This window comes from Littorina saxatilis, linkage group LG2 (assembly GCF_037325665.1).
Source record: "Littorina saxatilis isolate snail1 linkage group LG2, US_GU_Lsax_2.0, whole genome shotgun sequence".
NCBI classification, from domain to species: Eukaryota; Metazoa; Mollusca; class Gastropoda; order Littorinimorpha; family Littorinidae; genus Littorina; species Littorina saxatilis.
Genome location: NC_090246.1, coordinates 58,251,942 through 58,324,030, shown reverse-complemented (window position 1 = coordinate 58,324,030; position 72,089 = coordinate 58,251,942). Strand labels below are relative to the sequence as shown.

General features: G+C 41.6%; 2 protein-coding genes across 6 annotated transcripts; both read right to left on the bottom strand.

Annotated features, from left to right (window-relative positions):
* Positions 1–1,388: 1,388 nt before the first annotated feature.
* On the bottom strand, positions 1,389–23,125 carry LOC138959371 (SH2 domain-containing protein 4B-like). Of its 4 annotated transcripts, XM_070330804.1 has the most exons (13): positions 22,866–23,125; positions 18,957–19,058; positions 18,206–18,329; positions 17,732–17,810; positions 12,865–13,021; positions 10,565–10,654; positions 9,411–9,431; positions 7,583–7,697; positions 6,997–7,159; positions 6,089–6,251; positions 5,325–5,497; positions 4,488–4,708; positions 1,389–3,521 (listed from the first exon to the last, which is right to left on the bottom strand). In XM_070330804.1, exons 3-13 carry the CDS (start codon positions 18,302–18,304, stop codon positions 3,402–3,404), a joined length of 1,401 nt encoding a protein of 466 aa, XP_070186905.1. In that variant the 5' UTR covers positions 18,305–18,329; positions 18,957–19,058; positions 22,866–23,125; the 3' UTR covers positions 1,389–3,401. The 4 variants fall into 4 exon arrangements, with proteins under 4 accessions (XP_070186905.1, XP_070186906.1, XP_070186908.1 ...); XM_070330805.1 differs by lacking the exon at positions 9,411–9,431 and having other exon boundaries at positions 22,866–23,124; XM_070330807.1 differs by lacking the exons at positions 9,411–9,431; positions 10,565–10,654 and having other exon boundaries at positions 22,866–23,124.
* Positions 23,126–33,184: 10,059 nt separating this feature from the next.
* LOC138959370 (sorting nexin-14-like) lies at positions 33,185–70,284 on the bottom strand. Of its 2 annotated transcripts, XM_070330801.1 has the most exons (34): positions 70,058–70,284; positions 68,178–68,246; positions 67,423–67,471; positions 66,899–66,978; positions 66,483–66,561; positions 65,919–65,962; positions 64,595–64,682; positions 64,113–64,197; positions 62,776–62,935; positions 60,599–60,674; positions 59,648–59,692; positions 58,963–59,043; positions 58,139–58,259; positions 57,376–57,531; positions 57,114–57,171; positions 55,745–55,811; positions 53,542–53,600; positions 52,891–52,923; positions 48,628–48,701; positions 48,241–48,305; positions 47,703–47,889; positions 47,323–47,353; positions 47,046–47,095; positions 42,164–42,267; positions 41,197–41,299; positions 40,751–40,791; positions 40,354–40,424; positions 40,114–40,168; positions 39,717–39,843; positions 37,724–37,888; positions 37,063–37,093; positions 36,696–36,760; positions 35,540–35,631; positions 33,185–35,235 (listed from the first exon to the last, which is right to left on the bottom strand). In XM_070330801.1, the coding sequence occupies exons 1-34, from the start codon at positions 70,153–70,155 to the stop codon at positions 35,146–35,148; spliced, it is 2,799 nt and encodes a 932-aa protein (XP_070186902.1). In that variant the 5' UTR covers positions 70,156–70,284; the 3' UTR covers positions 33,185–35,145. The 2 variants fall into 2 exon arrangements, with proteins under 2 accessions (XP_070186902.1, XP_070186904.1); XM_070330803.1 differs by lacking the exon at positions 52,891–52,923.
* Between the last annotated feature and the right edge of the window lie 1,805 nt (positions 70,285–72,089).

Genomic DNA, 72,089 nt, shown 5'->3' with positions numbered 1-72,089 from the left:
AACAATGTTCCCGTCGCCCTGACCATTCGACAGAAGTACCACGTTCTGTCGAACACCTCCACGTCCAGTAACTAGTCGGCCGGAGCGTTTCATAGAGGGACAGCCACCAGTCACACGGACGTCAGAGGGAACCGTAGTAGCAGTGGTCGTAGGCACGATGCCTGAAACCCCTGCCCCCACAGGACCGCCCTGAACGGGGTCAATTCGCATCCCAACCCCAGCGGGGAGGGAATTCATAGACCCCGTCATCTCCTCCGATCTCCCCCCCCATGAGTCCGAGACTACTGTCGAAACAGCAGTAGACGACCCAGCGAGGGAGTTCAGAGGAGGACCCGTGTCCCTCCTGGCTTCCACAGCGGTGGAAACCGAGGAGGGCACAGGAGAGGCACCGGAAAAGAAAGAAGTCGAAACCTGAGTCTCTCCCGTAGCCCCTAGATCAGATTCACCAACCCCCAAAGAGGGTTGGGAATCGACCCGCCCCCGGATTCGAGCCAGGGAGGAGAAGGAAACCTTCCCCCCAGGCTTGAAACCGGGAGGAGCTGAAGCCTGAGACTGAGGGCCGGACAACGGCGTCGAAGGGGGGGAAGCGTGTTCCACGGAAGGAGAAGGAGAAAGACGCTTTTTCTTTCCCCTCGACCTTCCCCGAACCTTCGACGGCGCAGCCCCGCCCGAAGTCCCAGGTTCAAGCCCAGCCTGTTTGAGCAAGCTCGCATTGAGCTTGCTCAAACAGGCTTTCTCCGCCCTCCCTCGCCGCAAACGCAAAGCGTTTGGGGAGGGAGAGTCGGAGCGCCGAAAGGTCCCCCTGTCCGTGCGCAAAACATGACGCTGTGCGCCCGGAGAAGGGTTGCCCCCGGCAGACTCTGGTTCCGTAGAACCAGAGCCCAAAACAAGACGAGACATCCTACCTCGCCCTGTACGTACCCTTAAAAAATCGAGAATTAACAAAATTCAAAGAAAATTAGGTCAATACTCAAGTGAATGAGGCGAAACGAGAAGCAGACGACCGGTCACCACGAAGTAGGACGGTAGGCACGCCGAGTCCGCCACACAACAACGGAGGCACAAGTTGGAAGAAAAACAACGAAGCCTCAAGCCAGAAGTGGAATAACACACAAAAATCCAACAGGTGGTAATCCACACAGAAAAGAAGACTCTAGAATCCAAAATAATCCGGGAGCGCAGCAGAAACACAGCCTACTGTCACGCGCGAAAAAAGAAAGAGGACGCGCCACCTACATCCTGTAAGGGGGAAGCACTCAGACAGTGCTTGGGATCCACGGTGGCGCATGGTTATGGGAGATAATTGTACCCACGCAGCGTTTTGTCCAATTTTTTCGGCCTATAATAGATAATGTGCAAGAATAGTACTGTCGAGGTAAGTGTTATATTGACAAACATGTTATAAACTAAAAACAAACGCCAATAAAATCCAAAAATAATGCTGTTATGTGTTGGAATTGTCCAACTGATTGGAAATGTTTTCAGTCTCCAGTGAATAGTGTGACTGTCAGTGGCAGAGCAAAAATCAAACGATATTCACAGACGAACCAAGCCTTCTGCACCTGTGTGTTTTGTGTTCTTATTGTTGGCTTGCCACCTTTCCTGCACTGCTGAAACATACCGCGGGGGGTCCTGCAAACATCTCGATCTCACATATTACTACATATGCACTGACTACTAGACTGCTTGACTGACACATATCTGCAAGCAAGTCATCTCCATCTAACATACTGTAAACTTGTGGCCTGCTTAACTATCCAGAATTATAGAGGAAATAAAAGAAAAAAATATCAGATTTTCTCTGCCTTGGTTTGAGTATTGAAAAGAAAACAGGAAAAAAAGGCATCATCCCCACTCTTCAGGATGTTTATCAGTACATCTTCTGTCAAACTTTGACATCTGCAAGCACAAGCATGTCATGGTATCCATATTCAAGCATCATCCATAAACTACATTTTTTCAGAAAATACTCTTCCAAGCAAAGGACTAGACAATCAGCTGTTTCTGAGTGAAAAATATTACAAAGAAGAGGAAAAACTATAGCTTGAAGCTCCAGCAAATGCATCTTGGAGTGAAAGTACATGGTAGAAAAAGGACACAAAAAGATAACCAACACAAACAGCTAACAACAAGATGGCATAAAAATGGCCATTTCCTGAAAAATTCTCAGCAGTATGATATGTGCATCATGCTGTCATGTTGTTCTCAGCATCCATTACAAAGAAGGAAGAAGACGGATGCGTCGACAGACAGAGAGCAAAGATAATCAAACAATGTGAAAAGATGCAAGAAAAATATGCAGATCGAGGACTGAAAATAAAGTCTGCCAATTGCTCAGTGCCCTCTGTTTGTGAAATCACATCCATCGATAAACAAAAAGCATTCAATAAACCAACAGCAGTCTTACTTTTTGGCACATTATCAATGAACATTTTTACAGGAACAAAGCACTTTCTGAAGCTGTACAGTGAACATGGACTAATCTAGTTCACTACAAGATCTGATCACACCAAATGATGACAGGATTAATTTCAACAATTGAAACAAATAAAAAATAAAACTTTCTACTTACAAGAGATCAAGCAAGAAAGGTTATGCCAATGTAGCTCAGCTACAATTTTTGTTGTTGTGTTAATACCATGCCTCATTACCAAAGAAACAATTACGCTAACAAACAGGCAGTGTAATTCTCTTTCAGGGCACAATAGCTTACAAGATGCTAGATGGTCTGTCTCAAAATGCTGAATGCAAAAAGATGCCTCATAAGTTTTATCATGACATCCTGATATTTACAAACATACACCACTAGTGCAACAAGACCACGAACAAAAAGAACAGCTGACTCTATTCAGATGCACAACAACGCTACTGAGCAAAATCAGCTGAGACACCAATGCTTTTGGGCAAACCATTCCGGGCGTATGTTTTGTGTGAAAATGAAGAAAACTAGCTGTCAAATTATCCCTAAAACAAGAGGGAAGCAATAAGTTAGCATCTACATAATTAAAAAATGTGTTGAAAAGAGGAGTATGAAGACAGCATACACATACACTGATAGACACACTTGTTAACACGCACACACTCTGTCTTGAACACATAGAAACAAATTTAAAGCAGCCACTAAGAAGAATGTAAAAGGAAAGGATGCTTTTGAACAGACTTGTACATGCCTCTGACTTCAAAAACACAGTTTGAAATCCTTCAATGTCAGGTTCACAATTTGAAATCCTCCATATGCCAAGTCCACACGATACTTGTATAGATCTGTTTTCATTGTTTTTCTATTCCAATATGGAAGGCTCAGATCCAAGGAATACCCACTGCATCATCTGTCTATCCGTTCTAATCAAACACAACGCAACACAGCAGATCTGGAGGTCTGTGGACACAAGCAGAAGTTGCTATAATGCTGTGGACACTGATCTGCGTTCTTGGAAGAGTTCACAGTAGTCTGGAGGGTCCGATATCTGCCCCACCGCTTCCACCAGTCTCTCCTGCCCGGAAATGGTGATGGGTGTATCCTGAGAGAAAAAGAGAAAGAACACTAAGTTTATGGAACTGTCTATGGTACAACGTACACAGGCACCTGATCAGATTTAGCACTGAACTCTTCTTATTCAAGTGTAAACACTCAGACAACCCCACACACATTCCATGTGGCGCTTCAGCACAAGGAATTAAAAACTACTTTACATACTTAAAAACACTGTTCATCAACACCAAATTGCTTGACAACACTTTCTTTGTTCCCGTTTCTTAAGAAATTAGACAATAAGCCTTTTCTTATTCTCCTTCTGCGTTCATGGGTTGCAACTCCCACATACACTAGTGTTTTTGCATGAGTGGGATTTTACATGTATGAAGGCATTTCCTGGCCATTTATGCAGATATACTCCTTATTCACAATATCGCACAAAACCACTTGTTTAGACTGTCTTCTTTCCCTACCAGAAATAAGTACTTTTGCACACACACAAAATAAAAAGTATTCCTTGTCCACTCATCAAATGATCATTAGCACTCAAAGTATAAATTCTCATCCTGTCACTACATGCACTCCTTTACCAGAACCTGAAAGGATATATACAAATCAATGTGCTTATCAAATAACATCTTGGGAACATAGCACTTCTTTCAATGTTGTTACGTCTTGTTTGTTCACATATATCTATTTATCTAAAGTGCAGTCAAGCGCCTTTTCCATGCATTCTCTTATTTGTATCGTACGGACAACAAAGAGTATCATATCTTGTGTCTCTTGTCCAAGCGCAAGTGACAGTATGAATTCCTCATCAGTGTCCCATCAAGAGGTTTATCAAAGTTCTCAAAGTCCCTGAAATGCCTGGAGGATGAAAGTCGCTTGTTCATTTCAATGCTTGTTATTCTCTCAGGTGCCAGGAGATTAGATTCGGATAGCTCTCGCTTACTCCATTACACATGTACGCATTTAGAGCGCTTACTTCCCTTAGGTTATCAAAAGTTCTCACCTTATGGAAGTTGACGAGTTCTGCCAGTGACTTGTGTATGACCTGATTGGCCCCAAAGAACTGGTAGCCCAGGTCGGTGGTGTCCACCAAGAAGTGTTTACAGCGGTTCTTCTCCTGGTAGGAGATGGTGTAGCCCCACACTCGCTCGCTGACACGCACCAGAAACGCCCCTGTCCCCTTGTCGGCCAGCAGCTTCTCTGCCTCTAGTCGACTTATTATGCCTGGAAACACAAGCATTGACTTGTGTTGTTCTAGTATTTTTGTGTTTTAGATACATATATAGTGGAACCCCCCTTTTACGACCTTCAAAAATCTGAGAAATTCAGATCTTAAACGGGAGGGAGTCTTAAAATAGAGGTAGATGTACGGACATTATGAACAGAAAATGTGAAAAACAAGGTCTTAAAAGGGAGGGAGTCTGAAATTGGGGGCTCTTAAAAGGGGGGTTCCACTGTATTGAAACATTATTTCATGGAAAAATCAGCTATTGTCAGCATGGTAGCATAAATTTATGTCTTGGTAATCATAACCTCCGGATCTGGATTGTAGTATGGATTTACCTACACCATAAGCCACAAGACAATGTTTTAATGTATGAAGCTGAATGCTACACACAAAAAGAAGTGATATACACAAACGAATCTGAACAAACTTTTATGACAGGTATATTTTAGTCAAGAAAAAGGGACAACAGAATGTATTCTTTTAAGAGAGGTGGCCTCCCGCCAGAGGGGCCCCAGGTTGCAGGTATCACTGTATGATTACAAACAAACAAAAATAAAAAATTAAAAAATAAAATAAACTCTGCAAAAAGCATCAACAAAAACAAAGTCTTACCATGAAACCATGTTGCAATTTTCCCCGTCTCAGGATTGAGGCCGGATCCTTTGTCTTTCTCTTCACTGAAGAACCAGTCTATCACCATGTTGTGATTGCGAGGTCGCAGAGGGCGAGGCTTGCTTTTATTATTGGGAGCGCTCAGTGTTGACTGCCTGCTCATCAGGTGCTTCCTGCAACAAACAAATAGGAAACAGCATTTGATTGATTGCTTGTTTGTTTATTGTTGTGTCTTGAACCCAGGTGTCATACGGGACTGATTCAACATTGGTCTTACTCTCTGTTTTGCTCTTCGCCTACACTTAAAATTACTCAAATTTTAAGGTGTATCACAGTAAAACGTAGGTTTCTGAAAACTCTTTCACAGCTGGTATTATCATAAAACTCAGATTCTTTCACAGTCGGTACTTTAAATCTTCTTACAAAATCTTAAATCTCTCTCAAAAATCTTACCCAGGGGTATGTCCCGGAAAAAAAATCTTCAGAGTTTCTGCACTGTAAAAGAAAAAGGGTTGATATTTTTAATGAGTAATAACTACAGGCTGTCAGGAAATTAAAATAGGCATTTACAGTAAAACTGCCTTCCAGATGTTTCCACATATTTACCATCTTTTGCGCAAAAACACTGAAAATATTCCACACAGGTGTCTTTCAGGAAGTTTCAGATTTTGTAATCCGCAATTCTTGTTGTAAAGGTGGGAAAAATGAATGTGCATAATGTGTGCAAGTGTGTGCACATGCAAAGTTTCTGAGGCAATACTGACTTGGGTGGAATAGGAGGTTTATTTTCAGGGGGAGTGGCAGAGCCTTCAAAGGCCTTCGTGGTTTGGATCATGTTGTTGGTTCTGCGTAGCGACTCCTTGTACTCGATCCTTGCTCGCTGTGCCATGGTACGCATTTCTTTGTCTGCCTCTTTGGATTTTTTCTCTGAAACACGCAACAAACCAAAACATGGTGAGGGACGTTAGTGAGGTACTAAATAATACCCTAGAAGTGAAAGTTTGATTTCAATTTTTCAAACAGAAAGTTTTTCACAACAAATTTGAAGTGGTCTTCGCAACCTTGATTGCAACACTTTCTTTCTTTCTTTCTTTATTTGGTGTTTAACGTTGTTTTCAACCGTTCAAGGTTATATCGCGACGGGGAAAGGGGGGAGATGGGATAGAGCCACTTGTTAATTGTTTCTTGTTCACAAAAGCACTAATCAAAAAATTGCTCCAGGGGCTTGCAACGTAGTACAATGTATTACCTTACTGGGAGAATGCAAGTTTCCAGTACAAAGGACTTAACATTTCTTACATACTGCTTGACTAAAATCTTTACAAACATTGACTATATTCTATACAAGAAACACTTAACAAGGGTAAAAGAAGAAACAGAATCCGTTAGTCGCCTCTTACGACATGCTGGGGAGCATCGGGTAAATTCTTCCCCCTAACCCGCGGGGGGTTGATTGCAACACGAGACTAGCTTTGCAGTAGACCAAAATACACATAACAAAACTAAGCTCCGTTGTATAAATTATAACATATATTACAACACTAGCTTCTTGCGTTCGCCGTCACACCATCAGTTTAGTCTGCGAGACGAATGACGTCGTGGCTTCCAGGTCTTGTCTGCTCCCATAGAGTTTACAACACTAGCTAATTGCATGAAGAATTTTTTAAGCTACCTTGCTCTTTGAAGGATGCCTCCACTACTTTGCTCGCCTCCTCTGCCTGCTTATCTATCTGCTGCCGTTGTTCTCTCCATCGGTCATAGATTTCCGTGCTCCGTCGCTTTTTCACCGTCTCCATATTTTCTAGTGACTTTCGTCGTAGCCGCGTCTGTTCTTCCTGTAAAAGCAAACCAGAGAAATTGTTGCAGATATCAATTCACCAACACTCATGAACTGTTTTTGTTATTGTTGTTGTAGCCAAGCACATCTTTGTTGGGCGTTTAATCAATAACTGATTTTAAATTCCATTTGTAATCTGTGACTCAACTATTGAATCAGACTTACGCCAGTAACTGTGATGAGAGATCACCTTTGGAACCAGCTAAGAGCCCATATCTACAAATAGGGGAAAAGTGATTGTGAACTGGTCAGACTTGCCCTTTGACAATTTAATATTATTTTACTTCACGGGTCACTGTGACTGGTTTCTGTGAGCACCCAGTTTAGTACTTGCTCAAAAATATCACTTTATCACAGAGGAAGTTAAAACTGAGAAAGCTCTGAATGAAAAACAATATTAAAGCATCACAGAGTTACTTACACTGAGTTCCTGCAGACGTTTCTTTTCTGCCTCTTCATACTGTTGCCTCAGCTGTTCAATCTTGGCGACTTCTTCTCTTGCCTTCTGGCTGGTCCTGGTGATCGCTTCTTTTTGCCTGTTGAGGATAATCACATGTGGCTGTCACATTTCTGACGCTCATCAAGTATGGCATCTCATTTGGCGTTAAAAGCCAAAATACACAGAGGTCCATGATCTGAGCAAGAAATTGAAAGGATAAGATCGACTTATTCACCGGACTGGTATAATGTACTTCAAAAGTAAACTTTAATTACCAGTATAGTGGTACAGTGTGTGCCTCTGTTTTATGACCTCCAAAAATAAAATAAAGTTAGGTTTTAAGAGAGAGGTTGTCTTAAAATGGAGGTAAATTTACTGAGACTAGAGTATGAAGTACAAAGTCTTATGAAATGAGCTAGCTAGGTCTTAAGAAGACGGTCTTCTACGGAATCTTAAAAGGGCTGAGTCTTTAAAATTGAGTTTTAACATACAAACATGTTTTTTTGTAATTAAATAAGAAATCAGGTAAATATACAAACATAAATTAAGTGTTAATAAATCACTGAAGTTCATTCTTTCCTACTGGAATTATCTACTTGAATCAAATGCATTTATACAAACATTCAACAACAAAGCAGGCAGACTGTCAGACTCCATTGTTATGGTTCTACTTGCTAAATCATCAGTCACAAATGACCACATGCATTTGTAAGCCTTGAAAAAAACATGAAAGCTCAAGCACAAACATAACACTTTAAATGCAAGAATAATAAAGCTTGTATCTTTCTTTCTTTATTTGGTATTTAACGTCGTTTTCAACCGTTCAAGGTTATATCGCGACGGGGAAAGGGGGGGGGGGGGGGGGGGGAGGAGGGGATGGGATAGAGCCACTTGTCAATTGTTTCTTGTTCACAAAAGCACTAATAAAAAAATTGCTCCAGGGGCTTGCAACGTAGTACAATATATGACCTTACTGGGAGAATGCAAGTTTCCAGTACAAAGGACTTAACATTTCTTACATACTGCTTGACTAAAATCTTTACAAACATTGACTATATTCTATACAAGAAACACTTAACAAGGGTAAAAGGAGAAACAGAATCCGTTAGTCGCCTCTTACGACATGCTGGGGAGCATCGGGTAAATTCTTCCCCCTAACCCGCGGGGGGAAAAGCTTGTATAATGCAACCGTTAAAATGCACTGAGCAAGTAGCCAAGCTACATATGATCATGACTGACAAACCTACATTTTAACATTTGCCATTGTACTGGTATACTTTTGCAATAAAGATTCTAACTTACTACATTTAGTCACTCAATACAGTACATTGGAATTCCAATTCTTCAGCAGCACCAGCTTTCACTATAAGGTCTATGTTTTTTTCTTTCTTTTTTTTCTCTGCTACTAAAAAATAATACTTATTTTCCTGCCAAGTAATGAATAAAAAGATGTAACTGCATTAATAAATGTATCTCTTGATTTCATAAATATCAACTCTTTCTCTATTTGGCAGTTATGCAATAAATAAACCACAAACAAACAGAACAACAACAACAGCGCCAAAACAAATAAACAAACACAAAATTTTAAAAAAACTACAGCACTGGACTGACAGCTACTAACTTTCAACCAAGCTATTCTTTTCCAGCAGTTTACCAAATGACAACAACAAGAGGTAACATATGACAAACTAAAGTAATATAATGTAAAACAAAACAACGTAAAATAGAAAAAATAAAAGACTCAAAACAACCAAAAGCTACAGGAGACAGAAGAGTATAAAAACGTGCAATGATTATGGTTCCTTACAGAAACTGACATTGGGGTGGCCTTTTATCAAAAGAAAAAAACAAACATATTCTTTAGAAAGTGTCTCAAAGCATGCAAATGATATCTGAACCCATGAATGACAGGAGGGAGCATAAAGGGGGAGATGAAGGAGAGAGATTAATAAAGACAGGCTGTCAAAATTAAAGAAAAAAATCAACATTACTTTCATTCCAAGATGTAATTTCTGTTAAACTTTTAACCCGGCATCAGGTCTTATATCCATGCACTCTGATGAACGCTCACATTTTGTTTTAATTGTAGGTTCTTTGTAAACTGAATGCATGCAGGAGATCAATTATTAACCTACACCCACTGACTAACTTCTACATGAAAATTCAGTCATATTAAACTGTTCTCACCTGTCTACCCTGTAAAAACATTTCAGAAAAAATACATCATCTGTACATTTACTAATGCAGTATCATCCCACACTGATACAATAATTCAAGAATTCAAAGACAATTTTCAGAATGGGGTATTTGTGGTATACATCTCAAAGCATTTACAGAAACAGAACAGTCACTCACTTAAGAAGCATGAAAATCAACAGATGAGCATATATATGTACAATGTATATCATATTGTTTTGAAGAAAACAATAGAGAGAAAATGTTTTTAAATGGTAAGTTTATCGCTGAAAAGTTTCAGAAACTACTTGAGAGTTTACATAATGTTTGAAAACTAAAAGTTGTTGATGATTCATGGTAGGACTTCTCATGAAGAGCACGTGACTTCAAAGAAAACGGGGTGTTATAATATTAGATCATGATGCTAATTTTCAAGGTGAATTTGACAAACAAACAAACAATCATTACACCAAAATGTTAACCTAAATGAACACGCAAACTTACAAGGAAAGTAAGCAATTTAAACAAATTAAACACAAAATAATAAATTAATTTAAACTGCAAAGGAAATAGAAGTATGACTTCCATATGACCCAGATAAATGCTAGAAATGTCTTCCACAGTCTGAGAGTTGTAATTAATACCATTTTTCGATTTAAATAACAGCTACTTGTAAACAGCTAAGCACAGTTATGATGGTGAAGCATGATGGAAAAGCATACTCCATATGGAGGACACAGTGATCAGTGACTACAGACAGGACACTTGTGCGTAACATCTTCTTACTTCAGTTCCTTCTCTAGTCGCTCTGTTTGTTGATGCATGCGCTGTTTTTCTTCCTCTATCTTTTTCTTCAGTTGCAATTCCTCTTTTTCCCTGTAAAATGCGGGCCAGCCCGATCAGCAACAGAAAGTCATTAAGCATCAAGCTGTTACTGCCAGGATGAACGAAGAAGCCATGGGTACCAACATAAACTATATTGATAGTAAATGACTGAGCAACTTTGACCACCCAAAACTAAGCAGTATTTCCAAAGCTGTTGGCATTCATTTCTTCATCCACTTTTGAGAAACAGGGCAAAAACTACAATAGCTACAGTTATATCATGTGTGTAGTAGTCTTGATGTAGCAATCACCATTCTCACATCATGTACATGTCACCAGACTCAGAGATCTGGTCAGTTTCTGTCCTGTTGCTCTGACAGCTTGTCACAGCAGCGGGCAACAATAATGTTGTTGATGAATCTATAAAATAAAATGCGCTTTTCGCAGACGTAACTTTATAGACACAGTAATTATCCGATACTTTTAATACGTTATTCACCGGCTGCTTTTCGTACAATCTTAACATTGAAACATCTTGTACTCATGGTAGGACAATATTGCACACGTACACATATCAATGGTCTCAACGAGGGAGAGTGACTGCACTAGCAGGATGAGAACTTTTAATGTAGCACACATAATGATGCAATATCAAACACTAATTCTCCGTCTAGATCTAAGACTTTGCCAAAAGCTTTGGAAATCACTTAGAAATCAACATGGAAGCACAAGATAATATAAATAACTTTGACACTAATAAAGCCTGGCTGTAATAGTAAATGAAAATGGCTCCAAAATGCAGGCAGCATCCACTGACATCCCTCTGCAGCTGAACTGCTAAAAGCTGCTGCAAAGTTGCCAAAATAAAACACCACAAGCAATTTTTCAACACACCAACACACACACACACACAATCCCCAGCAAGATTCTCATGCGTCCATCTCCATGACAAAAAGCTGCCCACAAGTAGCCAAACCATGCTCACTCAAAACCACATGCGCATCAAAATCTCTGCAAGAAAACTGTAGTAAGACAAACATGTATAAAGGACTGTCCATCCAACCTGACCAAAACACACAACTCAATCAAAACACCAATGACAAAATGTATGTTCCTTTGTTCCTTTCAATATATTCTTCCAAACCAATGCAAAGTCCTTACAAAGGACTATTCTGTATTCTGGATTTTTTCATGACACTTTGACCCAGTCCAAACCATCAAATAAGCCCATCATTTCCTATTCATCTGAGATCACCTCTTTTTCCGACATTCCATGCTGAAATGCGAACAGGTTTTCACCTTATCTGCTACAGCCTCTTTACCGTCGTAAGCAACCTGACGTACAGCTACAGCAGATAAAAACAGCTTCTGATATTTGCAGTCGAGCGCTTTCCCCACCATGACATGGAAAGTAATATCCGTCAATTTCAAACTTTAAAAATGTGTACTAAAGTAAACAATGGAAGCTTTTCGAAATCGTTGATGCTCAAACTTTGCAGGACACCAGTAGAAATGGCAACAGATATTTTACATAGGTCATTGTGTGTGACGGGTGTTTCAGTCATTTGCAATTGGAAGGTCAAGCGGGAGATAATTGACGTTCTGGGGGAAAAAGGGCTAAAGTGAGAATCACTACACAATTGTTCTTCTTTTCATTTCCTTTTTACATTTAGTCAAGTTTTGATTTCTTTTGTTTTAAACTTGTCTTCTCTACTCGCAAAAAAAAACTTATTCAGGCAGCAGACAGCTTAAAGATGCTGATCAAGAACCAAATGTAAGCACAAACACAAGAATGCAATAAAACAGGAACTCCCTGCTAGGACATGAACACAAATGTAAAAGCAACTCAATGAATAACACAGCATAACTACAAGATGGTGCAACTCAGAACACTCAACTACTTCAAAACAGTGCTGGGAAGGAAGATACATGAAAGTAAAAAATCAAGGGTTTTATCTACATCCTTCAAAACATTTAAAATCACTTAATTATTATAGCTTTACAGAAGAGGAATTTGGATTCTTGCCAATGTCAAATATGCCTCGATTTCAAAACTAATACTTTCCTTTTTTCCAATCCTCAACCCAATCCCCATTTGCTGATTGTATTTTCAAAACGTCCCACAAACTACTTGGAAAACTTAATTTTGTAAGTGTCGTTTCTTAGTCTAAAACAGGCAGGTATAATGTTTAGAAGGATTGAAAACCGAAGTATCAAAGGAGCCTATAAAGCAGCAAATCTAGTGTGCGCTACACACTTACCTGAGCTCCAGTGCTTCTGTCTCTGCCTGAGCCTGAGCCTTCCTCTGAGCCTCTTGTTCCAGAATCTCCTCGATGGTCAGGTCGCTGTTGTGCTCGCCCATCACCCACACCCACTCACATCCATCTTGTCCCGTCCGGAAGTTCACCTTCTTTGCACCTGCGGACAAAAATACATGTACGATGTCACTCTCGAGCAATAAAAACCTAGCTCCATGAGACAGCACATCTCCCCCCCCCCCCCCTTCAACAATCCTCTCGATCAAGTGATTCAAGTAAACTGTACCACTCTAAGCATTTTTCAGTCTTTACACTTTTCACCCCGTTTCATCCACAATGAAAGTAAATGGTCCTTTTTTCAGTCACTGTAAACAAAATGAATGAAGATTTTAGTCATCCGAAACAGACTTGAGAACCAGCCAGACTGTAGACTATAGAAAGCTGAAAAGGAATAAGGGTTCCAAACACGAGTTCAGTCCAGACAAACGATGAGCCATTTAAATGAGGCCAAAGCACTTAACCCATTACATCAGAGAAGTTTTCGGCAATGCTTGATACCCCCTTCCTCTGAACAAATTTGGAAGATCCGCCAAAATGACGACAAAATTATTGGCGATTTGAAAGAAGATTTGGTAGTTTGCAGACTATACTGACCCATAACATTAACAATGTCCCTGATATGTGGGTGGTCGTTATAGTCAGGTTTGACTGCATACTTCTCAAAGTACATGCAAAGACTTTGCAAATGAACATGGAGCGTATACTGAGACAATAGCAACCATCCCTTTTGTACACATTTTCCCCCATTTATTTTTTGCTCTATGCAAACACAGAAACAGCAGTGTATTTTTGTATTGGTTTCTCACTTTCCTTTTATTGTTTATGGATTTCCCCCCTGTATTCATGTTAATGGGAGTACAGTTTCTCAGTGCAGTCCTGCAGTGTATGGCAACAGATGTGCTCAATGCAACAATGATAATGGCTCTAAGAATACCAGCAGGCTTCACACAGTATAAATAAGATTTTTTTAAATTTATTTTTCTCTTGCTAATAATCCTTAGAGGCACACTGTGGTACATATGCTTAAAGTTTTGATTGTGCCTGAGAACAACGATACTGAAATATCTTAGACGACCTGTAAAGAATGTATCAATGAAAGTGAAATGTGTGTACAATTACAGGCAATTTAGACTGACAAAGAGATTGTACAACAAACAAATCAGTCAGAAAATAAGATCCACCATAATAAAAGTGTTTAAAACAGAATCAAACAGATTGTTTTATTCATACCTTCAAGTTCATAAAAATTCTCATCAAGAAAGATTCCGCTCTCATAATCCAGTAAATCCAAATCTGACTCTAATTCTTTCATCTTCTCGCAGAGAGACAAACACTGCTCAGTCTCCATGATTGTAGATGTATCTAAATACACAACCCACAGACAGGATGCTGAAAATGTTCTATCTAACCCACATGACTCCTAGCATCATCATCAACATCATGTTAACAACCATTGTCACAAAGTGGCAGCGTTTTCAGTCTGAGTGAACTTTTAGCAGTGCTTTTTCACAGACTCAGTAAACTTTCAGCTATAAACAACCCCCAGGCCTAGAGCGTAACACAGAACAAAGCTCTCCGGGTTTTCCTGGCAGATGGGAATCTATGCAGCTTTTGTGAATGCCATGCCTCCTCCCTGTTGAGATCATGACTCATATAAAGAGCCGGCTTAGCTATAATACACAGAGGGTGAACTTTGGGTTAACTTTACTGCATGACTGGATCATAGTGTCGCAGACCCAAACATCCTTTAATTACATAATGGCTAACAATGTGTATACAACTGTGGGCCGGAGAATACCTGTGTGTGTGTGCTTGTGTGTGTGAGTGTGTGTGTGTGTGTGTGTTACTCTCACAATCCATGAGACTGTGTCTTGCAGTCTTTGTAATGTGAATTTAGTGAAGGCCGGGAGTCTTGGATGGGGAGAGGGATGGGGGTATTGTTGATTCCAAACCAATAGACAAAGTCAACCAACCATAAAACCTCAACAAGCTGCACAGTCATTACAGCGACATTTAGTTCAAAACAACAAAAACCATGGACAGAAATGTAACAGCGCAAAGGTAGTTTCCACAAGTGTGCTTATAGATTTTAAGAGAACACAAGGATGATGATTAATTTTCTAGTCAGAAGAGACACACTCTGGCATGTTATGCTAACTTTGCCCTGAAGGCTTGGGTATTCTACACAGTGCCAGCTGGCAAGCTGCAGGAAAGCACCAAAACGCCACAGCATTAGCACCCATTGTCAGAACTTTTGGCTTCAGCTGGGTGAGTAATCTGCTGTCAGCTTCTGGCACAAAGCACCAGCCATTGAGCCAGACACATCCAACACAGTGGGATTGTGTGTGGATGAGGTGCACACTGACTTTCTCTCTCTTTTACAAAACATTGTGTTGTGTTTGCAAAGTATTATTCTATCAGTGTTTTGTACTTTTTATTTTTTCTGTCCAAATCCACACTTTCTCACTTTTCTGTCTATGTCCTAAATTTTCTCTTTCACTTTGATGAAATAAAAGTTATAGTAAATAACACCACAGGCACAGACAGCAACAGACAAGACACACACACACACACACACACACACACACACACAGACAAAACACACACATAGAGGACCACATTCTCTGATTTATTGTTGTTCTCCATTTATCTTCACCCTGTGATGACAGAGAGAAATCAAACTATCACCACCTGTCTCTGTCATATTGTGTCAGCTGGAAGCAGGGGGAAAAGCGGCCAACAGTCTGTGCATGCACAATACTGGACAAGAATACAAAGGGCAAATGTACACAGGTGCAACCTACTGCTCCTGGGTAAAATCCCCACTTCCACCAGTGATGGGTGGGGTTCATTGGTTTCTGCTTTCACTGCCAGCTGGAGGGATGGGCTGTGTAAGGGCCCTGTCAAAGGAAATGTTGAATTTGAATTTTCTTTCATTCTCTCTATTCATTTTCTTCTTCTTTGTCAGCCACCTTTTTTCCGTTTGTTAGCTATTTGTTTTGTTGCCTCCTTTCCTCCGTTTTGGTTTAAACCCCTTGTTTTATTGCGCTATATCCCTTTCGCATTTTTGTTTGTTTTTTAACATGAATGAAAACATTCATGCATGTCTGAGTCATGAAGTTTACCCCGACTTAAACTTTCAAATGAAGTCCACGTTTGACATGAAAAATTGTACAGTTTTGGGTGCGATTTCCACAAAGTCTACTTCTTCTTTTTAGTACTCTTCTGCTTCCTTCATAAAATATTTTCTGGTAATGAATCAACCAAAGCCATGTGCCAGGATCTGCCGCATCCTTTTGTCAAATAGCAAAAGAGACACACAAACAATAATTTGTAGTGCATTAGAACTCCACCACCAAAAATTTATTCTGCTTTAAGACTTCCCTCCTTTTAGGATCTTGATTTTTGTCAGGCTTCCTGTTCATATTGTCCATAAATGTACCCCTATTTCAAGACAAACCCTCTCTTTCGATATCTGATTTTCTCAGATTATAGAGGGGTCTTCGTGCGGGGATATAGCTCAGTCGGTAGCGTGCTGGATTTGTATCCAGTTGGCCGCTGTCAGCGTGAGTTCGTCCCCACGTTCGGCGAGAGATTTATTTCTCAGAGTCAACTTTGTGTGCAGACTCTCTTCGGTGTCCGAACACCCCCGTGTGTACACGCAAGCACAAGACCAAGTGCGCACGAAAACGATCCTGTAATCCATGTCAGAGTTCGGTGGGTTATAAAAACACGAAAATACCCAGCATGCTTCCTCCGAAAACGGCGTATGGCTGCCTAAATGGCGGGGTAAAAAACGGTCATACACGTAAAATTCCACTCGTGCAAAAACACGAGTGTACGTGGGAGTTTCAGCCCACGAACGCAGAAGAAGAAGAAGAAGAAGAGGGGTCTTGACATTGGTTGGGGCTCCACTGTACAAAGGGAGCACTGAGGATAAAGAAGCTTCACTGCTGTGCCTGTGGCCTAAGATCCCTCCCTCAGAAGCTAAGCTGTAAAATAAGGTTTGTTTGGGACACTGCCTCTCCAACATACACTTGAAATGCTGAGGGCTGTGTGTGTGGGTGTACAGGGATAAAGATAAGAATGGGGGAGGGCAAAGGTGTCTGGTGCTGAAGGACTGGGGGGAAGGCTAAACAAACAAAAGCAGGCAGCCACTCTTGGCGCCTGCTTCTTGGAGTAAATAGGTCCACAAATCTTGTTTTTTCTCCATCTCTTTCCATTCCCCTTTTCTCTCTCAAAGCGAAACAAAGAGCACAAAAAAGGAAGAACATTTTCAAGAATGTACCTCATCCCTCCTTGCACACACACCCATCAAACATTTCTATTTTCTGAAGTAACACACTGTAACACTAAAATGATCCACAGTACAAGACACGTACCTATAAAGAACGCAACAACAAAAAGCTTCAATGCTTCCAAACCAAGAAATGAGAGGAAACCACACAAAAACAAAACTACAAAGCTTCCAAAAAAATGAAGCGATTATACATGTACATCACAAAGAATGCATTGGGACACATGACTCAAACTTAAGTTATATCAAAATTATGTATCTTTTTTACAATATAAACTTAGCAGAAAAATTATTGCTCCCATTTTCATAAATCAACTAAAACATTTATTCCTGTGTCATTTCATTCAAACTATTTACCATTAAAGGCACTCAACTTGGCTATCAGCCACACTTTTTGGATTAGGTTTCATGTGACCACCGCCCAAATAAATCGACCAGTCAAAAACATTAGGTGCCTGCAATGTTTATTTTGCTAAGTTTACATTGCACCATGATTAAGGAGGTAATACTCACCTGGCTTTGGCTGCCTTGGCCGTAGCCTGATTTCTTCTTCAAAGTCTTCTTCTTTCTCCTTCCACCGACGCACTTGTTCCTAATAAAGATTGCAGATTTTTAAACTTAAAGCCTGAACTATATATATTATTATAATAATTCCATTGCTAAATGGGCTGGGCAGCAATGTGCCACTCTACTTTTTTCTCACTCGCAAATCTTTTATCTTAACAGTATCTTTCTGCAGGAATCAAATCAAATCAAATCAAATTTTATTTTACGAGGGTTGTGGCATAAGCAATATTTAAATGAGCTTCTTTTCAACCAGCCCTCAGGAAGGATGAATAAGCCTCAGAACACAATGATGCCTCAAACTTCCCTGTCAACAAAACTAATCAAACAGAACCAATTAAGCAGCTTCAATATTGGAACAAGACCCTGACAAAAAATCAGAAGGCTTGAAAAAAAGAAGAAAGAACACAAACATACACTTACCTCTCTCATTTTGACAAACAGGATCTGCTTCTGCTCCTCATCCAGCTCTTTCAGGATCTCAGGATCAATGTACATATCCTTCAGGATTTGCTGCAACATGGTGGCGTCTACTCTCTCACACTACCTGAAAGTCACACAAAAATGCAACTTTATCCGTTGATGGGGCGTTAAAAAAAACAAAAAAACACACACAACTTTATTACCTTCAGAACTTATATACAGGGTCTGTAACTCAAAACAAAATACTCAATGGCAATGATATATTTTGTTGTGTTAAGGACTGTTAAAAGTTTCCTTTTATCTTTTTTGTCTACACTGTGTAAGTATGTTCCACTGTTAAAATTAATGTACTACAAGAACAACCCTCGTTTGATCCCTCAAACATAAGGAATATATATATATATTTTCACAAGTATAATTGTCTTAAATTTAGTTTACAAATCAGTCAGTACGAATTACATATATATATATATCCAAGAATACTTAAAAGTGTTCTTCTATTAAATCTTTCTAATAAGGCAACCATGGATAGTAATATCATTGGCAACAAACTCATTACAACTGAACAGTGTTAGAACTACAATTAACTTTCAAATTTCTAAAGCTGTAGTGATACAAAACAAATTAGTAGAGGGTCCACCATCTATTGATTGCATGATGGAACTTGCAGCTCTAGACGTTTGTTTAAAAATTGAGATGAATCGCTTATTCAAAATATACATGATACACAGACAAAAACTTATTGAATTACCTTTGTCTCAAGAGATAAGAGGGTATTCAACTCATACTTCTATATGGTATGACTCCAGCATCTCAAAACAAAGAAGCTCATTCCAGAGACTTGCCATTATGCCTGAAAATAAGATTAAAAATAGTTTTCAACATTTTTTAATGAAGAGGCACATTACTAATACGTACAATAACAAATAATTACAGTATTGCTAGAGTAATGCTGCACACATACCCACACACAAGCAGGCTATTGGCAGTTTGATAAATAATTAGCTAACCATACTTCAAAAGATATTATGTGAATGTGCATGCCATCAGTCATTATAGCGCTACATGTCTGAATGTACCGGTACATTATATTACATAAGAATTAATCATTCAGGTCATCTTTGATTTTGTCAGTCTTCCCACATGACCTGTACGTAATCCTGTTAGATATTAAGTGTTACTGTCTTGACCTTTCAATGTTTTGACTTCCGAAAACATTATGAATTCTTGGACAGCATTCTGGTAACTGAGTTACAATACATTATGATTAATATTCTTGGACAGCATTCTGGTAACTGAGTTACTCAGTGAGTAATACCATACAAATATGTATACACTTCACACCTACAATTACAGTTTTTAACATCAATTCCGGTTGTGTACTTATGATTATGAAAGTAAATGGAAACACTTCCTTTCTAAAAACTGCGCAGATAATTTTTTAATTTTTTTAAATGAATACATAAAAAATGAGACCATGTGAGCAATAAACATGTGAATGCAAATCTATGCAGACCGTGCCATCATTAATACTTTTTTGCTCTCATGCAGGCCCAAGAATGCTTAGTCACATACACTTGAAATATCATAAAAGACAAATACTTGGGTTTGACAGGAAATTAAAAGAAACTCAAGTACACTACCAACAGGCAACACAGAATAAGCGGGCAAGCAAGATTCCAACTAAAGCTCTTCAAAGGGCACTTGAAATGTCAACTCAAAAAGGACAACAAAATATTTCCACCCCCTCTGAGGTAAGAGCAATCTGAGTACAAGCTCAGCACTGGATCTGCCCTAACCATGTGTAATTTTACTGTGTGACCCCTGTATTCTCTCTGTTGAAGAAAACGGTGCCGATAGCAGGAGGTTTTGCTTATAAATAGTAGCTGATAAGTGTAATGGGATTCTTCTGCTGCTATAGTGCTGACACTTAAGTTGTGAAACAGTGGAAAGGAAGGAACTAGCTTACTGGGGTCGTCAGAATTAGAATAGACTGTGTAAATTTATTTGCATGCAGTAAGGAAAAACACAAACTACATTAAAAGTACATTTGACTCTTTTCAGAAGTGGAAGTGGAATCATAATTCATATGTACCTACATCTAAAACCTAAACTGAAAAGAATTTAGTTTGTGTTTTTCCTTACTGCATGCAAATATATTTACACAAAGTTATAGTCAATGAACAGGCATGTTTATGTCCCAATTTACAAACGTGTATGATATATATATTTATAATACACTTACTATAGATGTGTGTACTACTCAAAACATCAGCTTTGATTAGCCAACAGCCAATCAATCACCTTACATTTCTTTTTAAATTAAGCTTCATTACCCCTAGGCTACAAAAACCACACCTGAAGTGTTAAACAGTTACACAGTTCAACACATGCTAAAACAGTCCAGTAATTAAGTGACTCAGTGACAGGAGGGTAGATAAATGAATTAAGCTGGGTGAAGTGAGGGTAGGATGTGTGGAGTGTGCAAACAGTGAATCCCCCTGTACACTCCTTCCTTGCAAGCCCTGTAGGGTACAGTGACACTTTCACAGTTTTAGCAAGTAACCTCAAGGGTACCAGCCCTGTGTGTATACATGCTGATTGCCTTGATGCTGCTGTGAGTGTGACTCAGTCAGTGACTTGATCACAAGTCTGCCCCATTACCCTTACTATTACATTAAACTCAATGATGTCTTCTTTTTCTTCTTCCTTAGTAATCAATGTAATGTACCTGCTGTTATGCCTTATACAGGTTATATCAAGTGGCTCAGACTCAGGACATTGACATTGTATCACCAACAGTCAAGAGATGGCAAAAAATGAACGTATCCAAGTTATAACTGCCAACCAGTGCAACTAAACCATGCAATAACGCACATTTTCACACACAGCATGTCCATGCATTAATTAGTATGTGAACAGATCAAAGCAAAATAATTGAACTATCAGTATCAGTACCGACTGTACCAATACTTTATCCTATTATAGTACAGTTAGCAGAATCCTACACACTGACAGTGACACAAACATCAGTCAGGTGAAAATAGTTATCCAGTTAAAAGTGAAACTATACCCCTATCAGTAGTCTATGAAATGGATGGAGTCTGAAATAAGATGCATATGATGAGCTAAACACAAAGAAATAAACAGGCAAACACACATGTCACTAGTATTGGGAATCAGTTGACACACAGAACAGAAATTTGAATGAAGAATTATGCTCATCAGTACAGACACAAAGACCCCTTGATGTGTCAGTCATGTATCTAAATAATACTGAGAGAAGAAACTGCATGTTACACACGTGATTATATTCAAAAGCTTTACTGTTTCCCAATCCCATGATTTGAAAATTGAAAGGAACAATAACAGCACAGCAACAAAGAAGCTTAAACTATTGTATAGCAAGAATTAAGGAAGTACAAAAGCTGAGAATCTTTATAACTTTCCTTCAGGAGGTTTGAACTTTGATGACATCATGCAGCTTAGATTACTGACAATTAGGCAGGTGATTACACTTAACAGATTGTATAATTTTAAATAGAAACAGAACAGCTATCGGTTCAGAAGTACAGGACAGAACATGATCACTGAAAAGCCAAAGTTAACTTCTAAAATGTGTGTGCATGTATGACTATGATGTGTGTCTGCTCATGTGTTTGTGTGTGTATGCATGCCTGTCTGCTTCTGTGTATTTGTGTGCGCAAATAAATAATAATAATAATGAGATTAAGAGCTTATTAAGTTATATAGTGCGAACCACAATAAACTATGCTCTCCACGCTTTAACTTTAAGTATATCATTATTAATTATGAATAAAACCATACTATTTAAACATCAAATACATACATGTATTCTAACAAAATAAACATGTGTATATCAATGTATTTTTAGAAATATATATAAATATGGTCTTGTATGATATTCACACACAGTGTGTGCATGCATTTGTAAAGGTGTGTCAGTCTGTCTGTGTGTTAGAGTAGACATATGTACCTCGATCATGTATAGTGATCATAAACACTAATTTTACACATTTTAAAATGCTACAGCATGTAACTGCAATAGCTTATTAAAAAACTTGGGCTTTGCTTGATAAACAAATGACAGTCACGGAAGGGCATGGAGGAAGCCGAAACACTTGTGTTCTGTGTGTTGATTACATTTTAATTTACATTGACTTTAGAACTTCCTGTCACAAAGCATTCTAAATTTGCTAAACTTTAAATGAGAATATACGCCTACACTCTGGATACCTTTTGTTTTGCATGTCACCTTGCTCTGTGTATTACTATTACTCGGTCCTGTTTATACTAGATTCAAATGTACTCCCAAGAAGAAACGCCGCCCAGGATTAGTCATCCGTGAAAAACATTCCTCTGTCATCCTCTCTCTTGGAACAGCAGATAAAACACAGATGAATCTTTTTTTAAAGTACATCCACACAGTCGATTGAAAATCATCGAACAAAAGCTCGTTTAACACCTATCAACATAAGAAAAGAGGAAGTTACAAAGGAAGGAAGCTAATTAGCTGTCATTGTCTTCAGAACACGATGTCCAGAGCTGCATTCCCTCCAGATGAACAACGGATTTCTAAACTCTAACCATGAACTCCGTCTTCAAACATTAACAGCGAAAATGGCACGTCTGTACTCACCATGTTTTGACTGCTACTCCACAATTGCATGTCTGTTTTCCTGGAGACACAGCACACAGAAGATAACAGAACAAAACTAAAATGTCTTCATCGTTGAAGTTAGGAAGTTGTCCGCAAATGACAGAGAAATCTTGATGACCCGGAGAGTTATCTCCCTTCGCATGGCGTCCAAATGTTGTCGTCTGCTACAACGATGCGATTTCGTTTCTGAAACTGAATCTGAATTCCCACTGCAGGTGTTATCCGTGGGTTCGTCACATGAGTTGATTTCGACTATAGAGATACAATTGATTGAATTAAGAACGTGTGTGTTTCTGTGTGTGTGTGTGTGCCTGTGTTTTTATGTGAATGCGTGTGTTTTAGTGTTAAAGGCCCAGTCTGCCTCAAATGGTTTACAGAACGATTTAAATCTTCTCAAGATAAAAGCAATGCTAATCTTATGTAACACACTTGCAATAGCTTTTAAAAGCAGTAAATGACACAGTTCGAATTAATGGCTATTTAGCTTGCGTAAACTGCACACCAGACTTCGTGGCAGTTTATTTTACCCTTGAGCCATCGTGGACCCGTGTCACACACTTAACTTTTTTCACAATTTCGTCGTCAGTTTGTGATTTCAATGCGACTCGCTGTATCTGCAATAGCACGTAATTGTATACCTCTGAATCTAAAATGCAACAAACGACTGCGAGTCACACAAACTTATCGGCGGCAGTTAGCTTCAAAGAAGCAAGCGATATGCAGAAAAATCGTCTGCTTTGGGAAACATTGCGTGACCTGCTTCCGGGCTCCCTTTTTTAAAACTTTCAAAGCTTCAAGTTGTACTGATCTTGTCTTGATAAAAAAAGAAATGTTTTATGATTTAAGATTGTTTGTGTTACAAGCTGTCAATTTATTATTTAGATTTTAAGAGTTAGTTCTACGGCCAAAACGAGGCGTCTGATTGTGGTACTAGACAATCTGGCTGGCCACGCAATGATAAATTCTTTGAAAAATGCTCACCCTTTACGGAGGGCACCTATAGGATGTTCTCAAGCGGTGAGTGTTTAAACAAAAGGGTGTTTGTACAGTGTCTGTGACAAGAAACGGATGGTTTACGGGAGGCTGTGTGTGCCTTTAAAGTAAGTATAGTTTTTGTTAATGGTGTACTTGGTAGTGCCAGGTGGTGATGGTTGTGTGTGTGCACGCAGCAGCCAGTGTAAGGGCACATCTCACTATACTTGCATATCCTTTGAAAGGCATAGAACTACAAAAGACATCATAAAATATGAATTGGTATTTATCCTACATACGTGAGAGAGACAGCCGTGAGATAATAATCGTTCAAATCACACGTGTGTATATCATGTAAATGAGGTCATGTCAAGCAAGTCTGGCAGGGCCCTGTTTTTCCACTGCTTATGATGCCAAAGTCACCGAGACAAACGTCATTATAGAAACAAAAATTGCGCTCGCTAATTACCCTCGATGAATCTTTAGAACTAACACGTCACGCCACACTTTCAGAGTGACGTTTCTTTGCTTTGACGTAATAGATTGCACGAGGCTTTAGAAGAGATTGAGGTTCCAAAACAAGCGTCTTCAATTTAGCTGCCTCGACTGCAGGACATTTTCAGTAAAATACACGTAAGTACAGTATGTAGGATAAACAGAATACTACATGGCTTGCTGTTTGGTACCAGATTTACACTCGTTGCTTTTTCAAATAGTGAACAGCTCGCTTTCGCTCGCAGTTCAATATTTAAAAAAACAACTTGTGTAAATCTGGTACGACACAGCAAGCCATGTAGTATTTTCTATATATATACAAGCATTTACATATATATATATATGTAAATGCTTGTAACTTTCAAGTCAGTAAAACTCCATCTCAAAGCTTTAGGGGAAAATTCTTCTCGATCATTGTTTTTTTGGTTTATTGCATGTTCATTTTTAGAAGAAAAAACCCACTGTTGTATACATTTTGACATAAATTAAAAACAGATCTGACGAGTGGTTCTCACATGTGAGAATTGCTTGCGTCAAGCCTCTCGCTATGCAAAACAAGAGTGTATATGAACATCATTGGTTGATACAATGTACTGAAAAGGTCGTCTGCACTGGTCGGTAAACAGCCAATCAGATTGGCAGCTTTGCAGCCACCATTATTTCTCGCGTAGCGTGCACCTCCGGCATGCTCTCCTACTCTCACCAAATCCTAGCGTTCCACGTGGTAAGAATTGCCTAAGAAACGCTGCTTCCTTCTCCACTAACCAAATCTCACGTCAAAGACTGGTAAGTGTAACAAGTTATGTAAATCAAAGGATCTCTTCGTTCTTGAGTACCTCAAAAACTGCATTATAGATTATACCTTGGGTCCTTCGTGAACCTGTAACACTTTGAAGGCCAAAAACTGGAGTTGTATGCTAAAATTAATCTTCATGTCACCGAGTCCGGCTGTACAAGTGCTGGTAAAATGCCAGCTTACCAGTAATGAATGATGTGCTGCACCAGCTTTCAGCAAGAGCTCATCATCAAAAGATGGCTAGCAGTAGCACTCGCACTTTGATTTTGTTAAAACATATTGTTGTACTTTGAGGCCTTCACACAAGTGCAGAATGTAAAGTGCACCCTACTGAAAAATTTCAAGACTGTGAAGTGAAACAGCTTAACATTGGTAGCTGAATAGTGTGTGTGAAAATGAATGTAGACTCTAGACTCTCTCCCTCCCTCCCTCTCTGTCTCACACACACACATTCACACACAGCATCATGCTTTGAGACACAGAAAAAAAACCCTAACAAAACACAGACAAATAGCTTATTTTTATCAGCTTCTTGTATCCATTTCCACAATAGGAAAAATATTACAATGGAATGTTTTTCTTGGTGGTTTTATATACAAAATGTCAATAATCAATCAAATCTTCTTTCATCTGTCATGGTTACACGCAACAAACACTTATTCTAAGACTGAAGACAGTCAGTTTCGAATTGAAAACTCAGACCAGACTGCAAAACACAACCATAGCAGCACTTATTTTCCTTTTTTTTTTTAAAGGCTGGGGGGGGGGGGGGTAACTTTACTCATATTTCTTATTCAGCACTGACATCTGCAGTGCAATCCATCTGCCTGTAATACATCACTTAATATACAAGCTCAGAACATTTTTCAAACATGCCAATGGTAGGAAGTAAACCTTGACTTCACTTTTAAATTCGAACACGCTATTTTATGTTCACAACTACTGTGCAGGCAGGAGTCTGCTTTGGGCTGAGAATGAACTGAAAGAACAAGATGAATGCTGAACTTTCTTTTTTTTTTTTACTTTGGTTAAAGGGCATAACAGTGTAAACACATACTCATTTCATTGCAACTCTTCCCTGAAAATGAACATGCATGAATAACTGCCACATTTGAAAAAAAAAGAAGAGGATCACTACATTATAATTAGATGAAATCGATTACATAATTTCTTTTCAAGTGAATAACATGTTGTGCACATAATTGTGATATACATGCATACAGGCTGATGTCCAAAAATTAAAATACACAAACAAATAAATAAATTAATCTAACAACAGTATTTTATCACACACAAAATGCACACATTGAAGACAGTAGGCATGCAGTGAAAACATTCAAATCTCTGAACAACAGTTCATGAAGTAAACTACCACTTATCCAATTTATAATTGTCACACGATCTTTCTTTATTTGGTGTTTAACGTCGTTTTCAACCATTCAAGGTTATATCACGACGGAGGGAAGAGGGGAGATGGGATAGAGCCACTTGTCAATTGTTTCTTGTTCACAAAAGCACAAATAAAAAATTTGCTCCAGGGGCTTGCAACGTAGTACAACATATTACCTTATTGGGAGAATGCAAGTTTTCAGTACAAAGGACTTAACATTTCTTACATACTGCTTGACTAAAATCTTTACAAACATTGACTATATTCTATACAAGAAACACTTAACAAGGGTAAAAGGAGAAACAGAATCCGTTAGTCGCCTCTTACGACATGCTGGGGAGCATCGGGTAAATTCTTTCTCGTCCCAACCAATATGGGACTCCCCCTAACCCGCGGGGGGCTGTCACACGATAAAGTCCATGCTTAAAGGCACAGTGCACCTCCCGTAAACCATCACAGATACTGTCAGGCTTTTACACACAGTACAAACACCCTTCCATTTGAACGCTCACCAAACGGGAACATCCTAGGTGCCCTACGTAAAGAGCAAGCAATTTTTAAAGAATTAATTTTGCGGAGAGAGTGTCAGAGACAATCGGACCGTGGTGCGTTTTGGCGCTAGACCTAACTTTTAAAATCTAAATAATAAATTGACAGCTTGTTACACAAACATTCTTAAATCATAAAAGAATTCTTTTTTCATCAAGACAAGATCAGTACAATTCGAAGTTTTGAAAGTTTGAAAAAAGAAAAGCCCGGAAGCAGGGTCACGCAAGGTCGTGGTTCTCGCAGCAGACGACGGTTTATACTTATCGCCAGTTCCTCTGAACAGTCAAAAGCCATCGCTAGAGTTCTTGTGAACCACAGCCGTTTGTTTCGTGCATAGTCAGAGGTACTTAATAATGTGCTATTGCAGATAAGCTCACAGCGAGTCGCATTCAAATTACTAACTGACGACTACATTGTGAAAAAGGGAAACTTGATCACAGGGGTTCACGATGGCTCAGGGGTAAGATAAAACACGCAAAAATAAATTCTTTGAAAATTACTCGCTCTTTACGGAGGGCACCTAGGATGTTCCCGTTTGGTGAGCGTTCAAATGGAAGGGTGTTTGTACTGTGTGTAAAAGCCTGACAGTATCTGTGATGGTTTACGGGAGGCTTACTGTGCCTTTAAGCATATCCAATGAACAGACAGTGATTCTTCAATGACATTTTGATATCATATGAACACATGGTGTAGCGTGAACAATCACACACACGCACGCACACATACATGCACATATACAATCACACACACATGTGCACACTTTGAATTAAATTACATATTCCTACTCCGAATCACATGTAGCATTGACACAATCGGAGATGCTAGGTTCTGTACAGGCTAACCGTCTAAGGGAAGCAACCCCAACCACAAAAGTGTAAACGTAGCCATGGTAATGCCCATACACCCGGGGAGTTACCTCCCCTCGTGCATGCCATGTCACTACTGCTACTGAACACGTGGTTCCTATCATTCGACCTTACAGCTTTCGAGGGAGCAGGTTGTTGTATTTTTTGGGCTCCCCTGTGGCTGCGCTGTTGGTGTTGTTTTGACACCCACCGGCCACGTTACCGTCTATCTTGCCTCCTGCTTCGTAGTTGGTGAGCTCTTTCCATTTTGGTCATTATTTTGACAGGAAATTTGTTGTAGTTGCTGATTTTCGTCCGTGTTTGGACCTGTGATATTTCAGTGACTACTGTTGGCCGCCATTTTTGTTGTCAGCATGAGTTGACAGTTTTTGTGGCTAGGCCGATGTATTTTGGAGGTAAACGTAATTTTACCTTCTTACTTGCTTGCTGCTTTGTTTAGTTGGTAAGCTTGTTCCTTCTTGTCTTTAGTTTGACAGGAATTTATCTATAGTTGCTGACTTTTTGTCCGTTTGGACTCCTAAATGCGTTTCAGTAACTTATCTTGTGGCCGCCACTTTCGGTTGCTCAGCTTTCCTGACAACTTATTTCGGTGGCTAGGCCTATGTTATGGTGAGGTTCTCCTTACTTTACCTGCGTTTTTGCCTTCTGCTTTGTTAGTTGGTAAGCCATTTCATATTTCGTCATTAGTTTGACAGGAATTTTTGTTATTGCTTAATTTTCGTCCGTTTTGGACTTCTAAATTTTGTCCAGTAACTTATCGCTTGGCCGCCATTTTGTGTATCAGCTTCGCTGACAGTTACTTGGCTAGGCTTTAGCAGGTATCTACCAGTCCGTAGGACTTGTCGTGGTTTCGAATTTAACATGTTTGTTATGTTTTGTTCGTTACTCTTTCTGCCTCGAACAAACACTTTGTGGGGCAGTCATATACTGTTGTACGTCCTGTTTCTTCTCCTCGCCTTCTCTGCCGTTTGCAGATCAGGTGTCTGAGTTATCTTTGTGAAGAAATGTTCGCGTTCCAAGCCTGCGTCTTCCGTTGGTCCCGCTGTCTGTGGGCGACGTCACCTTGTTGGCTTCTTTGACGCTTCCGGCCGAGACGTTGTCTAGGGCGGATGTTTTGCTTCTTCGTCTTCTACCGCTGTGGTTGGCGATTCAAGTAAGTCGAGCTGGTCCACAGGCCCTCGTGAGGCCGTCGGACAGTCCCTGCTGGGACACAGCTCTTTTCGGCGGGTTCACGACCCGCAAACCCCTGTTCAGTCGCACCCTGGCTTCACTGAAGACCATTGTGTGGCTGAGCAATGGCGGCAGTTGGTTCCGGCTACTTCTCCGACGTACGCACCCGCTGGGGTCGTTTCCGGAGTTGTCTAGCCGTTTCCGACTGCTGCGCTTCCGGCACTCGCCGGAAGCATAGGTCCCCCGATGTACGCACCCGCTGTGGTCGTTTCCGGGGTTGACCAGGTCCCCCGATGTGCGCACCCGCTGTGGTCGTTTCCGGGGTTGACCGGACGTTGCCCCCCGGGCATTCGTCCTCTGTTCAGTCGCACCCTGGCTTCACTGAAGACCATTGTGTGGCTGAGCAATGGCGGCAGTTGGTTCCGGCTACTTCTCCGACGTACGCACCCGCTGGGGTCGTTTCCGGAGTTGTCTAGCCGTTTCCTACTGCTGCGCTTCCGGCACTCGCCGGAAGCATAGGTCCCCCGATGTACGCACCCGCTGTGGTCGTTTCCGGGGTTGACCAGGTCCCCCGATGTGCGCACCCGCTGTGGTCGTTTCCGGGGTTGACCGGACGTTGCCCCCCGGGCATTCGTCCTCTGTTCAGTCGCACCCTGGTTTCCTCGAGGACCATTGTGTGGCGGAGCAGTGGCGGTAGCCGTTTCCGGCGCTGCGCTTCCGGCACTCGCTGGAAGCATAGGTCCTCTGACGTACGCACCCGCTGTGGTCGTTTCCGGAGTTGACCGGACGTTGCCCCCCGGGCATTCGTCCTCTGTTCAGTCACACCCTGGCTTCCTTGAAGACCATTGTGTGGCGGAGCAATGGCGGTAGCCGTTTCTGGCGCTGCGCTTCCGGCACTCGCTGGAAGCATAGGTCCTCTGACGTACGCACCCGCTGTGGTCGTTTCCGGGGTTGACCGGACGTTGCCTTTAGGGCATTCGGGCTTCTGGCCTCCGTCCTCGCATTCGGCGCTTCCGCTTTTCGCGGTCTCGTCTTGTGCTTTCCGGCTCCGCCCGGATTTACTGCTCCTTTCGCTTCCACTTCCTCCCGGAGGTCGGTAGCTGAGGAGCAACGCCAGCCCTTCGGGCAGGTGTTGTCTCAGCCCTGGCCGATGTAGTCAGCGTTTCAACCTTCGGTTGTCGCGTCGACTGCCGTTCCGGTTCCTGCGGCTGCAGACTTGCCGTCTTCTCTCTCTTAGCCTGGTCGAGGCATGAGTTAGGACGACGTCGGGGGGGACGGATTTCCGGTTTTCCGGTTATGCCGTTTCACCGGCCTTCCACCAGTACGTGGACTTCGGTTTTTTCGCCGGTTGTGTCGGACATTCAGTCTGTCGTCAGCGATTCCACATGTGCTGGTTATTGGGAAAAAGGCTTAACGCTGTCCTCTAAGCTGCGGCAGAGGTCACGTCGAAGGTTTTCCCGGACGGGGTTTCGGCCTCCTACACTTCCTGTCTGGAAGCATAGGTCCTCCATCACAAGCGCACGTAGTGGCTTGTCTGGGGTTGATCGAGGACTGGCCTACGGGCGTTCGGGTTCCGGCCCCAGTCCTCTTCTGTTCTGTCTCACTCTTGTTCCGTCGTGGGCATTTGTGTTTCACAAGTGCAGAAGCCGTTGTCGGCGTGGTGTTTCCGGTTTTACTGGAAGCATAAGTCCTCCATTTCAAGTACACGTTGCGGTTTTGACTGGAGTTGACAGAGGACTGGCCTACGGGCGTTTGGGCTTCCGGCCTCAGTCTACTCTATGCAACTTTCGCTTCCGTTTTTTGCGGTTTTGTCTGCTGCATTTCCGGCTCTGTTCGGATACACTTCTCCTCTTCCTGACACTCCTCCGGAGGTCGGTGGGTGAGGAACAGCGGCTGGCCTACGGGCATTTAGGCTTTCAGCCTCAGCCGGGGCAGTCTTCACTTTACCTGTTGGGTGTTGCGTTTACTGCCTATTCAGTTCAGGTGGCCCTGGACGTTTCCCCTATTCACGACCGTCAGTAGGGGGATGAGTCAGGTCTTTTTCCGGTTGGATGGTTTTCCGGTTTCCGGTCATCTCATTCATCAGTTTACCACCAGCAACTGTGACTTCGGTTTGCGTTCGTAGCTGAGCTATTCTGGTTCTCAGTCTTTAGTCAGCAATCGAACACGTTCTGGATTTCCGTCGAAGCTCAAGCTTCGGCTCAGGATTTCCCTTGGGTGCATCGACATTGGTGGCTTCCTTGTTGGTTGACTTTGTTGTCGATGTCGGACTTCCGTTCCGTGAAGATAGGATGTTTTCCTACTTCCGGTTCCTTAGTCACCTTTTGTAGGTACCACGGTTTGCAGGTTTTGGCTAGGCCATCTCCTCCCGAAGGTGGTATCTCTACTGTTTTGGTTCTGCCGCTGTTTCTACTATGGTTCAGTTCCGGAACATGCTCAGCCTTGGCTGGCTTCGGCTACACGGGCTTCACCTTTTGTTCCTTCTTGCTTATTCAGCCTTTGGAACTTGCCTCCTTTCTCTACTCTGTTGGCCAGCCCTTGCTAGGGTGAGCATGGAGCAGATGAGGCTGCCCTTCCTTCACTACGCTCGTACGGCGGGTGTCGGAGGGACTCGTTTCTTTCGCTTTCTCAGTTCCCTGAACAGTCAAAGAGAGTCGCTTAAACTTTGCCTGCAGTAGAGATTCAGTCGAATAGAGATCACCAGGTCTCTGACTGCTTTACAAGGGTTGAAGGAAGGTAAGGCTAGCATACTCAGAAACATGCTTAGCAGAAGCATGCTCATTCCTCTGGTTAAGCTAAGCTGGCAGCCAATAGGCAGCCTTGGCTGGGCAACAGCCATTCCACGTTGCGGCGATGGTGGTTGTTGCCTTCCCGTTTCTTGTGGCTTGTGGGGTTCTCTGGCTTCAGGTTACCCCTGTTTGGCCACAAACGTTTGGACTTTGGTCCTTGTTGTCTTTCATCGAGTCGGACTCTGTCTTTCTCTAGTGATCAGACGCGTTCTGGTGTTTCGTCCAAACTTAAGGTACGCTTGAGTTGGCCTCGGAAGTAACATTCAGGTTTTCCTGAGGGGGCATTGTCTTGGACAATGGATGTTTGAGGAGTAGTTCTTGGTGGCTTTCCTCCTCTCTCTCAGGTTTTGGCTACTCTTCCCCTTCGGGCAGAGGTTTAGCTAAGGTTCGGTTCCTGTGACTTCAGTCTTGGGCCTTTCCTCTCTTCTTCCTCATCTTAGTATGAGGCGAGTCAGGATGACGTCTGTTGGGTCGGGTTTCCTTACAGTCACCCGGCTACAAAAGGCAACTTTGTCTAGGGCGGTTGTCCGTTTTTCTCCGCGTTGGACTCTGTCTTCAGACAGGGACAGACGCGCTCGAGGTTTTCTGGCCAAACTCAGGTAGGCTCTTGATTTGGCTAGGAAGTTAACTGCCTGTTTTTTCCCTGAGAACTCTGGTTTCGGGAGTCTTATGGCTGGCTGGCTTCACGGTTTACGTTTACCAGTCTTGGTTTTCTGCTTTCGGTTTTTGATTCACTCTCGATTACCTTCAAGCAGACTGTTTTGGGAACATTCTGGCTTTTAGCCATTTTGTTTATGGTTGCCAGTCACATCGGTTTTTGACCACCGTGGGTCCTCACTTCCGGTAGCTTACGCACAGTCGTAAGTGGCTGCTGTCGGGTGCTACCTCTCTCCCTGCGTTCGCAGGGACTGGTAGGGGATAACTGGCGACCTTCTATTTGTGAGTTTTCCCTTCGAGGTGGACTCTGGTACTTAGTGCTTGGATGTCTCTCTCTCGCTCTTTCGTGGGGATTGGTCACTCTTATTTTGAGCTGACTTCTTTCTCACAAGCCTTTTGGGCTTTACTACATCCCAAGGTTTGCAGACTTTGGCATGGTTGTCTTAAGGTCACCGCGGGGGTTCGTCCTTCTCAGTTGAGGGGACAACCTTACGCACGGATCTTCTCAGGACATTAGCATTTCCTTCCAATAAAAGGGGGGGGGGGGGAAGCTTGTCTTTCCCTTGGCTCGCCAGGGTTATTAATCCAAGGCTTGGGTCTATTCCTGTGCTGTTTTTTACGGCTAGGAGATTGGAAGAAGTGCTGAACACAGCTTTCTGGATCTCTGAGGTTGTCTCTTTCGCTTTTCGCCTGAGATACTTCTCGGCTGTCAATCAGGACTTTCCTTGGTTCCCTCACTGCCTGTTGGCAGTGGGCCAGCCCTGGCAAGGGCTTTTGAGTGGGTTAGTTTTTCTTTCCCACTGGGACCGCCCTGATTCTTGGGCAGCGGTCCAGGTTTTTGGCAAGGTTTTTTGAGTGAGTTAGATTTTTCTTTCCCACCGCCTTGTTGTTGTAATCTGCTACATGTGATTCGGAGTAGGAATATGTAATTTAATCGAAAATTTTATTGTAAATTTTCATTTAATAAATATACCTACCCGAATCACATAGTATATTCCCTCCCGCCAACCCCGCTTTTGATTTGGAGAATTTATTCTTTAGGTCGAATGATAGGAACCACGTGTTCAGTAGCAGTAGTGACATGGCATGCACGAGGGGAGGTAACTCCCCGGGTGTATGGGCATTACCATGGCTACGTTTACACTTTTGTGGTTGGGGTTGCTTCCCTTAGACGGTTAGCCTGTACAGAACCTAGCATCTCCGATTGTGTCAATGCTACATGTGATTCGGGTAGGTATATTTATTAAATGAAAATTTACAATAAAATTTTCGAGTTACAAACAATTCTATCAGTATATACACACGATCCAAGGAATGTGGCCGCTGATATCACACAAAATGATACAAGGATATATATGGCATCAAACAATTTAGTTTAGCTGTACCATTTTCTGTTAATCACTTAACGCCAGGCAAAGTTCTTTACAATGGCTTTTGTTTTAATCATGATGGCAGTGGATTAACATGCAAGCACCTGCTTTGTCAATAATCTGAAGTAACGACTTCCACATTTACAATGTATACGACCCATTTTAATCCCTTACCTGAAATGTATGGTGGCTTGATCATGAAATGGGACCTTTAACCTCTATTTAACTTCTACTTCATGAATATACTTGTTTGAATACAAATATAAAAAAAGTTGATTACCAGACTCAGAGGACAATTGGACAGTTGGACCTGGATTGAAACCATGCATACCTCCAAATGTACTGGCTATGAAAACAATTGTTCAGTTAAAAGACCTTCATGTCAAAACTATCAGACAGTCAAACAGGCCAGGGGTCAGAACACTGCATCACATCAGAAAAGTAGGCTTGAGGGACAGAGGACTGAGGCTTGAGAGCAACACTGTCTCCTTGTCAAATTAAAGTCATTTTCTTTCGCTGTGTGGTCAAAGCCATGATTTTGAGAAGCTGAAAATTCTTTTGTAGCAATGTTCACAATGTCTCAACGAAAGTCAATAATCAAATGACCAAAGCTGTTCAAGTCTGCCAACAGATTGGGTTCTGATCCCTATAAAAGTACCACATAAATGGCGGAGACTTAACAAAGCAGGTGTACTTCATAATGTGGAGAGCAGACCTCCGGTGGTGCGTAAGTGGGTGGGAATCAAGCACTGTGTACAATTAGGTCTTCATCTTCTTCTTTCTTCATCTTGTTTGTCGGATGAAAACTCCAGTGTCTGCGATGAAGAAAGCAGCCTGATGCAGGTCCTCCAGACTGCCATATGGTTTTGGGGCCACAGGATAGGGGTCTGGCCAGCTTCTCTTTCTGAGCGCCTCGTGGAGCGGACGGGATTGCAAGCAGATGTTCTGTCGGATTGGTTGAAATTAAGATTTGTTTGTGATTTCAACCAATCCGAACCAGTGTTTGGGTCTCACCCAGTTGAGTACTTTCTCATGCACTCATACCCTGTCCTCCACTCTACCTCCAGATGATGATGGCAGTTTGAACATCATAAGTATACAATTTCATCTCCATTTACAAAGGAAGCTTCTGTTCTTGATACTTCCAGGCCAAGCATTGATCAAGATCCCTAATTGCGTAGGCAGAAGGTTTCACCGTTTGCACTTCAGGGCGATGGCGAGTTGAGAGGTGATGGTTCCCCCTTCAGCTCTGGAAACAGTTCCGTGACCAAGACATCCAGCAATACGTAGCTCAGCTGATAAAAAGAAAACAGAATGTTGTGATAATTATGTTCTAGACAATGCACAAACACAAACTCTCTCTCTCCCTCTCTCTCTAACTCATTCACTACCTGAAATCGATAGTTAATGCATGCACACACTCACACATGGAAACACACACACATGGACACACACACATGCACAGCACACATAGACACACACAAACACACATACATACACAAATGAACACACACAATGAACACACACAATCAAAGTATATTTCTAGAGTTTCACCAACCTCTGGGTGAACACTTCTATCCTGAAATATATTGCACTCACCTGCTTGTTTAGTTTAGGTTTCTGAAAGACATCCAACAAGAATTTGCTCCCTTCAACTGCTTTTCTGGAACCTGCTACCGAGGCCACTGCACCTGAAGAGTCAAAATAATCTGTGCAGGGACAACTGTTGCAAAAATACAATTTCAGTAGAAATAAAAGCCATGGGTCAAGGGAGAGCACCCCTATTGGGGTTAAGAGGGTGGAGGTCCCACACAATTAGAGCATTTAAATTAAGAAATCAGGATTTCAGGATGGTAATTTTCATCCCTGTTAGCACAACACCAAATATGTAAGAATAACACAGCTGAATAACAAATAACCAATCTGACAATAAATCCCTTTACCAGTTCCCAAGTCATGACTCTTTGGTCTATTTAATGCTTAAGAAAAAAACACAGAATCTCACTATTAAATCAAAGCACAATTTGTATATCAAGCAATCTTTTTATTCAAATTCAAAAACCAGTGTCACTGAGTCAGTGAGGCAATCCTGGTTATTTTGATTTTACCCAATGACCAGAAGGATTTAATATGAAAACAGATCTGTCAACAAAGTAACTGTTACTTTGCATATCAATTACTAAACTGTGGAGTCTACCTGCCATATAGAGTCCAACTAAGTCGCCAGCTGCTCTGAAGTTTAATGATGACAGTAGATGAGATGGGGCGGGGATATAGCTCAGTTGGTAGCGCGCTGGATTTGTATTCAGTTGGCCGCTGTCAGCGTGAGTTCGATCCCAGGTTCGGCGGAAATTTATTTCACAGAGTCAACTTTGTGTGCAGACTCTCTTCGGTGTCCGAACCTCCCCCCGTGTACACTACATTGGGTGTGCACGTTAAAGATCCCACGATTGACAAAAGGGTCTTTCCTGGCAAAATTGCTTAGGCACAGTTAATAATTGTCTACCTATACCCGTGTGACTTGGAATAATAGGCCGCGAAAGGTAAATATGCGCCGAAATGGCTGCAATCTACTGGCCGTATAAAATTTCATCTCACACGGCATCACTGCAGAGCGCCTAGAACTGTACCCACGGAATATGCGCGATATTAGACTCATTGATTGATTGATTGATTGAGAACAGTCTCATTAAAATAAACTGTTTGCATTAGAATAAATGCAATAACAACAAGAAATACAACAAAGGCGACATACTTGGAATGAATGCGATAAAACCATTCAAGGCCTCCTCATAGCGTTGTTTCTTCTGTTCATCAGTTCTGGATAAAAGAGAGGGAAAAAAAGCAAATAAGGTTAACTCAACAACAGCAAGTTTGCCACAATCACATACTTGCAACTGCTTACTAAGTTGCTGCAATTTATCTGTTGTTTTTCACATGGATTCCTTCTTGCTTATGATGCAAAAAAGCAGAAGCAGATCAATACAATCATTACATATACCAAGCAAACCACAAAAAATATGTGGACTGAAATTTCAGATGTGATTCCCAGTTCAACAGAGCAAATGAACCAGAATAGGAATGAAAAATGGTTAACAACAAACAGCACACCATTTAATTACCTTGGCGGATCTGTGTCAAAGAAAAGCGTATCTGCAAAACAAAAGAAACATAAAAATCAAAACAGATGGGTTTTATGATAAGAATTACTTGCAGTATTTTTGGCATATTAACAAAAATTGCACATGCATATGAAGGCAAACAGTCAGCTTGTTTGTTTGTTCGTTCATGGGCTGAAACTCCCACGGCTCTTGTATGACCGTTTTTACCCCGCCATTTAGGCAGCCATACGCCGCTTTCGGAGGAAGCATGCTGGGTATTTTCGTGTTTCTATAACCCACCGAACTCTGACATGGATTACAGGATCTTTTTTGTGCGCACTTGGTCTTGTGCTTGCGTGTACACATGGGGGTGTTCGGACACCGAGGAGAGTCTGCACACAAAGTTGACTCTGAGAAATAAATCTCTCGCCGAACGTGGGGACGAACTCACGCTGACAGCGGCCAACTGGATACAAATCCAGCGCGCTACAGACTGAGCTACATCCCCGCCCCGCAAACAGTCAGCAATTCAAACAGCTAGTCATTCCCATTCATTCACAGGAACAGACAACTGACAAGACTCCTGGAAAAAATATGAATACAGACATGCATGCACGCACACACACACACACGCAAGCAGACACAGACACACACAAGCACACGCACCCTAACGCTCACATACCTCTGAGAAGATGTACCAGTGAAATGACCCTATGTTCTTGCGTGACTTGTGTGACCTTGTAGTCAACATAGCTGTCAAGGTAGCTTTCCAATGTGTTCTTGAACAGCATGCGAAGTGTGAACAGCATGTGGTGAGCCCACTCTGGCACTCGGTATATTTCACGAGCTGAAAACAATACAAAGATCATGGACAGTGCCGTCACTTATGTACAGAGATAACTGTCTGCGACCGTCTTTTCTACAGCATTCAGCGAAAAAGTGATAGAATACTACTCCGCATCGAAAACATTTCTGGTTGTTATTTGGTATCAAGACGCTGGTCTATTTCAAGTATTCTGTATAACGACAGAGAGAATCGTTTTTAGGTTACGGGTGCAACTGATCTAACCCCCTGGGCTAAGCAGTTGTAATTGTAAATTGCAATTAAATCTGTATGTGTATGCAGGTAGTTTACAAATGATGAAAAATACGAAACACAAGAGTTCTGGTAAACAATGTGCTATTTCAACCACATGCACCCCCCCCCCCACCATGCTAGTTTAAAACCACAGAAAATCTGAACAAAATCAGGTCTTAAAATAGGGGTAAAGTTACAGAAGTTATGAAGATAAATCTAGCTGTGAAATCAAGGTCTTAACCCCTTCACTGCCCAGCACGTACTAGATACATGGTCATGTTTGGTTTGTCATACGCCCATACACGTACTAGGTACGTGGCATTTACATCAGCACTTTTCAGGACATTTGTGAAAACTAAATGGGAGGTAACCACTGTCCAACTTCTTGTAGGGGTTTAAACACAGTTCTTTCCCATTGACCGTTCAGATTCTTCTTCTTCCTCCTATGTTCGCCGTCACACCATCAGTTTAGTCTGTGAGACGAATGACGTCGTGGCTTCCAGGTCTTGTCTGCTCCCATAGAGTTTGGTGCGGAGAGGGACTGATGCTGGCCACACTTTGTCTCTGATTGGTTTGAGTTGGGACCGTTCAGATAAGTTAGTACCACATGGTAAAAACATTTTTAGAAGTTTTTTCGAATCTATAAGATTCAAAATGGCGGCCGAAAGTCGGACATCAACTCGTAGACCTGTTTTCAAATGATACAGTGTTCTGGAAGCTCTACAAGAAGTGATTTATGGATTACCACACAGAAGAATACTGTTATGGGCTGTAATGTGAGTACCTGATGTTTTGACACCAGTTTTAGCTGTGTTTTCTGCGGTTTTACGTGCTGCAGTGTGTGGGTGAAAGTTTGGAAACTGTAATTTTTGACAAAAATGGTCATTATATCGATTTTTATTATAACAATCACAAACAAAGTCCAATGATCATGTTATCAGATAATACTAAATAGCCAAGGGTGTAAGCAAACCACATGCCAAAGATCTAAGAGATATCTCAATAAATGATTGAGCAGTGAACAGATTAGTGAACCTACCGAAGAAAGCGAAATTTGCTCTGGCGCACAGCAATACCAAAATGCTGTTATACTGTGGCAGTGAAGGGGTTAAAAGAGGGGATAAGTCTTAAAACAGCGGGTCTTTCTTTCTTTATTTGGTGTTTAACGTCGTTTTCAACCGTTCAAGGTTATATCGCGACGGGGAAAGGGGGGGGGGATGGGATAGAGCCACTTGTTAATTGTTTCTTGTTCACAAAAGCACTAATCAAAAAATTGCTCCAGGGGCTTGCAACGTAGTACAATATATGACCTTACTGGGAGAATGCAAGTTTCCAGTACAAAGGACTTAACATTTCTTACATACTGCTTGACTAAAATCTTTACAAACATTGACTATATTCTATACAAGAAACACTCAACAAGGGTAAAAGGAGAAACAGAATCCGTTAGTCGCCTCTTACGACATGCTGGGGAGCATCGGGTAAATTCTTTCCCCTAACCCGCGGGGGGTAGCTGTGAAATCAAGGTCTTAAAAGAGGGGATAAGTCTTAAAACAGCGGGTCTGAAAAGGGCGGTTCCATTTTCAAGATGACTCACCAAAATAGATGAGACAGTCGAAGACACCTTCTACTTCAACAGTGGTGGCATCTGGTGGAACTTCCACCCTGCTGACAGGGGGAGCAAAGCCACTGTTGGCATTGTTCTCATACAGACTGCTGATCATCTGCACATCCAAACAATAGTATGGGGAAATGAATTATTTGAGAAGAAAATAATTTAATAACTGACCTGTCACAGTTGTTGACATTGAAGTCTTCTTGTCTAAAAAAGAGACTGTAATTTGACACAGAGACTGCAATTGTAAATACAGTCAAACGATCACCAAAGGGACCACACACACACTCGCGCATGCATGCATGCATGCATGCATGCAAGTGTGTGCACACACACACACACACACAAATGTACAAGATTGATACCAAGAAAACAGTACCTTTTCACTAGATGTTGATATCATGGATGCATCAGAGCCTCTTCTCTCTGGCTTGCTGTAAAAACAAAAATATATCGAGGCATCAATAGACTACAGACACACTGAAGAAAATATTACTGTATTTCTTCAAAGAAAAAAATAAATAAATAAAAAGTAAATTTTCATTAAAAACTTGTATTAAAAAAAAAAATCGACCTTGTAATTAAACTTTTATATTCAGCTAGTTCTCTTTAGACCCACCTTGGCTTTGGTTTGGCTGCTTCAGTAGATTTTTCAAAATTGACAAGGAATGGATCCAGATGCTGCCCTTTCTGAAAATAATTATACAAAAAGGTGACTTTAAAATAAAGTAACATCCATGATAAACTTTCAAAGTTTACTGATGAAAGAAACAAAAATGAAATCGCATTTTATATAAATACAACAACACTAAAATGCACATAAATCTCTGTAAAACAAAAGCATTCCAACCCAAAAATCACACCCGTATTGTGGAGTTTGCTGGGTACAATTTCTGTCTTGCTGTTTGCTATTTTTGTAAGCACAATAAGCCAGAGATATACATAAAAAGAGTCAGGGTGAGAGGTAGAGGAGGGGAAGTAAAGGAAAATAACACCAACTCAGGTTCACTACATACCTCTTTGACCAGTTTCATGGGCACAGACTTCACAAACTTCCCTGGAACAGAGAAGTGAATTTGTTATCAAAACATTGGGATAAGAATAAAACAGTCAATGCAAATGCAAAATCATAGAACGTTAGTAGTCACTGCATGCTGGTTATTGAATTATTCACCTGCTGCAAATAACAAACAAAACAACGCAGATAGTTACTAATGTTAGCTCATGAAATCAATGACAAAACAGAGATTATACACGTACATGTATCAAGCACAAGCTTTGGCAGCTACACATTGTTCTCTCAGAAGACTGTCATTAAAAGCGGACACAAAGTTCTAGCAAATAGAAATTATTCAGAAGTAGTGTAACTCTAGCATACATCCCAACAACAACAAATAACCCCCCCCCCCAAAAAAAAAAAAAAAAAAAAAAAAACCTTATGGTCTTTGTAGCACAGTCATACCTATTTTCATGTCTGGCAGAAAGCTGGAGGTGAACTCATCCTCTGTGGTCAGAAATTTGTACAGCAGTTGACTGCCCTTCAGGTGAGGCTTGGTCAGCAGTTTCTGCAAATTTCATACTTTATTCTTCCATTGCTTGGAAATTTGGGTCGCTTTCCCCCATGAAACAGCTAGCATATTGGCAACAACAAGAGTTGCGCAACGGTTTTAAGGTGTAATGAGCCACCTGCACTGTGTCCTGGCACAATGACCAATGTATTTTACTTAATGCCACAATGATGAAAATTAATGAGCATGCGACATGAAAATCGTCTGTGAGTTTTTGCAAAAAGTTCTAGCCCATGTCTGTCACGGCTTGGTGTTGAACTTCGTGATATTATAGGCCTGTCACTAGCGAGGGTGTGTGTCTCAAACACGTAGACAGAAGCACGTGTGGATTGTTTGTCTTGCTAAAAACAAGGGTATTCACTCTTTCAAAATCCATACAAACCCAACAGAGTTATTTCGGAAATTTGTCTACATGAATTACGAGACCCTTGCATGTATCGTGTGACAGTTCTGTCGCTCTGATGTACTTTCCCCAAATTAAAAAATGTGGCTATGTTTTTTTCTCAAATGTTTATCGGTATGGAGTTGCATGTGTCCCTCTGATACAATTTCCCCTGGGTAAATTATGGTTAAAATTAACTTTTGATTTTATCTGAAACCATCCAATCTGAGGTTAAAGAGACCCTCACATGTAAATCTTATTTGAGGATGCAATCCAGTGAACTACTTGAACAATTACAATAGAATCCCCCTCCCCCACCCCCCAGAGTTAATTTTACCCCCAGCCCCTTTTTCAGGTTTTCTGTTCATGACGTCACCCCCATTTTAAAGACTCCCTCCTTCCAAGCCCTTATTTTCTCAGGTTTGCTGCGGTCTTAAAAAAAGCGTACCAATGTAAATTGAGAATGCCACAAAGTTTACCTGAAGAAACTGTTCAAATACATCCTTCCTGCTCTCAGTAAACTCCTGATTCTTTGTTCCAAAAGATTTCTTGGGTGGCAGCTGACAGTCCTTGACAAAGTCTCCTGCAGACATGGCATCATACATACAGTTAAACACTCCCTGGAGTCTTTCTTTCATGAGCGACCAAGCTGATTTGGTATCAGTTCCATGGTGGTGTGTGCGAGTGAGTGCAGTGTGTGTGTGTGGTTAGGAGTGAGTGAGTGTGTGTGTGTGGTTGGTTGGGAGTGAGTGTGTGTGTGTGTGTGGTTGGGAGTGAGTGTGTGTGTGTGGTTGGGAGTGAGTGAGTGTGTGTGTGTGTGTGTGTGTGTGTTTGGGAGTGTGTGTGTGTGTGTGTGGTTCGGAGTGAGTGAGTGTGTGTGTGTGTGTGGTTGTGAGTGAGTGTGTGTGGTTGTGAGTGAGTGTGTGTGGTTGGGAGTGAGTGTGTGTGGTTGGGAGTGAGTGTGTGTGTGTGTGGTTGGGAGTGAGTGAGTGTGTGTGTGTGTGGTTGGGAATGAGTGTGTGTGTGTGTGTGGTTGGAAGTGAGTGAGTGTGTGTGGTTGGGAGTGAGTGTGTGTGTGTGTGGTTGGAAGTGAGTGAGTGTGTGTGTGTGTGGTTGGGAGTGAGTGAGTAAGTGTGTGTGTGTGTGTGGTTGGGAGTGAGTGTGTGTATGTGTGTGGTTGGGAGTGAGTGTGTGTGTGTGTGTGTGTGGTTGGAAGTAAGTGAGTGTGTGTGTGTGTGGTTGGGAGTGAGTGAGTAAGTGTGTGTGTGTGGTTGGGAGTGTGTGTGTGGTTGGGAGTGAGTGAGTGTGTGTGTGTGTGTGGTTGGGAGTGAGTGTGTGTGTGGTTGGGAGTGAGTGAGTGTGCGTGGTTGGGAGTGAGTGAGTGTGTGTGGTTGTGAGTGAGTGTGTGTGTGTGGTTGGGAGTGAGTGAGTGTGTGTGTGTGTGTGGTTGTGAGTGTGTGTGTGGTTGGGAGTGAGTGAGTGTGTGTGTGTGGTTGGGAGTGAGTGTGTGTGTGTGTGGTTGGGAGTGAGTGAATGTGTGTGTGGTTGGGAGTGAGTGAGTGTGTGTGTGTGTGGTTCCTGGGAGTGAGTGTGTGTGTGTGTGGTTGGGAGTGAGTGAATGTGTGTGTGTGGTTGGGAGTGAGTGAGTCAATGTGTGTGTGTTGTTGGGACTGAGTGTGTGTGTGTGGTTGGGAGTGACTGAGTGAGTGTGTGTGTGTGTGTGTGTGTGTGGTTGGGAGTGAGTGTGTGTGTGGTTGGGAGTGAGTGTGTGTGTGTGGTTGGGAGTGAGTGTGTGTGTGGTTGGGAGTGAGTGTGTGTGTGTGGTTGGGAGTGAGTGAGTGTGTGTGTGTGTGTGTGTGGTTGGGAGTGAGTGTGTGTGTGTGTGGTTGGGAGTGAGTGAGTGAATGTGTGTGTGGTTGGGAGTGAGTATGTGTGTGTGTGTGGTTGGGAGTGAGTGAGTGTGTGGGTGGTTGGGAGTGAGTGTGTGTGTGGTTGGGAGTGAGTGAGTGTGAGGTTGGGAGTGAGTGAGTGTGTGTGTGTGTGGTTGGGAGTGAGTGTGTGTGTGGTTGGGAGTGAGTGTGTGTGTGCATGTGGTTGGGAGTGAGTGAGTGAGTGAGTGTGTGTGTGGTTGGGAGTGAGTGAGTGTGTGTGTGTGGTTGGGAGTGAGTGAGTGTGTGTGTGTGAGTGGTTGGGAGTGAGTGAGTGTGTGTGTGTGGTTGGGAGTGAGTGTGTGTGTGGTTGGGAGTCTTTCTTTATTTGGTGTTTAACGTCGTTTTCAACCACAGAGGTTATATCGCGATGGGTGGTTGGGAGTGTGTGTGTGTGTGGTTGGGAGTGAGTGTGTATGTGTGTGTGTGTGGTTGGGAGTGAGTGTGTGTGTGGTTGGGAGTGAGTGTGTGTGTGTGTGTGGTTGGGAGTGTGTGTGTGTGGTTGGAAGTGAGTGAGTGTGTGTGTGGTTGGGAGTGAGTGTGTGTGTGTGTGTGTGTGTGTGTGGTTGGGATTGAGTGAGTGTGTGTGTGGTTGGGAGTGAGTGAGTGAGTGAGTGTGTGTGTGTGTGTGTGGTTGGGAGTGAGTGTGTGTGTGTGTGGTTGGGAGTGAGTGTGTGTGTGCGTGTGTGTGGTTGGGAGTGAGTGTGTGTGTGTGTGTGGTTGGGAGTGAGTGTGTGTGTGTGTGTGGTTGGGAGTGAGTGTGTGTGTGTGTGTGTGGTTGGGAGTGAGTGTGTGTGTGTGTGTGTGGTTGGGAGTGAGTGTGTGTATGTAGTTGGGAGTGAGTGTGTGTGTGTGTGTGTGTGGTTGGAAGTGAGTGTGTGTGTGTGTGTGGTTGGGAGTGAGTGTGTGTGTGTGTGGTTGGGAGTGAGTGAGTGAGTGTGTGTGTGTGTGTGTGGTTGGGAGTGAGTGTGTGTGTGTGGTTTGGAGTGGGTGAGTGTGTGTGTGTGTGTGGTTGGGAGTGAGTGAGTGAGTGTGTGTGTGTGTGTGTGGTTGGGAGTGAGTGTGTGTGTGTGTGGTTGGGAGTGAGTGTGTGTGTGTGTGGTTGGGAGTGAGTGTGTGTGTGTGTGGTTGGGAGTGAGTGTGTGTGTGTGTGGTTGGGAGTGTGTGTGTGTGTGGTTGGGAGTGAGTGTGAGTGTGTGTGTGTGGTTGGGAGTGAGTGTGTGTGCGTGTGGTTGGGAGTGAGTGTGAGTGTGTGTGTTTGGGAGTGAGTGTGTGTGTGTGTGGTTGGGAGTGAGTGTGTGTGTGTGTGTGTGTGGTTGGGAGTGAGTGTGAGTGTGTGGTTGGGAGTGAGTGAGTGTGTGTGTGGTTGGGAGTGAGTGTGTGTGTGTGGTTGGGAGTGAGTGTGTGTGTGTGGTTGGGAGTGAGTGAGTGTGTGTGTGTGTGTGTGGTTGGGAGTGAGTGTGTGTGTGTGTGTGGTTGGGAGTGAGTGTGTGTGTGTGTGTGGTTAGGAGTGAGTGTGTGTGTGTGGTTGGGAGTGAGTGTGTGTGTGTGTGGTTGTGAGTGAGTGTGTGTGTGTGTGTGTGTGTGCTTGTGTGCAGGTGTGCATGCATGCATTGGGAGTGAGTGAGTGTGTGTGTGTGAGTGGTTGGGAGTGAGTGAGTGTGTGTGTGTGGTTGGGAGTGAGTGAGTGTGTGTGTGTGTGTGTGGTTGGGAGTCTTTCTTTATTTGGTGTTTAACGTCGTTTCAACCACAGAGGTTATATCGCGATGGGTGGTTGGGAGTGTGTGTGTGTGTGGTTGGGAGTGAGTGTGTATGTGTGTGTGTGGTTGGGAGTGAGTGTGTGTGTGGTTGGGAGTGAGTGTGTGTGTGTGTGTGGTTGGGAGTGTGTGTGTGTGTGTGTGGTTGGAAGTGAGTGAGTGTGTGTGTGGTTGGGAGTGAGTGTGTGTGTGTGTGGTTGGGATTGAGTGAGTGTGTGTGTGGTTGGGAGTGAGTGAGTGAGTGAGTGTGTGTGTGTGTGTGGTTGGGAGTGAGTGTGTGTGTGCGTGTGTGTGGTTGGGAGTGAGTGTGTGTGTGTGTGTGGTTGGGAGTGAGTGTGTGTGTGTGTGTGTGTGGTTGGGAGTGAGTGTGTGTGTGTGTGTGGTTGGGAGTGAGTGTGTGTGTGTGTGTGGTTGGGAGTGAGTGTGTGTGTGTGTGTGGTTGGGAGTGAGTGTGTGTATGTGGTTGGGAGTGAGTGTGTGTGTGTGTGTGTGTGGTTGGAAGTGAGTGTGTGTGTGTGTGTGTGGTTGGGAGTGAGTGTGTGTGTGTGTGGTTGGGAGTGAGTGAGTGAGTGAGTGTGTGTGTGTGTGTGGTTGGGAGTGAGTGTGTGTGTGTGTGTGGTTTGGAGTGGGTGAGTGTGTGTGTGTGTGTGGTTGGGAGTGAGTGAGTGAGTGTGTGTGTGTGTGTGGTTGGGAGTGAGTGTGTGTGTGTGGTTGGGAGTGAGTGTGTGTGGTTTGGAGTGGGTGAGTGTGTGTGTGTGTGTGGTTGGGAGTGAGTGAGTGAGTGTGTGTGTGTGTGTGTGTGTGGTTGGGAGTGAGTGTGTGTGTGTGGTTGGGAGTGAGTGTGTGTGGTTGGGAGTGAGTGTGTGTGTGTGGTTGGGAGTGTGTGTGTGTGTGGTTGGGAGTGAGTGTGAGTGTGTGTGTGTGGTTGGGAGGGAGTGTGTGTGTGGTTGGGAGTGAGTGTGTGTGCGTGTGGTTGGGAGTGTGAGTGTGTGTGTTTGGGAGTGAGTGTGAGTGTGTGTGGTTGGGAGTGTGTGTGTGTGTGTGTGTGGTTGGGAGTGAGTGTGAGTGTGTGGTTGGGAGTGAGTGAGTGTGTGTGTGGTTGGGAGTGAGTGTGTGTGTGTGGTTGGGAGTGAGTGTGTGTGTGTGTGGTTGGGAGTGAGTGTGTGTGTGTGTGGTTGGGAGTGAGTGTGTGTGTGTGTGTGGTTGGGAGTGAGTGTGTGTGTGTGTGTGTGGTTGGGAGTGAGTGTGTGTGTGTGGTTGGGAGTGAGTGTGTGTGTGTGTGTGGTTGTGAGTGAGTGTGTGTGTGTGTGTGTGTGTGCTTGTGTGCAGGTGTGCATGCATGCATGCATGTGAGTGTGTGTTTGCATGTGTGCATGTGTATGAATGTTTGTTTTGTTGTTTTGGTTTCTTTTTGCATTATAAATTCAGAAAATACAAAGAAACCAAAAGACAAAGTTACTAGGATGAACAGAAACAGAAGATGGAAAATGTGTTATTGCATTTCCGTACAATTTCCTTCCATCAGCAAAGAAAGACATTTTTGACTTGTATGTCATACATGAAAGCAGTACTGGTTTTTTTCATCAGCAGATGGTCAGCTTTCATACATGCCTGATAAAAATGAAAGGAAGACAAAGAAAGTTGCCAACAAATTTTAAGTAGGCAAGACATCTTACCATGGAACTCAGTCAGCTTTTGCTCCAGGACATAGAACTCGTTGTAACGCCTGAAATCAATCAATCAATCAATCAATCATTAACCAATTAATCAATAATCAATCAATCCACAAACTAACCAACCAGTCAATAAATTTGGAGGTAACACCTTGTTTGTCATCTTTTTCACTTTTAGTGATGTACATGTAATTGCAAAGTACTTGGGAAAAGTATGAAAAGAAAACAATATACAGTATGACAAAACTGAAGAGGAGATGAGATACCAATTAATTCTTACCTTGCAACAGTCCAGTTTGACTTGGAGTTTTCTGCACAAACATACAAAAAGGGATCAAAAATAAAGAATGAAAAAAGGTGATAGTAGAGAAGCTTGCACGAGTACTTCATACAGCATTCCAGGAGAACTATCAAGCAGGCCATTTGTACCCAAAGTCAGAACGCATTGCATTTCCTGTCAACCTCATACGTAGTCTTGACCAGCATGAGAAGTCTTTGTACCTTGAGTTTTTCATGTAATCAAATTGTTTTGGGTTCTACATTGTCCAATCAGGTCCTATCATATGATTAGTTACCCTCACTTTGAATGTAAGTACAAATGGTCAATGTAATCATGGTACATGTAGTACAGTACAAGGCAGTACTTAAAGAAAGTCCTACGTTCTGGAACATCGACACGCCGAACGTCAACGATGAAGACATAGTAGTATTTCCGAATGTTGTCAGGATCTGGTCGGGCCCCTGTGCGAGGAATGGTGACCCTCCAAGAACTCAAGTCATGTGCTGCTTTCTCTTTGGCATGCTTGGGCGACAGTGGAAGATCAGGCATCCCTTCCTCCACACGACCCTGGGGCGGTAACAAATGAATGAATGATACGATTTTTTGACATCTGATACATAGGAATCCCCTGGATTTATTAGCCCTCCCCCTTCTGAATTCATAATGTCTGTAAATCTACCTCTATTTTAAGACTCCCTCCCTTTCAAGATCACATGTTCCCAGATTTGTACAGGTCTTAAAAGGGGTAGGGGGAATGGGGATGGGGGGGGGGGAAGGGTTTTCAACTGTATATGTGTAGCATGACTCTATTGCTGCTATATAGCTTCAAACTGTGACCCTTATTTCCCAGCATGAAAATAACAGAATAAAAGAAAGTGATGAAAATAAAAATGAAACAAAAGCAATGGTTTGACTCACAGCCATGGAAGCCAGTAGTCCTCCCTCAGGGGATGCCTCCACACCATCTCCACCACCCCTCTCATCTACAATCAAAAGCAACCAATTTATCATGCCAAAGATCACACAGAGAATCTGATCAACTCTCAAATCACAGTCAAAACAGAGAGTCTAAAACAAAGACACGTTTAATAAGTGATTGTTGGTCATCATTTTGTGACCATACAAGGTACAAACTGAATACATGTAGTTACTCAAAGCATAGGAAAATCAAAGACAAACTGAGAATATATCCCAAAATGTAAGAAAGAGCCCTCAAAAGACCTGGGTTTTTTTTATCCCTTCAAAAGAATAACATTTTAACAAAATTATGTTACCAATATATCTCATAAAATCTAATCATCTTACCTGAACCTGAACGGAAGACATCTTTTATCTTGGATCCCAAGTTAGAGAACCCAAAATCTTTCTTTCTGTTTGACCTGCACAAAATTCACAAAATCCAACAACTGGTTTATTTGGTTCTCATACTCATAGCCATGACATCACATAATAGAAAATAAGTTTTGCTTTGATTGATTTTTGTCTCCAATCTATTCGACAGAACAGAATTTATATTAAACTCGAGCAACAAATCTGATTAACTTAAGTATATCCTTTTCAAGAAGCTCAAACAAGTCACCGTGTTAGCTTAGTGGCAACAATTATACTGCAGAAATTTAAAGAAAGCCCCAAAACCTCCAATTTTAAAGAAGATGCAAACATGCATTTGTACACATAATAGATTATCAGTAATAATGTTCTGTAAAAATCTTTCTCCAAATGCAGCAACAAGAACCACCAAATTAATAAATAAATAAAGCAAATAAATAAATAAAGTAAACGCAATGCTCTTATTCATGAGAAGTTTTAAAATACTAAAATTACTAGAGAACAAATAAGCCAAAGTCAGCTACTGTGTGTGTTAGCAGTGACAGAATCATACCCCTCAAGGTAAAATATAGAAAAAAGTGCTAATTAAGACACCACATCCATTTTTAGCAAAGAGGTTCGTTAGACAAAATAGTTTAACGAGGAGACATTATAATACTATTAACTTTAAATATATTCAAGAACTGATTAGATTAATTTTACATTCCATTGAAATGCCAATCAAAATAATTCAAAGTTTCACTTTCTATCTGATTTGCAAGAGTTTATTTTCGACTCTGACCATCTTGCAAGAGATCATCTAACGTACACTCAGCTAAGTTGACTTTTTTCCCCATTTGTCTCATATCTAATTTTGTGTAACAATTTCCAATAACAAACCTTTCTTGTTTTTTTATTCATGATTTTGGAAAATTAGCAGTCTGTCTGTTTTTAGATTCATGTTTTCCATGAACGAATGATACTTTCGATGATACAGAACATCATTTTCATGCCTTTGATTTAGAATAAATAAAAAGCACGAAATTGTGCACCTGTTCTTGGAGCAGTGAAAACAGAACCTGGCTCTCTCACTCACTCACTCTCTCTCTCTCTCTCTCTCTCTCTCTCTCTCTCTCTCTCTCTCTCTCTCTCTCTCTCTCTCTCTCTCTCTCTCTCTCTCTCTCTCTATCACACACACACACACACATTCACAGTCAAACACACACACACACACATTCACACAAACAAACCATACACCAAAATATACTGCCACTCATGATGAATATAAGAAATTACAAATAATCAAATAAACCTACAATACAAAAACCAGATCACAATTACGCTCCTGTGAACCAGATATGACAACAAAAAAGTTAAGACAGCCTTGTGCATGTTTGCAAAATGTTCACATTCAAAATGTTCACAATGCCCAAAGAAATATGTGCAACTACAGACATACTTTACTTGCATTGAGAAAGAAATAATTAGCACCAACCAAGGAACAAAACAGAAAATGAAGTATACAACCCAGCCACCACAGAAATACAGTGGAACCCCCTTTTAAGACCCCCCCCCCCCCACCCCTTTTTCTTCAGACAATGGTTTTCAAACTTTTCTGTCAATTACTGCATGTGTACCTCCATTTTTAAGACAACCTCCTTCTAAAGTCCTGATTTTCTCAGATTTGTTAAAGTCTCATAGGAGGGTTCCACTGATTACAAAGAGAGTGCCTATAAATCTGCATCTTTCTTACAAGCTCTGTTGAATACTGCATGAAGAAGAAGCTTACAAGACTACACATCAACTATTCACTATGTGCTACAAAAGTAATATTCTATGTTCTCAAACAGAAAAGACAACCCAAATTTAAAATGTGTCAACCAGCTGAGCTTGCTTGAACATTTTTAAACAGCTGAAGCAAAGAGTTTAAAGATATCAAGTTACAGCTAAATATTTAAATACAGAACTGGTTTAAGAAATTACATAGTGTTACTGGATCCCTTTTTTCATTCAACAGTCAAATACAGCAGTCCCTGCAATGTACGGCCCCCGGCGTGAGCGGACACCTGACATGTACGGACACACACATTTGCTCGGCACGGAGTGTTTTCCTTCTATATTTGCCCCCCCTTAAACGGACACCTGCAAAACGTGGACGCGGACACTCATTTTCGGTCCCAACAGCAGGTCATACCTCCAATGTACGGACAGACCATCGTCAAATTTTCACCACAACAAAATCGATAACAGAGCAGTCCGGCTCTTGGTACAAAGATCACAGCCGCAATGGCGTGACGACAGTCACTGGTAACTTGAGTGCACCTGTACCCATCAGGAGGGGGGTATAGTTTTGGTCAGGAGTGGAGTACATGCGAAGATGCCAACATGAAACTGCACTGTGCTCATTATTCTTGTCTGTTGGACGTAAACAACAGAAACCACATGTACAGTCGATGAAGGTCCTGAGCGAAAGAGAGTGAAAAACCGGCCACAGTTCTCAGGAATCAGGAATCAGGAATCAAGAATTTTACGCCGCTTGGAACCTTTTTAGGTTATTTGCGCGACGGGGGTGAGAGCGCACCGCCTATACGTTAAAAACAAACTAAGGACCTATCAATTTCTGTGTGTCCTCGTAAAAAATCTAACATGTTACTTCAAGTAACCCCTAGTTTAGGACACCCCATAACCTATACAATTTCCTATCATTGTTTGGGTGTTTGAGGAGCTGGGGGGTAACGAGGGACGTAAAGCACCCAACATACACGCCGACCCCAGTCCTCTTATTTTAGCTTCCCTAATTTAAAATGTTTAAAAGCTGGTTTAAAAGTGATTCTCTAGATTTTAGAGCAGAGGGCCGCTTGTGGCACCTCTGCTTATTGCTGTTGAGAAAGCAGCAACAGATTTTGCCTGGACCACCTGCTCGTCTAGTGCATTCCACTCAGCCACCGTCTGCACGAAAAAGGAGCGTCGATACTGCTCTGTGCTGGCGTCTGGAATGATGTAGCCACGGGTGTTGTTGTAAGAGTACTTGGTGACGATGTTACTTGCTACGCAATCGGGAAAGGTGTTGGCCCGTATTTTCCTCTTCTCTTTATCTATTGGTTCTCAGCATCGTGTGCCTGTGTGTAACCCCTTTCATTGACAAGATACTCTTCTTTCCCCTCAGTGAGTCGGTTGCCTAATCTGTGAACCCTTCAGTTGTCTTGCTTTGTCAAAAGTTACGACACAGTCAACTGGTTTTGCTCTGAGTGAACAGTTGGAGCTGACCTCTCTGGCCACAGTCCCAAACAGTACATGGCTGGAGGGAGGGAGTGAGAGAGAGAGGGAGGGAGGGGGGGGGGGGGGTGGAGGGGTAGCTGGCTAAACTCGGTGGGGTGTCCGGTGTCACTGCATGTCAGCAGGAAGAGCATTGGAGAGAAATAGAGAGGTGTACTCTTCCACACAATTTCCAAGCATCAGTTGTCACGGCTTGGGGTAGGCATTTAGTGAGGGAGAGTGAGAGCTGTGTATTTCCGACTGAAGAGTGAAAAGTCACTGCCATGCCACATGATCGGCATGCAGTCAATAAAGCCAGACAAGATGAAAATAAATTACATGATTATGACATGCAGCTCTATCTGCTGCTATTTATTCAAACTGGTCTTCAAGCTTATTCTTGCAAGGCATCTGCACACGCTCCTCTGTGCTGTGTTTGTGTGGCTGCTTTCGTATGTCAGTGCATGGTGAGTGTGTTCACTGCCTTGAGGATTTATTTTATCTCTTCTTTTCAACACTTTTCATACAAATCATTTTTACAGAACGTTTAAAGAAGTATTAGGAGTTTATTGTTTAGCAGCCACAAGAAGTGATTAGCATAGACTCAATGCTGTTGTTTGTGTGTCTCTGTGTGTGTATGGGGGAGGGGTGGTGTGGTCACCCCTCCCGTGACCGGACACCTGCAATGTACGGACAGTTTTGCTATGGCCCAAGGGTGTCCGTTCATGAGAGGGACTGCTGTATTAACCTCTGCCTGACCTGCGGTTATATGCATCATTAATCAGTTTCACACATGTGACAGGTTTTTTTTAAAACATAACTTCAGACGTAACATTTTAGTAATTCATCAGTACACATTAGTAGCACAAAACAACACACTATAACAACAAAGGCTAGTCTACATAACAGTGAATTAAACAACACTCAGTCTTGTTAGTGAACGAGGGTGAAAGAGTACTTAGACATGAGCAACAGTGTTACAACACAAAATTGTTTCTTAATTACCGCGAACTATTGTTCTTGAGAGACTGCAGGCTACTGTTCAGAAACACATATTAAAGTGAGTGTTAAATCATTATTTTGTGTGCAAGGAAGCATGCATGGCTGGATTATGTAATTACAGTACAATTCATTTCTGGTGTGTGTGTGTGAGTGTGTGTGTGTGAGCGCACACGGTGTGTATGTGTGTGTGTGGTGTGTGTGTGTGGTGTGTGTGTGTGGTGTGTGTGAGTGTATGTGAGCGCACACGGTGTGTGTGTGTGGTATGTGTGTGTGTGTGTGTGTGTGTGTGTGTGTAACAGTGTGTGTCTGTGTGTGTCTGTGTATACGTGCATGTGTGTGGGAGTATGCATGCATGAATCCAGGTGTCTATGTGCTTGTCATTGCACCTCCATGTGTTTGTGTAAGTGTTCAACCCACAATCAGTTTGTAGAAAGAAATGTAACAAATGCGTTTTTTCAAAACTCCTGCCAAAATTCAACTCTTCTTATGCCAAATAACAGATCAGGCACATAACAGCACACCCTAAAACTGACTCAATATATCTGCATTCACAGTCCCATTAATAAAGCTATACATCAGTTCCAAATTGCAAAGAGGGATCATATTTTCATGCCATTGTAAGATGCAAAGCAAAGCAAGGAAACAATTACTTACTTGGGCAGCTGACGTGCCGCACCAGAGTTGGGCCGATCACCGCACAGCATTGAGTAATACTGAAACAAAGAAACCGCCCACTCTACTACACTAATTGGTGTTCACTTTACCTTGTTGTCAATAAGTGCAAAATCCAATTTTCCTTCTCAACCTGTCTCTCCTTTCTTTTTACATTTAGTCAAGTTATGACTAAATGTTTTAACATCGAGGGGGGAATCGAGACGAGGGTCGTGGTGTATGTGTGTGTGTGTGTGCGTGCGTGTAGAGTGATTCAGACCAAACTACTGGACCGATCTTTATGAAATTTGACATGAGAGTTCCAGGGTATGATATCCCCATACGTTTTTTTCATTTTTTTTATAAATGTCTTTGATGACGTCATATCCGGCTTTTCGTGAAAGTTGAGGCGGCACTGTCACGCCCTCATTTTTTAACCAAATTGGTTGAAATGTTGGTCAAGTAATGTTTGACGAAGCCCGGACTTTGGTATTGCATTTCAGCTTGGTGGCTTAAAATTTAATTAATGACTTTGGTCATTAAAAATCAGAAAATTGTAAAAAAAAAAATTTTTTTATAAAACTATCCAAATTTACGTTCATCTTATTCTCCATCATTTTCTGATTCCAAAAACATATACATATGTTATATTTGGATTAAAAACAAGCTCTGAAAATTAAATATATAAAAATTATTATCCAATTTTTTTTTCGAAATCAATTTAAAAACACTTTCATCTTATTCCTTGTCGGTTCCTGATTCCAAAAACATATAGATATGATATGTTTGGATTCAAAACACGCTCAGAAAGTTAAAACGAAGAGAGGTACAGAAAAGCGTGCTATCCTTCTCAGCGCTACTACTACCCCGCTCTTCTTGTCAATTTCACTGCCTTCGCCATGAGCGGTGGACTGACGATGCTACGGTCTTGCTGAAACATTGCATTGCGTTCAGTTTCATTCTGTGAGTTCGACAGCTACTTGACTAAATGTTGTATTTTCGCCTTACGCGACTTGTTCCTTCTTTCTTCCAAGGGAGTCTGTTGTTATGGTCCAAACAATCCCCTAATCAACAAAACCCAATGTACACCAACGAATTTATTAGTTATGACTGCACAAATATTTACACATGAACAGAAAAAAGGCATCACACAGAAGCGGTAATAATGTGGACATCACACACACTTTACAATTGTTTTTATTGATTGAACACTGAATTTCCCTTCATTGAGTCCTGTGCCGTCAGAGGCTAACTAAAACTCATATTTAGGCAGCTGGCCAAGACTACAAAAGAGTGCATATTTGTGTGGATTCAATTGCAAAAAAAAAAAAAGGAATTCTAAGTAAAATGGATCAATACATAATTGTAATTCAATCAAGCTGGCGTTTTAATGAAACAGATTCTGTGATTGGTCAGAATGCCCCAACTCTTTAAAAATTACCGGTCACCAATTGTCGATTACCACTAGTTACAAAAGCCAATGATCACCTGCTGGTGAGGCATGAATTGCATGAATTCTTCCGGACTACGTCAGTCAATTCCAAAGATCGCTTTTGGGATGAAAAGATATTGTTTAGAGTTTGCTGTCCAGAAGCCCGTCAAAAAAGAAAGGAAAATATCTGTGAAAGAAAAAAAAAACTGCAGCAGAGTGATAAGATAGGAATACGGAGACATATTTCTTGGGACTTGACCCTTGCATGTAGGTGGACTGAACAGAATCAATTCTGGTCTGTTTACAACCACATGGAAGTAGAGAAGAGATCGTCGTCGGATTGAATTACAATTACATTGACATGCTTCCATTTAAAACTTCTCGGTCTTCATCGTGGATTGACACCCTCCCAAAGCCTAATTGAAGCCCTCCATCACTTCGCTCTGTCAGGCGTCAATTAGCTTTGGTCGGGCGTCAATCCGTGACAACGACCGAGAAGTTTCAAATGGAAGCATGTCAATGTGTAAATGTTCTTTGTATTTTTGACTAAAATATGACATTTGGCACAGGTCTTGACAATCAGTTTACCTCGAGTGCTAGCACGATCGCAGAGAACAATTACTGTCTTGATCTGTGCAAAATGACATATTTTGATTTAAAATATAAATAACATATAGTGTAGTGGTAACAGCTTCAACACAAGACCAATAGTCATTAATGAATGCTTGTGTACCTCCCCCACAGTATGCAGAATGTAGAATTCTACAAACTTACATCATCACTCTGATGAAACATGGGTAGAAAGGTATGCTCCAGGAGGTCATAGGCATGCTCATAGGCCCTGGAACACAAATGAATAACATATGCTCAGCCTTCAAATTCACACAAAAAGTTGGTCACAGGGGTACACCAATATGCTCCAAACAGCTGCAATGTTATATATGACAGTCACAGCCTGGCCTTTTCAATAATACATGTACTACATGTACAAAAGCACATTTAACAAAATAATACAGTTTGCACACGTACACATTTCACACACATACCCATCCCACCTTCCCTTCTAAAGGAGTGGGAAAAAGTACTCAAGGAGTTGCAAGCAGCTCCGTCAGCTAGTTTTCAAAGTTATCTGGTACAGTAGAACCCCTCTGTTGAGACACCCCCCCCCCCCCCCTTTTTTTTAAGACCACTCCCGTTTTAATCCTAGTTTTCAAAATAATCTGTTTATTAATGGCCGTAAATTTACCTCCATTTCAAGACTCCCTCCCTGATTTTGTCAGATGTTTGGAGGTCTTAAAAGGGAGGTTCCATTGTATACTCAGCTACCAATCCTAGCTGGAATTCACCCCCACACTCATGCCCTTTATAGCTTGGTGTCAGGTTGTAAATCTCCATTCTCCTCTGGCCACTATAGCATGCTAACACAACCCCATTAAAAGGGAGGTTCCATTGTATACTCAGCTACCAATCCTAGCTGGAATTCACCCCCACACTCATGCCCTTTATAGCTTGGTGTCAGGTTGTAAATCTCCATTCTCCTCTGGCCACTATAGCATGCTAACACAACCCCATTAAAAGGGAGGTTCCATTGTATACTCAGCTACCAATCCTAGCTGGAATTCACCCCCACACTCATGCCCCTTATAGCTTGGTGTCAGGTTGTAAATCTCCATTCTCCTCTGGCCACTATAGCATGCTAACACAACCCCATTAAAAGGGAGGTTCCATTGTATACTCAGCTACCAATCCTAGCTGGAATTCACCCCCACACTCATGCCCCTTTTAGCTTGATGTCAGGTTGTAAATCTCTATTCTCCTCTGGCCCCCATAGCATACCAACACAACCACATTAAATTAATTGCTGCACTCGTAAAGGCAGACACACGCAAGAACATGTATACCCACCGCAGGCTGAGCTAGGAGATTACAGTATATTCTAGATTACACTAAGACGAGTAAACAGTTCAGGTACAATTCAATGTGCAAAACCATATTGTATATATCTGAAGGTGCACCTGCTTAGAACCACTATCGCGCCTACACCAAACTTTCAACAACCCCCCCCCCCCCCCTTCCAACAACAGCAATAAGAAACAAACAAACAGAGAAAGGAACACTGCAGTAATATCCCTGGACAGCTTACTTGAACAATGGTGTTGAGGTCCTGAGGCGGATCACCTGGTCTGCTGGGCCCTCCACAACTGGAACAAAATCAGAGCAATGTGAGTGAAAGTACCAAATTAAGGGGAGTCTATGGTATCTCCAATATTTCCAATTGAACTTCTAGGTTTATTTGCATAAGCTTTTATATTCACTACTGAAAATGATCATACACACTTTCTGTTAGAAACATACAAATCTCATCAGGGAAAAAATGGATGAAGCAATAACAACTGCTGACGTACTGTCTCTGAGTTCATTAACGACGTCCTCATCAAACTTGATCCTGTCCAGCGCATCAGGGGCAACGTAAGTACGGTACAGATCCTTGGCAGCGTTGTGCAGTGCCTGGAACTCGCTCTGAGAGACGTCGGGACTCAGAATCTGCTTGTTGAAATCCTCTGAAAACAGCGCCAAAGTTTTGCTTACATTTACAGTTCAGGATACCTGACTTTTGCTCTAATCAAACAAATTGCAATTACAAAACTAAACACATTTTTAAGAGCCACAAAATAGAACGCAAACCTAAAGAACTCATTCAAAACAAGGAAATAAGAACATCAACTTAATTTAGCAACCACAACCACAACATCATCACAAAGTCACAGATACAGGCACCCTGCTTTTTTCAAAATAGCATAATACAAAAACTACAGGCACCCTGCTTTATTCAAAATAGCATAATACAGAAACTAATTATCCAATCATATTATATTAATGAATTCAAATTTACATTTGGCTGCTTCAGGGTCAATTTTCGAAGATCAAAAGAGACATACACTTCTTGAGGACACTGTGACAAAAACAGTTTACAGTTACACTTATACTTTAATCTGGATATCCTTAAATTCAGACACCTAATCCTTCAGTTAAAAATTAAAAACACAGCAGTTTATCATTCTAGATTTTGGAACGTTAGAAGCCTTGTTTTGGATTCCTTCAGTTGAAAAGCAAATTTTTTTTAAAGATTGAAAAGCTTTATTTATCACAGGATGTGAAATCACTGACCACACGAGAGGCAGAACTGCAGCACGTTGACTGCAGCTTCACTCTTGAGAAACTGCATGAATGGGTAAAGATGCTGTGGGGCGCCAGCATTGGTCACATCGTTCAGTTCTAATCTCAGACACTGCAATAGACAGGAAACTGGCAAATGAAAAAGAAGGTCTGTTGCGCACTGCTAACAAATTAAGCAACACTAGTGCTTCATACTGTGAGAGTATGAATGTTCCAGTATCATGACAGCACATATGGCTTTAGAAATAAGAAGGTAATTCAGCTCAATCAGTATCAATAAAAGATATAAAGACAGACCTACAGACACCATTGCTCTTGACTCACACAAAATAGATTATCAAAAGCATCTAATTTTCCCATCATTATCAATATTGTTAGAATTGTTTTGTCTGATAACTTCCTCCTCTCTATCAAATTTGTGATCTTCCCCATGTACATTGCCAATCGTCTTTTCTTCCACAGTCCGCCTTCCCTGTGCCATGTTTCCATTTCACACATGACAATTCTTCTTCTTCTTCTTCTGCATTCCTGGGCTGAAACTCCCACGTACACTCATGTTTTTTCAGGAGTGAGATTTTACGTGTATGACCAATATAACCCCACCATTTAGGCAGCCATACGCCACTTTTGGGGGATAACACAAATGACAATTAACCCCTGGAAGCTTCAAACTAATACATACATACTCTTGAAAATGACAGAACTTTAGGATAGCGCTATCAAATTGCTAACAAACAACAACAACAACAACAACAACAACAACAACAAACACACACACACACACGCACAAACAATGTAACACCACATCAACTTACGGACTGATTGGTGGCCAGTGATGTACCAAAGTGGGCAAGGAACTGAACTTTGGGTGTGGGTGGCTCTGTTGCTTGAGGGGGCTGAAATATAGAAGCAGAAGGTGCACTGCTTTCAAGAAAGTAATTATGCTGCTCATGTACACTATACATATACATAGTTTCCATTGGTTGTTGTTTGTGTCCCTCAAAAGATGCTACATGTAACTGCTTTCAAGAAAGTAATTATGCTGCTCATGTACTCCACACATATACATAGTGTCCATTGGTTGTTGTTTGTTTGCCTGTTGGATTTACTATCCGAGTCTGCACATGTCAAACTATGTTTCACAGAAATATGTTTTGTTCATGACTTGTGTGTACGTACAAGAGATTTTTGTCCCCAGTTACAATCATATTTTGGTGTGAGAATGTGCATGTTTGAATGTCAATGTGTCTGTACAGCTTCAGTAATGCTGTGACCACTATGTTAGCACTCTACTGAATTCTCTCATGCTAACCTCATGCCTAAGTTGTATCTTTCAACATAAGCAGAAAGTAGCAAAATGGCTATGCACACTCTTGCTCTCATTCTTTCTCTCAAACACACACACACACACACACACACACACACACACACACACACACACACACACACACACACACACACACACAGAGGAAGTATAAGTCACCATAATTGTTCACTTACCGGAGTATTGTCAAGAAAGACCAGCAGAAGGTTGTTCAGCATATCCTGAAAATACATGTAAAATACCATTATCGATCAACAAACTCAAACAAATGAACACACACACACACAGTCACACACACTCTCTCTCTCTCCTTCCTCTCTCTCCCTCAAAAGATCGTCTGTGCAGTAAGTTGATGTTTGTCTACAAATAATTCTGCATGAGCAGAAATAACAAGAACAAAAAACAGCAAAAAGAAAAAAAATGCTTACAAAAGGATTAAGAAAAACTGAATAAATAAAAATAAATTTAAAAATCAAAACAACAAAATTAAAAAAATCAAAACAAATAATTAATTTTCATCTAAATTCTGTTACAGTCAATTAAGCTCTTAAGCTTTAGTCCCACACGCGATTCAATCGTTGAGATTCAATCGCGCGATTCCATCTTGAGCCAATCGCACATCACATCGTAGGCCATTGACCCGTCACACGATGAACGATAGACGAACGATTGACTAACGATTGACGAACGATAACTCCACGCGAGCGGGGCGAAAGTGACGTGTCACAGTGAACACGGCAAACACGCTTTGCGAGAGCAGACGCTAATGTTCGAACATCGCTCTACCTTTCTGAAAAGTACCGTTCAGCATTACGCCTTTACAAGAAATAAAGTTCCCAGACAGTTGCAATTAATGTTTCCCGACCGCTGTACACGCCTAAAACGTCTCCTTTAAATCTGAGTAAAAAACTGTTCTTCCAAAAAGTTTTGAATCGACGAAGAGATGCTGTCCGCCACTGTCCACCATTATTTTACGTCACGGCGTGAAGGCCGCAACGACGCTCAAAGCTACGAGGGAATCGCATGAGACTGAGTCGCAGACTTGTCGTAGCTATTTTCCATGACTCAGTCGCCCGTGTGACAGGGTAAATCTCACGATTGAATCGCGTGTGTGACTGCCCTCTTACAGGGTTGGCAATGGCATCCATAGCAGGGAAAAGAACAGATCCACACAGGATCTCTCTGACCATGGCACAGGTACTCCTGTTGAACACAACACACACAGACACAGACACAATTGAGAGAACTAGGAAATAGCCATATGGAAGTGAATTAAATCACATGCCGAAAGGATATTTTGAGATTCATTTAATGTGAGAACGAACCTCACTTAGGGTCATAATTTATACATGCACGTATATCGGCAGATTGCTGAAATCTCTGAGCAAAATTACATCAGTCTTTTTTTTCTCTCAAGTTTCCTTTTAATCTTTGTTCTAAAATCTCTCCATCTCCCTGCCTGTTTAGAACATAATCATTGCAGTAAGTACAGTGGAACCCCTCTCTAGCGACCTTGAAAATGTTGACAAAAATCGGTCCTTATGGAGGAGGGTCCTTACAGAGGGAGGGGGCGGGGTCAGGGGGCCACAAAGAAAGTCACCTCAGATTTTCTTAAAAAAAGAAAACAGAGAAGTTTGAGTTGCTGACGACCGTTTCCTCAAGCAAACTGCTTCGATTTCATGTTTGACATTGTCGATGGTGTCCACCAGTTGGTGCATGTTTCAATGCAAAAAGAGTTTCTGAGCAAGCATTCTTTACAGCAGTCCCTGCAATGATGAAGGCCCTCCGAGAAAGAGAGTGAAAAATCGGCCACAGTTCTCAGCATCGCGTATCTGTGTGTAACCTCTTTCATTGACAAGATACTCTTGTTTCCCTGCAGCCTTGACCAGTGAGTCGGTTACCTAATCTGTGAACCCTTCAGTTGTGTTGCTTTGTCAAAAGTTAGACACAGTCAACTAGTTTCGCTCTGAGTGAACAGTGCAGCTGGCCTCAATTAGCCGGTGACACCTCTCTGGCCACAGCACCAAACAGTACATGGCTGGGGGGAGGGAGAGAGAGAGAGAGAGAGGGAGGGGGGGGTAGCTGGCTAAACTCAGTGGGGTGTCCGGTGTCACTGCATGTCAGCAGGGAGAGCATTGGAGAGAAATAGAGAGGTGTACTCTTCCAAACAATTTCTAAGGATCAGTTGTCAGGGCTTAGGGTAGTCAGTGAGGGAGAGTGAGAGCGGTGTTGTGTACAGTGTATTTCCGACTGAAGAGTGAAAAGTCACTGCCACAAGATCGGCATGCAGTCAATAAAGCCAGACAAGAAGAATGATTATGACATGCGGCTCTATCTGCTGGTTTTTTATTCAAACTGGTTTTCAACGCTTATTCTCACAAAGCATCTGCACACCTGCCTCTGCCTCTGTGCTGTGTTTGTGTGGCTGCTTTCGTATGATGTCAGTGCATGGTGAGTGCGTTCACTGCCTTGTCACCACTTTCCCACCTTTTCAGAATGTTTTCTTTGTCTTGGATAATTCTTTGAATTTGCGATTTTCCAACATCAAGACTTTTTGCAATCGCGATGGCAGTTTCTCCCTTTTTGTGTCTGTTCACAACATTCACTCGATTTTCGAGAGTTAAATATTTTCTTTTCTTTGTAGACGCCATGTCGATCTCCACTGCTCTTCTGTCCAAAGACTGTCTATTCTGACTGAATTGAACGGTGTATGTTGGTCACGTGAGTTTGTTCTCTCGATGATTGGTTTGTGATGTTTACTCAGCCATCACACCTCTCAGCGGTTAATTAGTGCCTTTGCTTACGCGAGACGGTTATAACTGGTTATAACCGGTTTGTCAGTGATGCGTTACGCTGACTGAGAGTCTTGGCTTTGTCTGACAAAGTCGTTACACAAGCTGTTAGGTCGGTCCTTAGACGTTAGAGCGGGGTGGTCGCTACACTGGTGACAACTATATAAGGAAACACATCGGTTAAAAAAAAAAGGGGTCGTTGTGGCGGGGTAGTCGTTAGAGAGGGGGGTCGTTGTGAGGGGTTCTACTGTACCGGAATAATTGGCATCTGCTCCCTTCATCAAATCTTGTGAACATGTCACTATATCTTCTCAAAATGTTGCCCTTTCTTCATCAAATTGAATCCGTCGCGATATAACCTTGAATGGTTGAAAACGACGTTAAACACCAAATAAAGAAAGAAAGATCAAATTGAAAACATGACCAAAAAAACCCTTTTAACAATCAATATTTAATGACAAGCATGACATCTTTAATCATCATCATACAAAATTACAGTGGACCAAACCTACTTGGAGTGCAGGGTTTGAGGTCTAAGAATGTATGGAAAGAGACTCTCTGTCAAGCGCCTCAAATATTCCAGCTCTGCTTTCCGACTCCACATGGCACAGTGAATGTTGGCACCATGGTAATCGAGCGTAGCCTGCTGAAGGTCACTGTCTTGTGGTACACCTGTATAAAAAAAAAAACATACATATGTATACAGACACACACAAAAAAGGAACAAGAAGGGCAAAGCCCATACGACTCACATGCTTGACCTTGACCTTTACATGACCTTGACCTTCAGGGTCAAGGTCAAATAACTAAACCTAGCAATGACATCATACACTAAGAACTGCTTTACACATTTTTCCTACCAAAATACATGTGACCTTGACCCAAGGTCAAGGTCATCCAAGGTCATGCAACACAAAGCTGTTAATTCAAGACATAGGAAGTACAATGGTGCTTATTGGCTCTTTCTACCATGAGATCTGGTCACTTTTAGTGGTTCACTACCTTATTTTGGTCACATTTCATAAGGGTCAAAGTGACCTTGACCTTGATCATATGTGACCAAATGTGTCTCATGATGAAAGCATAACATGTGCCCCACATAATTTTTAAGTTTGAAACAGTTATCTTCCATAGTTCAGGGTCAAGGTCACTTCAAAATATGTATACAATCCAACTTTGAAGAGCTCCTGTGACCTTGACCTTGAAGCAAGGTAAACCAAACTGGTATCAAAAGATGGGGCTTACTTTGCCCTATATATCATATATAGGTGAGGTATTGAATCTCAAAAACTTCAGAGAAAATGGGAAAAATGTGAAAAAATAGCTGTTTTTTAGACAACATTTATGGCCCCTGCGACCTTGACCTTGAAGCAAGGTCAAGATGCTATGTATGTTTTTTGGGGCCTTGTCATCATACACCATCTTGCCAAATTTGGTACTGATAGACTGAATAGTGTCCAAGAAATATCCAACGTTAAAGTTTTCCGGACGGACGGACGTCCGGACGGACGGGGGGGACGGACGGACGGACGACTCGGGTGAGTACATAGACTCACTTTTGCTTCGCATGTGAGTCAAAAAGGAGACAAGAGAGAACAAACACACTACTGTATCTCTCTATTTCTCTTCTTCAACAGCAGAGTAAATCTTTAATGTTTCCATGAAGAATAGCTCAATCAAGATAAACTGTAAACACAAACTACACATCAGTGTGTCAGGATATGAAAATACAGAAACATCCTGCAGGCATAATATTGCCAGATGTACTTGTACCCTTATAACTGATAGCCTGTCCAATCAAATGATAGGCAAGCTGGTTCGAGTGTTGTAAGGAAAACAACTGACTCACTGTTTCTGTTGGCTTGTACAACAGCGTCAACATGATACAGAGCAGCCTTGGCCAACTTCTGTGTGACTAGTTGGGGAACATCCACCTGTGTTGAACACAATATTCAGTGTAACTACTAAATGCACTAGCAAAGAACTCTTTACACAGAGACACCCAATCACATATATATTGCGAGTTAGAACTTCTCTCATAGACAGACACACTCAGACAAAGACAAACTTATGATGAGCACACATACACACACACACCAACATACATAAAGGCAAACAGACATGCAAAGTGGTAACTAAGCAAACACAGGAACATTCTCATACAAGAAAAGGAAACACACACACACACACACACACACACACACACACACACACACACACACACACACACACACACACACACACACACACACATACCTAAAACCACAGATTTCTAGCCTATCTGCTTGTGCTCTCAAGGTAGTGCTAGACTCTTACTTAGCTTCAACCTACCTTCTGCATGCGACGAAAAAGGACAGACGCCAGGAAACGAATGTTCGTCCGCAGTTCATCCACAAACTCTTCATCCAGGCTAAGTTCTCTGAAAAGGTAGTTCAATTTGTTAATGGTAGCATACTGAATACTATAACATTTAGTGCATAGGTTGGTGAACAGAGTGAATAAAAAATTCGAACAATATCACAAAACACTTCTCACTTAGCCCTAAGGCTTTTAGTCATGCCTCGGGCATCTGTCCCTTTGAAAAAATACCAAGTTTCACTGACTTTCTGGTAAGGAGACAAAAACTGCAATTCTTTTACGAAATAACTTTTATCCTTATCCAGGCAGGACAGCGAGCGAAGCTAAAGTACGTCTATCAGATCCTGCACGTGAACTACAGTAATTACTTCAAAAGTCTACATGGAAGTCTATTAGTCTTGACGATACAGTGTTCTTGCTAACTTTGGTAGTTGAAGTTAAGACATCGTGTTTATTTTTTTTTTTAAATGGTAAAACATGGTATTTGGTTCCATTTTGGTTTGCTGCACACATGCAGCTTTTACTCCCAGAAAGTGATCACGAGAACAAGTGTTCACAACTCTCACATAACAATTTGTCTAACAATACAATATGTCTCAACATGTATTTCTCTCTCTCTCAACTGTATACAGAGATAAGAACAGCCTCGCTTTCACCTAGATCCTGCCTAAAAACAATGTTCAGACCTCATGTTCAGACTCGGCGTAATGATTCCGAAAGGACTACTTTTTAGCGGTCAAGTTCAGTTGTCCGCATACTCGAAAGTGAAAAAAAAATGGAACGTTTTGCTACAGTATCGGAGGATGAACTGTCGAAGAAGAAAAAGAATCTCGTGCCAACCACTACGCTGAAGACCATCCGAGTTGTCCAGAAGAAGTTCTGAAACAAGTCACGTTCCAAATCAAAAGACGACATTCTATTCTCTTACGTCACTATTCTTGGTTTGCGGTACCATTCGGCGGCTTTGCTACGAGTATGCCATAGTCTTGGTTGGCCGAGACCTTGAGGTGGAATGCGAGTGATTAGGTTTGTTGATTTTGCTCGGAGAAGTGGTCCGTGTTCAAGCAAGTTTCTTTCTTCTTCGAAAACAAAAACCCTAAGACCAGTGAATGTCGAGATATATATGTTAATTGGATCTGTGATCCAAACATGCCTTTTGGTCAATCGAGATGGCAGTTTATTCCACTCCCCCAACGGGCTCGTGGAATAAACTGCCATCTCGATTGACCAAAAGCCATGTTTGGATCACAGATCTAATTAACGTATAGTATAATCAACATGAAAGGATTTCACTTACTTGTACCAGGTATAAACATACTCCTTTAAAACCAAGTTGATGAACTGAAAGAAAAGAGACACAAGTTATTATCCAAAAAGACTTGTCAAAATAAGTGTTTTACTGAACAAAGCATGAAAAGACTTGTCAAAATAAGTGTTTTACTGAACAAAGCATGAAAAGACTTGTCAAAATAAGTGTTTTACTGAACAAAGCATGAAAAGACTTGTCAAAATAAGTGTTTTACTGAACAAAGCATGAAAAGACTTGTCAAAATAAGTGTTTTACTGAACAAAGCATGAAAAGAAGCTTCCAATGAGTGCTTTTTCTCTTCATTACTCATACACAAAATCCCTCACCTTACCCTCCTGGATAAACTAAGCAAGACAGTGCAGAATTGTAAAAACTGAGATGCCTCAAAACTTCAGCTGACTTCGTCGACTAACAGGAAAAAAGCTAGTATACAGTCATCTAGTACACTGTACTTTGTTGTGTGGCATTATGTCATAACATAACACGCTAGCTTTTAACTAGGAACCTAAAGTCAACCATAAAACAACACACACAATTCAATGACTTAAATACCTCTTCCAACGCTTCATCCACTTTCTGGTGAACTTCCAAGCTTGTCCATGGTTGAAAAGCCAGGATATTCAACTCTGGTCTGGAATGCAATAGAGTAGAATGAATCATCAACATTGGCTGTTTCATATATATATATATACAGTGGAACCTGCCATGTCTACCACCTCATGAAAACAACCACCTGCTCACAACAGCCAAACAATTTTTGGGGATATAATTTACATTTGCTCAGCAACCCCTGACTGTAACGACCACTTTTGGCCAGCCCCTAAGGTGGTCGTTATAGACAATTTTGACAGTGTACTTATAAGGTAAAGACCTAACCGTAACAAATGTGTGCTAGAGCAGAGGAAAAGCTCTCTTAACATCAAATACCACACACATACACACACAATGACACAAACATCAGTGATCACCTGTGTCTTGGGCATTTCTTCTGGCCACAGACTCTGCATAGTGTTCTCATCAAAGTCAGTTCACTCTCTGTGTTCCATCTCTGAAATCAAGAAAAATAAATTAAATATGATGCAGAAAATCTTGCATGTTATTCAGATGTTTGAGTTTCATGCTTATCAGTATCACTCTGTCTGAAACATATAGGTAGCAATTTGTCTGTTCATTTGCATTTCAAAATACATGTATACAGTGTATAGCAAATCTATGGCAATCATAGTGATAATAAAAACATATGTTAACTCTTATATTTTAGTCATTACTTTAATTTCAAATCCTTGTAAGTCACACACAGATGGAAACACATGCACACCCATGCATGCAGTGACACACATAAATCTACAAACACATCAGATACAGATACAACCTTCTCTTCTTCTTCAATGTTAGAAGGTTGTGTCACTGCACATACAACCACACACACACACACACACACACACACACACACACACACACACACATACAAACTAAACCAAACAGAGTTCACCTTTTTGTGTCTGGTGTACATCAGCAGGTTTGGCAGAATACTCTGAGGGCTGAAAAGTACAAAATCAGATTACAATAATATTACATGAAATACGCTATTCATGCTACAAATATTTATTGTTTACTCAAAAACTGTGCATGTGAATAGTCTGAATACCATAAGTACTTAATCAATAAATGAATATAAACTACAATGGAACCACCCTTTTAAGACCTTGTTTATTTTTTCTTCAGTCATTTTCTGTTCATAATCATTACTTTTTCATTCATAACCTCTGTAAATTAGGATGCTTTATTTCTTTAAGACCAGATTTTCTGAGATTTTGTCATGACATTAAAGCGGGGATGAACTGTATGTTTGTGCTAGGTACCTTATCAAATTTAAACCATAAAGACATTACAGCTATCCCAGACATTGTTCAATTCATGCAGTAAATAATCAGAAGTGCACAGCTCTGACACACAATTAAATAATTTTGTAAACTTTGTTGTAACTCAGAAACTAATCCTCTAGCCCACATTCTAAATAATGTTACCCTCCCTCAGGAAACTAATCACTACAGCCTTTAAGTACTTACATAATAACAATTTATACACAGACCTGACCCTATAGATCTAAAGACACACATTTAGACCATGTACATACTTGTTAGTTGCATTAAGATAATAAAGTTTTATTGAATTGAATTGATTGAGAAAAATCACATCCTAAAACAATCAAACAAACAACAGCGACCAGAGGGGAATCATGCATACCTGAAGCAGCTGTACGCCACCACCACTCCCATCACAAAACACCATGCTGCTAGGACCAGGTGGAAATAGCTGTAACACAAATAAAAGCTTGACAAAATCCAATCACATAATGATTTCTTTCTCTCTGCATATATATCATACTAGATGATTACCCGCTTCGCCGGGTACCGGCTTCGCTGGCGCAAGAAGGAAGGGAGATCTAAAAATAGTAACGTGCAGTGACCTTCTAAAAATAGTAACGTAGTAACGGGAATATGGATTGACGCCACACGAAGGAAGGGAGATAAACGCAAAACACTGGAGAAGATAAGGAAGAGTTACTGGGAATGGTGAAATGAACAGAAAAACCAAAATCGGTTCAGCGCTGCGCGCTGAGAGCACGTGTTGAAAATTCTCATCGAGCAGGTTGTGTCCGGGGTCTACCTGAATATGCCCACCAAATTTGAAGCAGATCCATCGAGAACTTTGGCCGTGCATCGCGGACAGACACACAGACAGACACAAGCCGTAGATATATATAGATATTGTATATATACTTGCAACAATATATAGCTACATGTATTTCATAAATAGAAAAAAAGTTTTAACTTGTAACTTAATTGTTTCCTGGTGAGCAGGGGAGGAGGTAATGTATACATCAAACCCACTCACACACACAAGAAAGAAAATAAACAAGGAAGAATTAATAATAATAGGGGACGGCATTCAGTATCAGCAGTTGGCAATTCAACATTCTTAAATGCCCAAACTTCTTTCAAATTGCCCCCAAAAAGTTGCCATTGTTTTGGTAAATCTAAAAAATTTTCCAAACTTTTTAGGGAAATCAATTTAGGACTGCCTTAGTCTTTGGAAAATTGCTGAAACTTTCATTACCATTTCCACAAACCGGAACAAAAATCCTAGCAACATCCATGAAGAAAGTAGTAACACTAACAGCTAGCTCTTTGCATGATCAATATATATCCACAGTAAATGAGATAGTTCAACAGAAAACAGCATCATTTACTGATTCAGTGAAAGAAAACACACCACAGAAAACACATAAAGAAACAAAGTAAAATTATAAACTGAATTTGTTTTTCTGCTAGCTTGTTTCAGTTCATTTTATAATTCTTGACAGGATTTTAAAGCCTCGATAAGGGAGGTCGGTACGCCTTGATGCAAGCTAGGCCAAGTGAAATGTAACCTAATTCGATCAGCCTTTAACTTTTTACTTCTCTTGACCAGGCCCACCTTTTCTCCTTGTACTATTTACATGTCCTAGATAAAAATAGATAAAATCAACAATGCTTAAACCTAGTTATAACAATTAGGATATATATTTTTTAAGTTCATGTAACTTGTGTAACTTGAAAGAAATGTATGGCCTCATAGTCATAGCTCCTGTGTGTTTTAAGTCAACACTTACAGTACACGTTACACTGTTTACACTTTACGTTATACACTTACAGTTATATATAATTTTGTCATCTGTCTCACTCTCAGTCTCAGCCAAACACATGCATGACTGTATAGTCAGTACATACATCAGCTGCTACACATACAAAGGTAGACTTACTTAACCAGACCATTGCTGTGACAAGTGACTAAGCTCTTGTCTTATCAACGTGACACAATGATACACAATTTGTAGATCCACTGCCCAACTTCTGAACCGCACACCAATCTACAAGATCATGTACGAATTCTTCTCCTAACACAATTTGCACCATGCATACCGTTTCCTATCACTGTCTTGAACAGAAATATACACGCACACTGTATGTACTACTACATAAATAACCCATACATAAGCAAACCCAAACCAGTGGTCTCACTGTAAGTGACACTGATCTAAAATTTTAGTAATTAATCATTCCACAAATTGCATTCTTTGTCACCTGTAGAAAACCAAAGTGAAGACCAGCAGTGCAGTTGTTCCCACCGCAAATTTCCTGTGTTGCTGCAGGTACAGCTTCACCACGTACCACGGAATCATCGTCAAGTCCTCTCTCTAGCGATGTGGACAAAAAACATACTGTAAAAGCTGTAACTCAGTAAAGTGTCAACAACTAAAGAAAGGGGTCCGCCTGCTGTTTACAAAGGGAGAGAACCCATTGTTACTTCCTTGGGAGGGTAAAGGTACATCACTCTCAGATTTTGCATCTGTAGTTAGCTCCCTTTACCTTTAAAGGGATCCGACACCGATCAATGCACAGCGTAGTGACGATTGCGAACAAGTTCCGTAACTCTTATCTTCCGGGCCTTAACCTCCCCCTGTTTTCATGATCCAAAACAAATGAGTTTGCTTGCCCTCGTGTCCTTCGTCTTTTTCTTTTGCTCCTGTGTCATTATGACGTCAAGCCTACAATAACGTCACGGAACTGACACGTAAAAGAAAGTCCATGTTTCTGGTCCAAGACGTTCCACCCGTATTACAAGTCTCGGTCACTATGGCTGATGGGGTCTATGTCGACCAAAAGAGTGGGAGTCCCTGTAGGTGGAGTTCCTGTAGATGGATTCCCTGTACTATACACCACGGGGTGTACTTCCTGTAGCGTTTCGCTGATCAGGGCCGGACTACCGGGGGGGTTATGGGGGTTGCGCAACCCCCCCCCCCCCCCCCTAGCCTAAACATGTACCTTACTTATTTAATTTTTTTTATTATTGCTTATTTTATGCCGTTTCATGCAAGGAGCGACCATTTTCCTATCTCAGAATATGACCTACCGGCATCAGCTTCAGGGGGCTTCGCCCCCTGACCCCCACAAGGGGCTCTGCCCCTTGACCCCGCCCAGGGGCGGACGACGGGGGGGGGGGGGGGGGGGGGGGTGTTTCTAGAGTTTCCGGAACCCCCCCCCCCAGCCAAAAAATAAAAATATTGAATGAGGTATGCATTTCTTTATTTTACATTGAGTTTCAATTTTTGGGGTATTAATCAGTGACAAAATCTGCTGCCTGAAACTGGTAATGATCATCCTCAGAATGCACCAGATTGCATCATTTTGCATCCTTTTTTTCAAAATTTTCCGGGGGGGCATGCCCCCGGACCCCCCTAGCAAGCTAGGCATTTTGCGCCGTCGGATCGGCGCTTCGCGCCTTCACACCCATATCTTCACAATATACTTTTGAACCCCCCCCCCCCCCCATAAAGCTGATCCGCCCCTGCCGCCAGGGGGAACATCCCCCTGGACCACCACTGGCAACCCCCCCCCCCCCCCCCCCCCCTCCTCTTAGCCTAGTCCGGCCCTGCTGATATCGCTGAAAGTCACATGACGCTTAGCGACATCGGTAGAATTTGATGTTTTTCTATATTTTTTTTTATCTTTCTTAGAAATTCGAGTATGGCTTGCACGTTTTATTGAAAAAACTCCACCGGCCTGTGGGATTCCCTGTATACAGGAAATCCCCTACAGGAACTCCACCTACATGGAATCCCACTCTTTTGGTCGACATAGACCCCATCAGCGTCACTATGCTTGCCGGCCAAGAATCTTTCATTCTTTGTGCGTGGTTCAGTGTCGGAGTGCGTGTTCGTTTCTGTGTTTGCAGGTGTGTGTGTGTGTGTGTGTGTGTGTGTGTGTGTGTGTGTGTGTGTGTGTAGCGTGTCTGTATGGGTGTGTGAGTATGCGTGTGTGTGTATATATGTGTTTCGGATTGTGTGTATGGGTGTCTGTATGTGTATATGTATGTTTGTGAGTATGTGTATATGTGTGTGCGTGTGCGCGCGTGTGTGTGTGTGTGTGTGTGTAATAATTACATGTGATGAGCGTATCTTTTATGATTTTCAACAACAGAATTTCTATATCAAAGTTTCAGTAAAACGAATAACGTTTTTGTTTCGTTGTTCTCATTAGTTTATAGACGTAGCATCGACAACCAATTACAATTTCTGAAACTGTTCTTTAAACAACTGCTCGCAAACATTATGTG

Excerpts from the sequence above, each read along its gene's own strand:
- LOC138959370 (XM_070330801.1), bottom strand. The coding sequence starts at position 70,155 with ATGATTCCGTGGTACGTGGTGAAGCTGTACCTGCAGCAACACAGGAAA. Across the intron at positions 66,562-66,898 it reads AAGAAATGCCCAAGACACAG|ACCAGAGTTGAATATCCTGG; the intron begins GTGATCACTGAT and ends ATTGCATTCCAG. Across the intron at positions 58,260-58,962 it reads CACTGGCCACCAATCAGTCC|TGTCTGAGATTAGAACTGAA; the intron begins GTAAGTTGATGT and ends TGTCTATTGCAG.
- LOC138959371 (XM_070330804.1), bottom strand. The coding sequence starts at position 18,304 with ATGTTGCAGCAAATCCTGAAGGATATGTACATTGATCCTGAGATCCTG. Across the intron at positions 13,022-17,731 it reads GCCAAGGCAGCCAAAGCCAG|GTGCAAAGAAGGTGAACTTC; the intron begins GTGAGTATTACC and ends TTTTGTCCGCAG. Across the intron at positions 6,252-6,996 it reads GGCATCCTTCAAAGAGCAAG|AGAAAAAATCCAAAGAGGCA; the intron begins GTAGCTTAAAAA and ends TGCGTGTTTCAG.